Raw genomic sequence first — 72,089 nt, forward strand, 5'->3', positions numbered from 1 at the left:
GAGGATGAGCATTAATTTCAGTAAAAAAATGCAGAATATTAATAATAAAATAAGTTTAATACCAGTGCAAACAAACTTTAGGTGGATATAAAGTATTAAATGCTTCCCAAAGGAAATAGAAACTCTTCACAAAATTGACAAAGGATTTTTTTTTAAGTAGCTGAACTGAGAAAAATGATTAGTAATTACCTCAGGAATTAACTAAAGATCTGGAAGTTTTCTTTCATCAATAAAATCATTTTAGTTGACTCTGAACCAAATGCATCCAATTTCCACTTAGCCAAGTTTTATCAACTGCCTATAAGGAAATATGCACTGTGCTACCTACTGTATTTTATTAGCAAATATTACAAAGAAGTGACGTTGAGAAATCTGTAAAATTGATAAAAAGTCCAGGAAAGATCTACCTGGACAAAAAAGGCCTCAATCTCATATACATGTGGCCCAATGTGTATGTTTTAGCAGTTTAAGATCAATAGAAATCTATAGGACAATGCTATGGTTGGATTTGTTTTGTCCTCATCAAAACTCATGTTGAAACTTAACCCCCAAAGTCAAATGTCAATGGAATTTAGAGGTGGGCCTTTGGGGGCGGTAATTAGGATTAGATGAGGTCATGATGAAGGAGCCCTCATGATTGTATTAGTGGATTTGTACATCCAAAAGAAACCCAAGCACACTTGCTCTTTCTCTTCTTCTGATGTTGGGCACCTCAATACCTATAGAGTCCCCACCTGCAGGAGGCCCTCACCAGAACTCTAGAAGATGCTGGCACCATGCTCTTGGACTTCAGATCCAACTCAACCTACTTCCTTTTAGAAATTTCCTAGCCTCAGGTAGTCTATTACAGCAACACACAACTGTATAGATGAACTATATAGATGAAGACCTAAGCAATTTGTCCATTTGTTCAGTTCATTCATTCAATACGAATAATTGAGTGTCTGTCATGATCTGTGCCTTGCATTGAGGTGATCCTGGTGTATAATGGAGCTTAAAATTGACCCTTGTTTTCAAGGAGTTTCCAATTTTATTAAAAGAAGATAGAGAACCACCATTTGACCCAGCTATCCCACTTTTCCGTTTATACTTAAAGGACTTAATATCAGCATACTATAGTGATGTAGCCACATCAGTGTTCATAGCAGCTCAATTCACAATAGCTAAACTGTGGAAGCAAACTAGATGCCCTTCAAGAGATGAATGGATAAAGAAACTGTGATATATATATATATATATATATATATATATATATATATACACACACACACACACACACATATATATACATACGTACATACACACACACACACATACATACATACAATGGAATATTAGCCTTAAAAGAGAATAAAATTATGGCCTTTGCAGGAAAATGGATGGAATTGGACAATATCATGCTGATCGAAGTAAGCCAATCCCCCAAAACCAAAGGCCGAATGTTCTCTCTGATAAGTGAATGCTGATCCATAATAGGGGGCGGGGCGTGGGGAGAATGGAGGAACTTTGGGCAAAGAAGAGGGAGAAGAGGGAATGGGGGTAGGAGAGATGGTGGAATGAGGTAAGCATCATTACCGTAGGTGCATGTATGACTGCTCATATGGTGCAATGCTATGTCATGTACAACCAGAGAAATGAAAAATTGTGCTCCGTTTATGTACAATGAACTGAAATGTATTCTGCTGTCATGTATAACTAATTAGAACAAAAAAAGAAGACAGAGCAAGGGTGTAGCTTAGTGGTAGAGCACATACTTAGCATGCACAAGGCCTTGTTTTCAATCCCCAACACCAAAACAAACAAGCAAACACACCGGGGTACAAGCTTACAAGGACAATAAAATATGTGCTACAAGAGAAGTTCCAAAGGGAAAATGCCCAAGATACCTGTGATCCAGTCTGGGCAATAAAATTAATGAAGTATAACTGCAAAATTTAGTTTAAAACAAACATGGATTGATTTACCCAAGTGATTGATTTATACAAGCTGTCAGTGTCCTTGGAGGCTATCGATTTATTCCAATAAGAATGCAAGTTCAGAAATGATTTACAGAATGAAGGAGCTGTTTTTTTCTCATTACCTGATGGAAATAATTTGATTTCTGGCTAAGGGATAACATTGCCCAACTTGGTCACCTGCCTTAATTGTCAACTTGAATGTATGCTTACTGTTTTAAATATCCAATCTGTACTTGGAGAGTAAAGTTATGACCCTAATGAAGAATTCTAAAGAATATGTGTGTCAGATTCTGAAGGGAGTTTCTAAAGAATTTTAAAAATGCTTCAAGCAATGGAAGCATCATTAAAATAAATTGCTTTGAAGAAGAGAACATTCATGTGCATGAACGAATATATACATACATTTGTTGGTAGAACAGATTTAAAACAAATGTCAGCACTTACATAGGCTGATGTTCACTACTTGCATAGACCTGAAAGGAGAACTAACAATAGAAGCCATTGATAATAACCCCAATGGCTGGCCCAGCCAGCTTCCTCCTTAAGAGTTCAGAGAAGAGAAAACCACAAGAACCAGGGGGACCACATGGACCAGAAGGGAGGTCACATTTAAAGGGGACTGATAAGATTTTAATAGACTTAATAGTCTTAATTTGCTGTTATGGTTCTACTTGGATGAAACAGAAATAAATTTGGTGAATTGCAAGTTAGAAGCAGAGTTTAGAATATATCCCCATTAATCTAGACTGCATGAATAAAATAGAGGATATCATAGAATTTTCTGGATTTTTCAATAAGATCATAGTAATTACCCTGGGACTACTTATCCACAACCTCTCTTTGTGGCAGCTATGATCTGGATGACACCAAAAACATCTGAATCTGAATCGGTGATGGTTAATTTTTTATGTTTACTTGGCTGGGCTACAGTGCCCAGATATTTGGTCAATCATTATTCTGGATATTTCTATGGAGGTGTTTTTGGATGAGATTGATTAATATTTAAATTGGTGGGTTTTGAATAAGGCACTCTTCCCTCTCTAAAGAGATGAACGTGATGCCAATAAACTTACCAAGAACAAAAAAAAAAAAAAAAAAAGGGAGGCCTCATCCAATCAGCTGAAGGCTGGAACAGAACAAAAATCCCCTCCCCTAGGCAAAAGGGAATTCTGCCTTTGGATTTGAGATGCAACTTTAGCTTTTCCAGGTGTCTCCAGCCTGTTGGTCTATCTTACAGATTTTGGACTTGTCAACCTCCACAATTGTGTGATCTAACTCCTTAAAACAAATCTCTCAATAAGTTGGTAGATACTCCATATTGGTTCTGTTTTTCTGGAGAATCCTAACATAGTCCCTCAATGAAATTGAGAATATGTTTTGAGTTCATCAATTAAGGAGAGAGAGAGAATAAGCAATATTACATTTTTTTTAAAACATGAGATCACTTGAAGGAAACATTGCATATTACATAGTTGTAGAAAGTCTTTTGCATAGCCAGGAATGGTGGCACATACCTGAAATCCCAGCAGCTTGGGAGGCCGAGGCAGGAGAATCCTAAATTCAAAGCCAGCCTCAGCATCTTAGTGGGACCCTCTCTTAAAATAAAAAATGAAAAGGACTGGGGATGTGGCTCAATGGTTAAGCACCTCTGAATTCAACCTCTGATACAGAGAGAGAGAGATGAGAGACAGAGAGAGAGAAAGTTCTTTTGCCCAAATATAAAAATTGAGGCAGAGAAACTTCACTGAGTTTCTTTGTACACAAGATAGATGGACATCACCTTCTGGGTTTTTGGAAATAGGCACCTGTTGATTTTTGTTTACACATCCTTCATTGGCTTGTTCTCCTAATTCTCCCTTCAATTATTTTCTAGTCTCCCTTTCATTCAGGAGATGACCTAGCCAGCCTCCTGTATTATCTAGAGCAATGCTTCTGCCAAGGAATCTTCTGCAGGTCGTGTGACAGTGCAGATCTGGATTCAACCCCTCTAGGTGGGGCCTCAGCTTCTGCATTTATAAAAGACTCCCAGGTGAGGCTGAGGCTGCCCTCACAAGGCTCTAACTTGCTGTTTTGGTTCTACTTGGCTCTAAGTCTGTCTCTCCCTAACTTTGTGAGTCACCTAAGAGTCTTGGTAGAAATGCAGAAGCTCAGGCCCCACTGGACAGAGTCCATGTTCTCACAGATGCCCAGGTGTGAGGTGGTCAGGTGCAGGAGGTAGCTCTAGAGTATACCTAGGCCCCTCTAGTCTTTCCTGAAGCTTCAAGTTCTCTTTCCCTGCTCCTTACTCTTGGTCTGTGAACTTGTTTACTTCTTTCAGTTTTAAGTAATACTGCTTCCTACATATTTTTTTCTCTCTCCACCTGTTGGAGGCTTTCTTCTCCTCGACAGCCAGAATTTGAGTATTCTATGCTTGCTGTCTCCTCACCCTTGCCACCCATCCTTGTCTTTAGCAGTTCACATCATGTTCTGTGTGTGTGTGTGTGTGTGTGTGTGTGTGTGTGCACGTGCGCACAGGCGCGCAGAACTAAATTTATTGTCATAACTTCAGTTGTAAACAACCAGTTAACTTTTTACCCATTCAATAAAACTATTCTCAATTGTTTTGGATCAATGAGAAGCTTGTACAAGGCATATTCATAACCTAGATGTTTTGATTTCTGGATGATTAACTTATTTTGGCAGGATGATATGGAACTTTGCTGCTCCTTGCTCTGGGAAAAATGTCAGGATTTATTCAAACTTGCCACCAGGCCGGTTCACTCTGCTGCTTGACCCACTCAATGAATCCTCCACCTGCTCAGGTGAAGTCCCAGCTTCTCAGTGTGACCTGCAAGGCCTTCTTCCCCATCCAGCCTGTTCTCAGTCTCCCCCTCGATCTTCTCAACATGGCAACATCAAACTTCAGGGCTTTGGGTTCCGCAGGCTATGACTGGCTCTACCCATATCACCTCTCCCTCTTCACCTGGTCAACCCTGCACATCCTCCAGGACTCAGCTCAAGCATCTTTTCTTGCAGGAAGTTGTCCCCAGGCTCTTATCATATCCAGGGCATTGCCCTTAATGTCCCCAGACAGCTCATTTCCAGTGCACAGTCAGCATTAGTTGAAGGAAAGAAGAAATAAAAAGAAAAAAAAAACCCAAACCCTGCACTCAATCATGAAAAGGGATTGCCTCGGGTGATCACAATTCAAAGGCGGCAACAGTGACATACCACTCACAATAATGCAGACCCTCACTGAAACCACATTTTGAAGCAGAAATGGGAGACTATAAAAAGAAAAAAATAGGATCAGAATAGTAATCAGACAAAAGAACCACACCTTCGGTTTGCACGGTCTCCTATTGACAGATTACGGTAAGGATCGGTATCTTGACAGCTCAGCACGGTGGTGCTAGTACATTCATTGTACAATAAGGAAAACTGAGGCTCACAGAGGTACCTGCCTTACCCTAAGGGGTCCCAGAGGGAATATGACGGTTCTTTTGCATCTCCCTTGGTTCAGTGCATACCCCACCATTTCATCTAGCCCAAAAAGAAACAAATGTAAGATATTAATAAGAATTCACTTTTAAAATTCTATATACTAACTGCTCTATTTTAAAAACACATTTCTCTTAAATTATGCTATGCTAATTAGCTCTACCATTTCCAGACAGTTAATCTGTTATTTGGTGCGACTTTCTTTAATTTAGATGCCACTACTAAATCCTAATTTAGACATGTTCCTTTAAATAACATCGACAGAAGTCTGCCTTCTACTGAGTTTCACCATTCATTGTTCGGAGAGTCTAAGATTTATTATATTCATTTGCTGTGTGGATGGGACTCTACCCTCAGAAAATTCTAGTTTAGCTCTTCACTTCAGAGATGTTCCTTGCATATATGTTTGGGGTCTTGGTTGGATGTCTATTCTGTCTCCTTTAATAAACTCCCTTGTTACATCTCCCTCTTTACTAAGGCCTGGTGTTAGGATAACCACTCTTAGGATGCCGGGCTGTTGTTGATTCCTTCCTAAACTGTTGCCAGCGGTCCCAGTGGGTTTCCTTCTTCTCCTCACAGGAGTGAGTGGTGGCTCTGTTTAACCTGGAGCTTTTCAATAGTTCTTCAGCACCTACTACGTGTCAGATTACCAGGGAGTTGCCAAGAATATGAAAATAAAGGAATTTCCTCATCCAGTTAAGCATCCCTAACGCACATGAGGGTGGAAGGCACAGCTCAGTCGATGGGGGATGGGGAGGAAGAACAACTAAATTGATAGTCACAAAGCACTACGATGGGTGCCAGGATCATGGCCTGCTAAGGAGATCTGTGACACATAGGTCCTCTTCCCTTGGTCTCTAAGCACATTTTTCACTTGCTGCTTCCTCTCCTGATTTATGAGCTGGGATGCTGTGGTTTGGCTCTGAATAGTGACTCCACCCCCAAGTTTCCTGGGTTAAAAGCTTGGTCTCCATGGTGGTGCTCTTGGGACTTTCAGGAGGTGGGACCTAGTGGGAGGTTCTTAGGTCATTGGGTGATCTGTTCCCCAGAGGCACTGTAGGACCGCTGTCTCTTCCTCTGTTTCCTGGCTGGACACAGGATCGCTGGTTCTGACATCCACACCTGCCATTGGCTTTCCCAGCAATAAGGAGATGCAGTAAAGGGGCTCCTTGCCCAGCCTATTCTATGCCTTTGAAACCTCCAAAACTATGAGCCAAAATATACCTCTCTTCATAGGTAGCCTTAGTCAGGCGTTTCCTTGTAGTAACCTGAAACGGACGGATACACAGGATGACCCCTTGAATAGCATGGATCATCACAGAATCGATGCTTCTCAGGCCCCACTGGTGATTTTGTCAGACCCATGACAACTTTCCCCCCATTTGCTTAAACTGAAATCTATGAATCAATGAAAATTATCAGTTGAAAGACTGACATTCCAGCAGTTGGAGAGGCTGAGGCAGGAGGATGGCAAATTCAAAGCCGGCCTCAGCAAAAGGGAGGTGCTAAGCAACTCAGTGAGACCCTGACTCTAAATAAAATATGAAATAGGGCTGGGGAATGTGACTCAGTTGTCATGTGCCCCCTCCCCCCCCCCAAAGTCTGACATTGCTTTCTGTTTAATTACTTCCCCCTTTTTTGTTTATGTCCCCAGATATACAACACAAGAGTCGGGAGAGCTCATTGCAAGAACTATACAAATAGACAGAAGTAAGGTATCCACAGGAGGAGAGGCGAGGATTAGCTTTCTGCATCGCATCTTCGCGCGGGCCTGGTCTAGCCATTTGGGTCTCCCGACTTAAGTTGCCCTGTACCAGACCCGCGTCTCCATGGCGACGCGTCACAATGCAGCCGCGCGCCGCCTGCAGAGCCAAGTAGGGCTGGAGCCTCAGCCGGGCTCCACTGCCTCCTTGGCAGGATGGCCCAGCCTGAGTTCATGGCTTCGTGCCCCTCTTTAAACGACCACAAGCTCCAGCCAAGTAAGATTGTGTACCCTACCTGTCTGCAGACAGGGTTGGGGTCTTTCCTGGGGAAGGGGTAGCATTCAGCCAAGGGACTTCGATCTTTAATGCTGCTGTCTCCCTCTTAGGGATGGGCCCCACTGAGGGACTAGGGACGGCTGGGGAGTCAGGGAGAATGACAGAGGTTCATGACCTTGTCCCTCTCCAGCCCTTCATACTTGTGCTAAACCTCCTCTTTGACCTGCCCGTACTTCTTTCTAAAACACTCCAGGACATGCCTGCCTAGGAAGGGACCCAGGAAATGAAGGGCTGGGCCCTTTCCAAGGAGAACAGGGCCAAAAGCAAAGAAGGAGCAGAGCGACTGGGACTCCCAGAAGAGAACAAGATCGGCTTGAGCCCCGCCCCCATGGAGGGTCTGGGAAATAGCCAAGAAATAGGGTTCCTGGTTTGGGGGAGCTAGGTGGTTACAGATGGAGCTAAGGTCTTCAGCCGCAGCTTCTGAGTAGGACCATTTCTCTTTCAAAGAGACCCTGTCTGTAAAGATGGGGAGCTCTGCATCCTCGTTTTTGCTCCCAGATGCAGCAGGTTACCAGCTCAGCTTTTCGAGTGGTGGGGGGGGGGGGCAGCCGCTCTAGCTGTGACGCTAGTGGCATGATTACTGTGTAGTCAGCTACACCGTGGCCTTTCCCTTGGCAATAATGGCCCGTGGCTGCTGTCTAGCTGGGTAATTGTGGCTGCACGCTGGCTCCAGAGCAGGGAGGAATTGTTCAGCTGCAAATTCCCTAGAATTGTGCTCCCGTGAGAGTGAGTGAAATGTGTACTTTCATTTCAATTCATTCTTTGTAAATGAAGAATAGGAAGAGGAAATACTTAATTAGCACAAAAATATCAAATATACTCAGTTTTCATATAATGTCAAGGTAAGCAGAGAGAAGAGAAAAGTGCTTTCCCAGGATTCCTGAGGGGTCTCCTTTTAATTTCCTCTTCCTTTTCTAGCTACTCCGTCTTGGTTTCTTTCATTGTCTCCTCTCCCTGTCCTTGGCTGGGAAATGCCAGAGTCTTCCAAGACTTTCCTTGAGAATTTGCATCCTCCACAAGTGGCCACAGGCTGCCATAAAGCTTTAAGTACTTCATAAAGGTGCCTGTGACTCTCTACTCTGTCTCTAACTTAGATCTTTCTTCCAATTTCCAGACCAAACTATCCAGCTTTCTGCTAGACTGTTCCATTCGGATGTCACAGAAAGGCCTCTAACTCAACATGTGCAAAATTATACTCCTTTCCTTCTCAAACCTTCCAGGCTTTGAGATACCAGTTAGGAGGAGGGTCCCAGCTGCTGAAATCAGAAGGGGAGGCAGCTGCTTTGATATCTCAGTGTGATCACCAGATTTCTTTGATTTAGCCATCAAGTTTTCCTTTCCATGCGCAGGTCTGACTCTTCCCTTCCAGTGTGGGGTCTCTGAGAGCCTCTGTGTGCTATTCCATCTTCCACTTTAGGACATTCACCTTCTAAAAGGTGGGCTTGATGTGGTACTGCTCAACTTTGGTCTAAAAACAGGATAAAATGGTTGACAATGATGGTTAACTGCTGATGAGCAGTCGCTGTAGACTGGACACTCAGGTGCAGTTTAATAGTTTCTCATAGCTGCTAGACAGAACCACAAACTAGTGGCTCAAAATGACAAAAATTCATTCCCTCTTGGCTCTGAAGGCCTGACATCCAAAAACAACGAGTGCACAGGGCTGCAACCCCTCTGGAGGCTCCAGGCAGAATCTTTCCTACCTCCTGTTTCTGCTGGCTGTCAATATTCTTGACTTGTGGATAGATACATCAATGTGGAGGTCACATTGCCTCCCTCTTCTAAGGACATTTATAATTGCATTTCAAATCCATGAGTATGATCCATGATGACTGCTTTATTTTGCAATCCTTAATTGCATGTGCAAAAATCTCTTTTCCAAATAAGGTCAGATCCACAGGTTCTGGGATTTAGAATATACACATATCTTTTGGGGGCCATCATTCAGCACACTACAAGCATGTACACTTACCAATGCCTTTATTTCTCAAAATAAGGTAAGGTCAGGATTATTAGATGTCATCAATACCTGCCTTGTTCATCAGAATAAAACAACATAATATATATGGAAATTCTTTGTAAAGTATAATACATATACATATTAATTATATTAGTTTTATAATATTTTCAAAGCTTTATAAATTTATTTTCATAACTGTGAACACCTTTGGTGGGTCCTAAGTTGAGCAGAGTAGGCTTAGGCATAGGGGGCCCCAGTGAATTATCCTTAGTCATTTCCTCTTTATTTCAAATTTGCGTTTGAAATTTGCTGTCCTGGATTCTCATTCTGCCTGTTAAATCAGCCAAGAACATCCTTATCTCCCATGTTTCCCTGTCAAACTTCTACCAGATAAAATCCAAGTTCAGAAAGCTGTCTATGTGGTGAAATCTCTCCTTGACCTGTCCTTGCTGTCCCCTCTTCTCCTTCGAGGAAGAATCACATGCTCCTCATGGTTCCTGTGACACACAATCTTAATCTGATGTTCATAGGATACATAGCTCCTCCACTAGCTGTTCCCCAAAGCCAGGACAGGATGTGTGTCCCGGCACAGGACCTGGTCCATGGGAAGGCACAGGAAATGAGAGAGGAAGGAAACTATCAGCAAGACAGAAGTGAGAAGGGTACAGGGAAGTGTGGTCTCTGCAGAGATCCTTCCTGGTCCTCCTAAAAGCCCAAGGCAGAGGTTCCAATCAAACTAAGGGAGGCTTCTTCTTCTTCTTTTTTTTTTTTTTTTTTTTTTTTTGAGAGAGAGAGAGAGAGAGAGAGAGAGAGGGAGAGAGAGAGAGAGAGAGAGAGAGAGAGAGAGAGAGAGAGAGAGAGAATTTTTAATATTTACTTCTTAGTTCTCGGCGGACACAACATCTTTGTTGGTATGTGGTGCTGAGGATCAAACCCGGGCCGCACGCATGCGAGGCGAGCGCGCTACCGCCTGAGCCACATCCCCAGCCCTAGGGAGGCTTCTTTAAGAGCAGCTACTCAGGATTTTTTTCTCCCTTCTCCACATTTGCAATTCTTTTCACAAAGATCATTTAAATCCACTATTGGAATAAAATGCTTTCAAGCCTAAAGTGATTCCCATCAAAGCAGGAGTCTCTAAGGATAATGCCAAGGCACGAGTTCTCCCTCAGGGATGCTTCTGGGTGGACACGAAGCTTAAACCAGTGTGAAGGCAGCAGGGAAGAGTCACAGATGAGCAGATCCCATTCCCTGCCTGGGGCCAGGGCCTGTTAAATTAAAAACGACCTGGCTGGGAGAGATGGGGAGATGAATACTAAGAAGTTCACAGATGACAGAAACCCTGAATGTTTAGCCAGGGCTCTCTATGCTAGGCAGGAGGCAGATAGCTTTAAGAATATTGGGAAATTGAAAGATAAAAGGATACAGGCTTGGAAACAAATTCAACCAATGGGAATAGCTCCAGTATTCTTGGGATGAGATGATGAGATCCTAGACAGTACCTATTATTAAAAAATTGGAGACATTCCAACCCAGTTGCTTATGAAATGTAAAAAGCCACAGGTAACTGCCCAGATATTAAAAAAAATAAGAGAATGATTAAATTTAAAATATATATAGTAGGCCCCCCCCTTATGCACTCCCAGTGCATAGCCCTGGGTAGCGCTGACTCTATACACGAGCATTGTGATATTGCAGTTACATGACTTAACGTGCAGGTAGTGCATACAGTGCGGACACGCTACACAAAGGGGTAATTCACATTTCCAGCAGGATGGAGCTGGATGGCGTGAGATTTCATCATGGTGCTCAGAATGGTGCACAATTTAAAACTTATGAATTGTTAATTTCTGGAATTCTTCATTTCATCTTTTTGGACCATTGGTGTTGATCACAGGTATCCGAAACCATGAAAGGTGAAACTACAGATGAGGGACAACTGTATTCTCAAGTAATTTGGTGATACTTTGTTAAAAATAGGGAGTTGGGGTAGATCAGCTTGGGTGCTGCTAAATTCTCAGCTGGTATCTTTCTGGAGCCATCGACAGTATTTGCCATGGATGATTCCTCCCTCCTTTGGAAGCACTTTCTTCTTTGGGCTTTCAGGACACCACATGCTCCTGGTTTTTCTTCATGCCAAACTGACTGTATTTTTCTCTGGCTGTTCTTCTCCTTGACCTTTGAGTGCCCGGGCTTCAGCCCTGGACTTCTCTTCCAACTCCACTCTGCCCCTCAATGCTCTTACCCACGCACATAGTTGTCAATAACTTTTACACCATTGAATTTTACAATCATTATTACGAATGGTGAATTAGCATTGCACCAGGTGAATGGGAGTGTTTTTCCCCCAAGACACTGTTAGTTGGGACACTTGGTGTAATATGAGCCCGTTTTTTTAAAACAAAAAATGGTGAGAACTAAATCACAATTTGTCTCTGTAATTATACGTACACATAAATCCTCATGTGATTGCATATGAGGATTATGTGTATACAAGTATGGAGAGAAGCAGGCAGGGTTGTTAACACGGCCTAGCCCAGAAAAGGATAATGATGGGTGGAGAGGAAAAGCAAAGAGGTGCCCGGGGTAAGAGCTGGCATGTCTAATATGGACTCCTGTGTATACAATCATTCCGTGTGTGCACAGATATACCTGATGTAATGGAAATGGGTCACTATAAAGCAATAATGAGCAAAGATAGAATTTCCATGAACTACTTCCTTCTTTACAGATTTTTATGTTTGGCTTGAATTCTTTAAAACAGCAGGTGCGAATGCTTGGGGAAAACAACAGGCCGTTCTTATTTTGAGATAAACTCAGTTAATTAAGTTGTGCTTCCTTTCTCTCCTATTCCAGGCCACCACTTGGCCTTTATGGCTCTTTAGATTGTAATATAAAATCACTATCCAGAAGGTTCCTGTCTTTTGAGAAATTATTTTAATTGTGCAACATTCAAGTGAGATATTCGGGTTCGCCCCACTGAAAACGGCTTTATTGTCCTTTCAGCAGGTGGCACTGACTGGGATTCCTATGCCACCAGGATGAAGACGGATTTCACCCGCAAGACAGGAGCAGTGCCCGCTTTGATCCGGTAGATCCCCCTTCAGTCAGCCCGACAGACACTCGCAGCTTTGTTCACTTGTCTTTTCCGATTCAGAATCCAAAACAAATAGAGTAACTGGAGAAGGCATAAAAAAAATGCAGTGGAGTAGGGCCATTGTGCCCACGGTTCCCCTCCCAGCATCTTGAAAGTCCCTCCTCTCAAACAGCAGCCAGACCTCCCACAGGAGCACAGAGAAAATGGTCCCACTAGTTCTTTACGATGTTACTGCACATTGTGTTTACCACTGACCCAGCATTTAGGTTCTTTGACGACGGTGCCACCTGAGCACCATGCACAAATCAAAGCCACTCCCTATTGTTATAGAAGCAGGCCTCGACGGCTGAATGAATGGCTGAGTGGATGAATGAATGCCTGTTGTCCCTACTGTCACCAACACTCATCTCTGGAAGCTGAAGGAAGGGCACAGTCCCCCTCTCCTTACCTGCACTCCTCCAGCTACAGCAGTGTCAGCTTGCAACTTCTCCATTCCCACCCAAGCTGAGGGCTGTGGGAATTTCTAGCCACCAGCTGCCTCTCTGAGCTCAGCAGGAGGGGAGTGCCAGGATATCCCTTCCATTGCGTCCCTGTTAGGTAGGTGTGAAGTCAGCGTAGAGAGTCTTCCTTGCTTGTGTTGACTCTGTGAATTGTTTCCCAAAAGGAGGATCTTTTCTCCTTGCAAGTTCAAGTTAGTGAGAAGTCAGATGGATTATGGGCACGTCCAAGCCAAGGCTGACCCTCGTAGCTCTGCCCCACCCTCACCCTCAGGCGAGTAACAAATCATCCACGGCTCAGTTTTATTGGTGGAACGGGACTGATGATCCCTAAGAGAGTGTTTTGAGGAAGAGGACACAGGTAAAGGACTAACACAAGGGGGTTACTCAGTAATTTTCTTTCATTTCCCCTAGTAAAATATGATAGGCTCTCAAAAGTGCAAAGCTCCCAGACTCCCGATTTCTGAGTTACTGGTTATCCTACGGGGCCACAACTAACTCCTTAATTGGGACATTTATTATTTGATTGAAATAAATTTACCAGGTTCACAGGCGGTAACAGTTTTCTAAAGAAGCAGCATTTGGGTTAAAAGCCAAAAATAAAGATGTACTTGGAGAATCTAAGTCAGTGATTTTCAAACTCACATTTTTTTTAAAGTTCTCATACATTTAAATAGCTGCAAAAAATAAAACTTCCAGTCCATCCTAAATATTGACATTTTAAAATAAAAATTTTAAATGCAACCAATGCACAGTCTAAATGCCCTAGCAAATTAATACTCATTAGGATTCTTTTAAAAAAAAATACTCAAACAAGCTCTTTTTTGAAAACTCATTTCATTCCTTTTCCTTCTTCCACTCCACTTCCTCAATAGAATTTTCCCCTGCTATAATATTTATGCTTGAAAGCAACTTATTGTCCACTCATGGTTCTTTGCAACTGTTTCAATATTTTAGTTGAAGTGAATTTTTAAATATGCTATGTGACTTTAAGTATCATCATCATTATTTTTAGTACCCAACTGCTCAGAGCAATAAATAAATTACAATGTTAATAATAATAATACTAAATACAAAAAGTAATTTTTGAAACTACATCCTCCCCACCACTATATTTCTATTTATATATATATTTTTCTTTCCTTTTTTTTTTTTTTTTTTTTAGATGAGGTCTCCCTGTGTTGCCTAGGCTGGCCTCAACCTCCTGGACTCAATCCTCGTGTGCCTCAGGCTCCCTAGTAACAAGGAGTCTAGGTGTGCACCACTATGCCTGGCTTAGAACTGCATCCTAAAAAGATAAATGGGCTGTTTTGCTTTCAGTTAGTTCATGCATTCAATTGTGAGTGTTATTGCCGCAGTCTTGGCTGGGCACAGAATCACGAGCCACTCAAGCAGGAACAAAACTTTATTTTGAAAAAGCCGCCAACACTCTCAGCGCCAGCAAGCAAAAAACCGGTCCTCCCACGCGGGCGTCTAACCGCAACCGCCGTCTCCCGGAACCCGGGGTCCCCCGGACCTCCCCCGGAATTTCCTCCTACTATCCTTCCCCAACCAATGGGAACTCTCCATGAGTCCCCGTAACATGAGTCCAGTAGTAGGCCAAGGTGAACAGCAGGAGCCCAATTTGCATATGAATGTAAATCTTAGCATAATAATACCTCAGTGGCTAGCTGGCTTTACAACCAAAGGTGCCATACATCATATATTTTGCTTGTGGCTCCTAGCATCTGCCCCCTTCTGTTTAATTAAGTAACAAGCAATGTGGCTAGGGACCGTGCCTGGTAGGTTGTCCAATTTAACATATGGTTCTTACCCGTCATGGGAGAACTGACCTTTAGGCGTCAGCTTCCTGTCTTAGGTTGAATCCACTGTAATCAGAGCAACCCGTCGCTGACTACCGGTCCAGCATTCAGCCATGCTTGTGGATAGGCCTATGCACCAGTGGGGGGGTGAGGTTCTTGCCTCACCTCTGTTGGCCCCCAAATTTTGCCTTGGTGCCAGTGGGGGGGTAAGGTTCTTTGCCTCACCTCTGTTGGCCCCCAAATTTTAGACCATCACTAGTAGAAGGGAGGAGGATACAGAAATGCCACGACACCAAGCCAATTGATGGCTCCTTGGAAAAATTGCGTCACTGGTGACACCATCAGCAAAGATATGCCAGTATTACCACAATAAACATGGGGTGAGCTGGCAAGGAAATTGCATCACTGGTGACACCATCAGCAAAGATATGCCAGCAGTACCACAATTTGGTGCACCAGATGATATTTCACAATGTATGTAACTGATATATAGTCCAGGCAAGTTCTGCAAGCAGTTCAAATTGGAGGAGTCTATCAATATGTCCATTTCCTCCCAAAGTAAATCAAGTCCTTGATAGCATTACTTGTTGAGTTATATTCATTGATGCATCAGTTTATACAGTTTACTGTGATTGCTATCATAGAAGCTGTAGTTTGGTTTTATCTCAGTCTTCACTGGAATTGGGATGGAGATGGAAATTCTGGCAATGATGTTAAAGAGACATTATCCTGAACAGAATTATTAAATATAATAAAAAGGAAAGGTGAAAGTAAACAAACAGATCTGTTAAACTCCTTTAAAAACAATCCTTAACAGCTGTTTACCTAATTTAAATTAAACTATATAAATCACGTGAATAAAGAAAAAATTCGGATCCATTTTTTCATGAGCACTCCTCATATAAGAAATATGGACATACACACATACAGACATACAACACAAAACAGAAGTGTGCACACAACATACAACACATAAGACAATAGTAAATAAAGGCCTTGTAACTATACCTAGGTGAAATCTCCATTGCAATGTTTAAAAACTTCACAGTCAAAAAATAAAACACAGTCAAAAAATAAAACTGATCAGAAAAACATTAACCTAGGTTTGTATGAGCTCAAAAATAAAATAGAACTTTATGATGTGGAAAAATGCAATAATAAAATAGATATTGAAAAAAAACACCTTGGTTAATCACTGTCGCAGATGTAAGAATAGCCAAGCTGGAGCTTTGGATGTCAGCTGTTATGGATTTGAGTCAAATCATCTTCTTTTTCTGTAGAAATTGTTTTAGTTAATCTCTCTGGAATCCAAATCGGTTGCTGTTCATCCTGTGGGAAAACACAGACAGCGCCCCGATTCCAGACTATCACTGGATCCGGGCCTTTCCATTGTCCTGTTAGAATATCTTTCCAAAGTACCTTAGGCTTATGTACATTTTTGGGGTACAAATGTCTTTCCGCAGCACTAAGTCCCGATGAATCTAAATTTAAAAAGTTTAGAGTAAAAAGGGTTATTTTAAGTTTATCTTTGGGGGATATATACCCCTTTCCAATTCCCTCCTTTTGTTTTAATAAGTACATTTTAATAGTTTGATGAGCTCTTTCAACTATGCCTTGTCCTTGTGGATTGTATGGAATTCCTGTTATGTGAGTAATACCAAATGATGAGCAAAATTGTTTAAAAGAGGTGGAAGTATAACCAGGACCGTTGTCCGTTTTTAACTGTTTTGGAACGCCCACAGTGGCAAAATTTTGTAAGCAATGAGCTATAACATCTTTAGTTTTTTCTCCGGCATGAAGGGAGCCCATCAAAAATCCGGAAGAGGTATCAACTGTAACATGTAAATATTTTAATTTTCCAAATTCTGGCAAGTGTGTGACATCCATCTGCCAAATATGGTTAGGTATCAGTCCTCTAGGATTGACTCCAAGATTAACTTGTGGTAAAAATGTCACACAATTTTGACATTGTTTTATTATATGTCTGGCTTGTTCTTTAGTTATTTTAAAACGCTTTTGTAAAGTATTAGCATTGACATGGAACCTTTTATGAAAATTTATAGCTTCTTCTATTGTGGAGAAAATATGTATGTCATGTGTAGATTTATCTGCTAGTTCATTGCCCATACTAAGGGCTCCAGGCAATCCTGTATGTGCCCTGATATGACCTATGAAGAATGGATCTTTTCGGTCCCAGATTAGACTTTGTATAGTGGAAAACAAAGAGAAAACAGTAGAGGAAGGGGAAATCCTACCAGCATCTTCAAGGGATACTATAGCATTAACTATATACTGACTATCGGAAAATAAATTAAATACAGAATCTTTAAACATCACAAAAGCTTGTAATACTGCATTAAGCTCTACCTTTTGAGCTGATTGTTTGGGTACTAAAAATGTAAAAGTTTGATCAGGGGTAACTACTGATGCTGTACCATTGTTTGACCCATCAGTGAATATATTTGGAGCATTTATGATAGGGGTTTTTCTTGTCATTTTTGGAAAAACTACAGGATGCTTAGACCAAAAAGACAACAAAGGATTAGATGGTAAGTGATTATCAAATGAAACACTAGTTTTACACATGATTATTGCCCAAGTATTTAACTCATTAGCTAACTCATCAATTTGATCCATAGTATATGGAGTGATAATTTTATTGGGAGAAATCCCAAACACTCCCTTAGCTGCTTTTATTCCTTTGAGTATTAATTGTCCTACAGCCTCAGGATATCTAGTAAGAATAGTGTTAGGAGAATAAGATAAATGTATCCACAATAATGGACCTTCCTGCCAAAATACTCCTGTAGGAATATTTTTTGTTGGTAGTACAATAAATAATAAAGGCAAACTTATATCAATTCTATCCAAATGCATATTTTCCATATACGTTTCAATGATTTTTAATGTTTTTCTTGCTTCAGGCGTTAACATGCGGGGTGAATTTGGATCTGATGGACCTTTTAGAATATCAAATAAAGGTCCTAACTCTCCTGTTGGTATGCCTAGATAAGGCCTTATCCAATTTATGTCTCCCAATAATTTTTGAAAGTCATTAAGTGATTTGAGTTGATCTACTCGTATTTGAATTTTTGGTGGACGGACCATGGTTGAGGATAATAGAACTCCTAAATAATTAATTGGAAGATTTAATTGTACTTTATCTATTGCTATCTCTAGATTATAATTTTTCAATAAGTTTGTAAGTGTGGCATAACATTCTAGCAATGTGTTTTTATCTTTATGTGCCAATAACACATCATCCATATAGTGAAATATTTGTAGTTCAGGATTTTGGTTTCTAAGTGGCTGGATTGCTTTATTAACATAAATTTGACACATAGTTGGGCTGTTAGCCATCCCTTGAGGGAGTACTTTCCATTCATATCTCTGATCAGGACCTTCATGATTCAGTGCAGGGATAGTAAATGCAAAATGTGGACTATCCTCGGGATGAATTGGAATTGAAAAGAAACAATCTTTAATATCTATAGCTAAAACATGCCAGGTTTTTGGTAAAGCAGACAATTGAGGAATCCCTGATTGAGCAGGTCCCATAATAACCATCTCATTATTAATGGCTCTTAAATCTTGTAATAATCTCCATTTACCAGATTTCTTTTTAATGACAAAAATGGGAGTATTATGGGGGGATACGGAAGGTTGTATATGTCCTTCCGCTAATTGTTGTGTGACCAAGTCATGGGCTACTTGTATCTTTTCTTTAGTCAGGGGCCACTGAGGAACCCACACTGGTCTTTCTGATTTCCAAGTAATTTTGATTGTCTCAGTGGCCCTTTCTGAAAACCCAATTCATGTCTATTTATTTCTTGATCTATTTGAATAGGTGCTGTCATACCTTGTTCTTGTTCTCTTAATCTTTTTTCTTTCCTAAAGCCTTGTTTAGCCCTAGTAGTGGGCACGTTAGGATTGATGTTATTTGTTAATGTCAATCCTAATTGATCTAGGACATCTCGTCCCCATAAATTTACAGGAAGATGATCCAATACATAGGGCTGTATAGTTCCTTCACATCCTTCAGGATCCCTCCAATCTAATACCATAGCACTTCTATGGGGATTTGTTGCCACTCCTAGGCCTCGAAGCGTTTGAGTGGCTTGTTGTAATGGCCAATGTTCTGGCCATTCTTGACGAGATATTATGCTGAGGTCAGCACCTGTGTCCAGCAGCCCATTAAAGTCATGTCCTTGAATATTTAATTTTAGCATTGGGCGAGAATCTAAATTTAAAGACAGCATAGCCCAATCTACACCTGTGGAGCCTAATCCCTTGGAACCTCTTTCTACATTACAACTGGAAAATTTATCATGCAGGCTGGGTATTATTAATAACTGTGCTATTCTATCTCCTGGTGAAATTACTGATATACCTCTTGGAGAACTAGCTATAATTTTTATTTCACCCTCATAATCGGGATCAATTACCCCAGGACTTATCATAAGTCCTTTAAGTGTAGAAGAACTGCATCCCAATAATAAGCCTACTGTTCCCTGGGGAAGAGGTCCTTTTACTCCTGTGGGAATGATTTGAATTCCCATCTCTGGGGTTAGTACTGCTCTGGCAGAGGCGCAGATGTCCAGCCCTGCGCTCCCTCTAGTTTGTCTGATGAGGGATTTAATGGATAATGCGTCCTGGGCACTACCTTGATGGTGCTGTTGGGTTCCTCCATTGCCCCATATATTTGTGGTTTTGGGCCCCGGGGCATTGGGCCCTCTAGTCCGTTTTTTGGCAATGGAGCCTGATATCTTTCTCCACGATATCGTGGGTAAACACTTGGTCCTTGTCCGTTTTTTGATAACGGAATACCCTCTATGGTGGTTTGAGAACGGCATTCATTAGCCCAATGTTTCCCTCTATGGCATCGTGGGCAAATACCCGGTATTCTATTCCTTTGATATCCAGCTTTGTTAAACCCTCCTCTTACGGGGCAACTCCTTTTAAAATGTCCTGTTTGATTACAATTATAGCATGTTTTTGGCCTGGCATCTAAAGCCTGTTGTACCGCTGCTAAGACTTGCCCTTGTTCATTAATGTCTCTACATAATTTAATATATGTGTTTAAATCTTCATGTTTCCATGGTCTAATGACCTCTCTGCAGCAACGATTTGCTTGGTCATAAGCCAGTTGTTTTATAAATGGCATTACCTGTTCTGTATTACCAAATATCCTAGAGGCTGACTGAATAAGTCTATCTACAAATTCAGCGTAAGGTTCATTAGTTCCTTGTATTACCTTAGATAATTGACCTTGTAAGTCTCCATGCCCCTGTAAAGTTTTCCATGCCCTAACTGCATCTACAGCAATTTGTGCGTATACGCCAGGGTCATATTCAATTTGCTGTCTTTGACCCTCATATGGTCCCTTTCCCAATAGCATGTCCATATTTCTTTGAGGATAACCAGCTTCTGCATTTCGCCTAGCTGTCTCCATGCAAAATTCCTCATTGGCAACCTTCCATAACAAATATTGTCCTCCGTTTAGCACAGATCGACACATGTTAGCCCAATCTGCTGGTGTCATGTCCAAGTTGGTAACAGATTCGACCATGCTTATTGTGAAGGGAGCTTGCGGCCCATAGGTCGTTACAGCCTCCTTTAATTGCTTTATTGTTTTGAAATCTAAAGCACGGTGAATTCGTTGCCCTCCTGCCTGCTCAAGTACAGGGCATGCTAATCTTTGGGGTCCTGCCTCAGAATTCCGTCCATCAACTACGGGAGTTGAGGGCCGCTCAGCGGTAGATGGAGCTGTTGGTTGAGTTACGCCCTCTGGTGATAGAACGGAGTTAGTAGCAACCTCCTGTTGTAATTCTCCACCTGATGGCTGCTTTTCCTCTAAGCTTGCTTTTTTTAAATTCTCCTCTGTCTGACTAGCTTGAGAGACCTTCTCTTTTGCTTGACCTAGCGTTTTTTCTACCATAGTCTGGACCTCTAACAATTTACTTAGCAGTTTTTCGGTTTGTTTTTTACTGGATTCTAATCTACTATAAAGGTAACGTAACCCAATAAGATAGGATAAAACAAAGCCGAAACAGAATGAAACAAAAACGGAACAGACAATGGTTGTATCAATTTTCTCTTTCTCAGGGCCGAATAACTTCAAACCTTGAGCCAACCATTTTTCCCAGTTCGCCTGAGAAAATTCTAGGGCTAGGGAGCTTGAAATAAAAACAAAATAAATCAAAACAAGAACACATTGTTTTTCTAAATGTTCACCCATTCTGTCGCCTTCCCTCAGGGGCGAGCAGTTTTACTCACCTCTAAGTTTCAGGCGTTCCCCGTCCGGGCCGCCAAATGCCGCAGTCTTGGCTGGGCACAGAATCACGAGCCACTCAAGCAGGAACAAAACTTTATTTTGAAAAAGCCGCCAACACTCTCAGCGCCAGCAAGCAAAAAACCGGTCCTCCCACGCGGGCGTCTAACCGGAACCGCCGTCTCCCGGAACCCGGGGTCCCCCGGACCTCCCCCGGAATTTCCTCCTACTATCCTTCCCCAACCAATGGGAACTCTCCATGAGTCCCCGTAACATGAGTCCAGTAGTAGGCCAAGGTGAACAGCAGGAGCCCAATTTGCATATGAATGTAAATCTTAGCATAATAATACCTCAGTGGCTAGCTGGCTTTACAACCAAAGGTGCCATACATCATATATTTTGCTTGTGGCTCCTAGCAGTTATTATTTTTAGAATGACCCATATGTAGCATCAGTTTTTCTGTTTCTTTTCTTTTTTCCATTTTATAGGTGTTAGACTTGAGAAAGTTTATTCATATATATGAAAAGGAATTTCAGCATAGCAGTGTCATCCAGTGCTCTGAACTTTTTTTTTTTTTTTGTAGTAATAGGTAGGTATTGGACCACATGACCAGTCTTTTTTTTTAATTATTTTTTTATTTGCAATTTTGCAACAGGTTCTTCCTAGCTTGCTTAGGATGACCTTGAATTTGTGATCCTACTGCCTTAGCCTCCTGGGTAACTGGGATTGCAGTTGTGTGCTACTGAACCAGGCTCAGCACTCTGAACTCTTTCTTGGTTTTTGCTGAGTCAGAAATCACAAGGTGATTTTAATGACGGATCCTCCTCCTACTTGGTGGAGTACTCCTCTGATTTTATTGAAAGCAAGTAATGAGATGATTTGTCATCCACTTATTGAGTTATTCCCTATTTCAGTTTCTGAGAAATATCCCAGAAGGCATGGCTTGAACAAATGACCATTAAGTTACACCGTTACCCTCTCCCTCGAAGGTAGCTAGCTTGCTTAATATTATATGGATTGGAACACAGAAACATTAATTTCAATAAATGTTTTCCAACACAATATTCTTTGTATAAAAGACTTTTATCATCACTTACTTTAAATATATTCTTATCAAAATCTTGGAGCTGAAGATTTAGCTCATACAGTTTATATCGCCTATAACTAGTTGGTTAAGTGAGTCCTATTTGTCAAACCAATGAGCGAAATTCGGTTCACTCCCTGTCAAAATCTACCTACTCTTTCAGTTCATATAAATGTTAATATATGTTTTGAGTAATGTTATGAAAATAACTGAAAAATAAATCATTGTATATATCTTTTATAGGGAAGGTTATAAAAATAGGGGAAGTACCAAAAGATTCAATTCTGATAAATTAATTATATCTAAGTAACAAAAATAAAGCATTAAATGTGCAAGTTACCTGTGAAGCAAGGGGTCTGATAAATATATGCTTTTTTTTTTTAAGTTAAATGTGTTCTCATGTCTGCAGAACTCTGGTTCTTGACTTTCAGTAATCATTAAATTATAGTCACATGTGAAAGTCAGGAAGCGTTTCATTGATTTCATTAGACATCAGGCATTTCCTATGCATTTAATGAAGGAAAAAGTTATACAGTGTGAAAATTAATTGGTCTGACAAGCCAGCATATGTTTTTACTTACTGTTAAGTGTTTTATTTTTAAATAATTCACAGCATAAAAGGAAATAAGGATTGGCTACACTGGAGTAAATATTTCAAAAAATAAGATTTAAATACCTTACTAAGTGATGAATACAAGATCTGGAAAAAAAAACACAAGATTTTAATCTACCAGTTTTTACCCAGTAATCTTTAAAAAGTGTGATGTCCCAGAAAAGATTCTAGTTGTATTTAAAGCGATCATCATCACCAATTTGTACTGCTTCGCCACTCGACATGCTTTTCTCTCCAGCTAATGACATTTCCCAGGGATTTTTTTTTTTAAGCTGAAAAAATGCTTATCTTTAAGTACATGAGGAAAAAAGCCATTTGGAGCATTCTACATGTTCTTAGAGCCTCTCCCTGAAGATGGATGAGTAGTTGGCAATTAGTAGGAGACAGAAAACTGGGCAGGACTTTGAAGCACGCCTACCAAAATCTGTAACACCCCACACAGGTGGCGATACCCGGTTACAGCACCATCCCTCACTCTGCAGAAACTCCTAGATAAGACAAGCCCTGGACAAGGGTGTGGAGCTCCAATGACCAGGAGGCGTCTCTGAAATGGCTCTGGCCAAGCTGCCCCTTGGGCATACTCCTTTGCCTCTCTGGAGGCAATGCACCCTAGAAAGATCCTACTGATAATGTAGGAAAGAGAGCCCTGGGAAAGGGGCTTGGTAAAGAAGGAAAGGATTTGCTTACATAGTCAGCACCCCCCCTCCCTGCCCCCCCGCCCCGCCACCTATCAGGCAGACATAATTTAGGAAAAAAAAAATTGAGAAATTGAGATCTGAAAACTAATTCCTTTAAAGCTATTTCTGCTGTGTCCCTTTTGGAGAATCTCCAGTTTATATCTGAATGACAGGAAAATCATCAATCATTCAGATGTGCCCAACTTCCCAGATGTTTGTCTCTTTCGAACACATGAATCTGCTCAGACTCTTAAAAATTTTTATTTTTTAAAAAAAGTCAGTGTGAACTATTTTAAACACACACAAAGGAATAAACACAATCACCATCTATAATAATAAACATACTGGATTTTGTCAAGATAAATTCAAGGCATATCATTTTAATTCTGAATATTTTCTATGTATCAAAATAGAATCCCAAAATCGGATGCTTTAAAAATATAATTTCATTATTTCATCCTCAAAAAAAAATCAATCCCTTAGTATAGAATAACCAGTCAGCAATCAGATTCATTCCAAAAATTTGTCTCAAAATTTTAAAAAGGTTTGAAGTAGAATCCAAAGTCCACACATTACTTTTGGTTATTATGTCTCCTTTCTCATTTAATCTACTTCTGCACTTTTTTTTTTTTCTCCCTGACCATTTTTTTTTTTCCTGAAGAAACAGAATCATTGTTTGGAATTTTCCTGATTCCATCCCCATCATGTGTTTTAAAATATTCTTTCTTGTAACTCAATATTCTGCAGACTTCATTTGATTCAGATTCCATATTTTGGCAAAAACATTTAATAGGTGGAGGTGAGTATATTCAACCAGAAGCACATCATACCCGGTGAACCCCTCCTTTTGAGTTCTTGGTGACATGGCTGATCATGGCCTAGATGCATCATTTCACTGAGGACTTGCAAGCCAAAAATGAACATCCTAATTTGCTTCTTTTTGTCTCTGGAATTAATCTTTTCCTTACCAACTATGTAGTTAGATTGAGGTACTTTTTGTCTATAAGAGTATCTTTAAAAAATATAATAAACTTAGGTTGTTATTCTTAATTTCATTTTAGATACCTGTACATTTGCTAAAGCCATCCTACGATTGTCACAGAATCGTTTCTTATCAGGGGAACCCTCAAATTAAATTATATCTGGCATCAAGTCTTAAGTTAACCCATCTTTAAAAAAATATATCATTAATCAAATGGTTTGACAGGTGCACTGTTGTGAGATTTGGCATTTAATCCCTTACTCTATTTTCTACTTTTTTTGTAGTCAAAAAAGTATCAGAAGATTAGGATATGCATATGCACTTAGTGATCCCATTCTGAATACACGATACAGTGACGAGTACGTTTGGAAATCATATTCTAAGGAAAATACCATAAAAAATGGGTCTTCAAGAGGACTAAGGAGACCAAAAAAAGTAAGCCAATCAAATAAGATAATAGCTCTGTATGTGTCGAATTTAATACTGTGTCAACAATCCATGAGAATAAGAGTTTGAATATGTCACAAACACTCTTCACTTTCTTCTGTGATGAGCTATATGGTCCTTCTGGGACGATTTCCTTCCTACCTTCTCATCTTTATTTCTAACCATGCTATCTCTATCTCTGTTTATTTCTCTGTTTTGTTGCAGAACATTTTTATCATCCCAGAAAAAACAAAACAACTCATGCCCATTAAAGAGTTACCCACCGCCCCCCAAAAAATCCCTGTCACCTTCCCCTTAGAAACCACCTATTTGCTTTCTATCTCTGTGAGTTACCTATTCTGCATAGTTTACATGTGGAATCATACAACAGGTAACCTTTTGTGCCTGACTTCTTTCACTTAGTATAATATTTTTGAAGTTCACCTCTGGTGTGGCAAGTACCAGTGCTTTCTGTGATTGAATACTGTTGTATGAATAGGCCACAATTTATTTGTCCATACCACCCTGTTGGATGTTTGGGTTGATTTCACCTTGTAGCTTTGGTGAATAGTGCTTCTATGAATAGGTATGCACAAGTTTGTTTTGTGCTCTCTCAAACCTCCCTGACTTTTATCACTCTTGCCTTCCTCTAGAAAAGCCTTTTCCTCTCTACTATGGAGCACTGCCCTATATTTCTTCAAGGCTCATTTTAAAAAGAGCCATCTCCCATCCTCTGCCGGAAGAAAAATAACCAATTCTTCTGCTGTTTTCTCGGCACTGTACACCCTTCTTCCATCATATAAGACAATTCTCAGTCAAGGTTTCATTTACCTGACACCTAGGATGAGGCCCTTGCATGCATTGAAGAGATGACAAAGTGGTAGAATGGACAGTATTTGATGACTAAAGGGATGTGAAAGATGAAGAAGAGAGAGGGAAGGAGGATGTTCATATTTCTTTCTCGGAGGCTGGGTGTGTGCTGACGCTGTTTTCTGAGCTGGAACATGGTGGAAGACCAGGTTTGATGGAGAAAGGAATAAGAGGGAATGGGAGTTGGCAGCTGCACATAGAGGTCTGGAGCTCCCGTGAGTGAGAAGCTGGAGAGGTAAACTTGGGAATCCTTAGAACATACACTCATACCCCATCTAACTTGGTTCCTCGTGGCATACTTTCATTATCATCTATATGTGTCTTAAGTATTTTCCTTAAAATCCTAAAATAAATATGAAAGAGTTAATTACAACATTATGCTGTATTTGTATGCGTATACATACAAATAGACATGCGATTTTCATTTATCTAAGTACTATCCAAGGCTCTCACCCTGAGAGCTAGCATGGCTGCCTCCCTGTGTTCTCTCAGCCAATGAGAGCTGGTGCGAGTTGGTGTGGCCGACTGTCCTTTGTGCTCTCAGCCAATGAGAGCTAGTGTTATAGATGGTCCTTTGTACTTTTAGCCAATGAGTTTTGGCAAGTCAGATTTGTTGACCCTACTGATCTGGTCACTGAGCCTCAACAACTGTTACCAAAGAGAAATAGCAATATAATTTTAATATCATTTCCCATGATCTTGCTGAACACCACTTAGAGAATGGTCCAAGAGATCCACCCTGAATCTGAATCCTAAAGACTTTTTAAATGGCACTGTGGGTATGTAATCAACAAAATCCAGACTTGGAACCTTTATGCATCAAATAGCTGCTTCAATAGATGCTGGCATATTTACAATTGGTTTCTTCAGTAGATAAATGATAAGAGAAAGAAGGGGATTGAGAGGGAACCTGAAGATTAAAAGGGACTTAAAAGATAATTTGAAACAGTATGAATATATAACTATTCCCAGGAACTTGGGCAAAGAGAAGGGTTTCTTTACAAGGTAGAAGAAATAAAGGCAGCCACCCAGCAGAGAGGAAGACACGGAAGTTTCTAGAAGTGAGGGTCGCTGGAGTGCTGGGCTGGAGCACACTACAGGGAACTGGATCTAGCTGCCCAAGTGGGTTGGGTCCTGTTGGCAGCACTGCAGGTACTCTCATCAGAGATGCCAGGGCAGATGTGGCAGATGGGAGTTGGTGTGCAGAGCTTCTCTCCTGACAGCTTCCATTTTCCTAGGGAGCTAGGGAGTGAGGTCATGAAAGAGGAAGACGGCAGCAGGGAGTGCAGGTTTCAAGTTTTATAATCCCAGAATTGCTTTGGAGGTAAAGAGGAGACAGTGCCTTTCCTCCCCTGACCCCCACAGTGTTGCTAAGGCCTCTGCCTGTGAGTCAGGGTTTCTCTCTGGGATGTTTCTCTCTAGGACTCCCAAGGGGAAAGCAGCCACTGTCTCTGCTCTTTTGGGAACAGGTAGCCAGAACTAGAATAGTATGGGTTTTCTCCTTTTTTGGTCTTGTCTGTGGGAGAATTCTTTTTCGAAGCACAATTTTTTGGTGCTTGCAATCACATTTTTTTTTTTCATCAGTGTGAAAAGTCAGAGAAATGCACAAGCATCTGTGCTACAGCTAGGTAAACCAATGGGTCCCATTAACAGGCTCCCTGCACTCAGGCAACCAGAGAGTTCTAACTGGATATAAAGGATTCCAGAGACTATGTCCACACCAATGCTCGTATTCTTGATTCCATTAGGTGAATCTGTATCAATTTTGTTGAAAATTGTATTTGCATTGATAGGGCTACATTGAATGGACACTACCTCCAGAGCAACCAAGTGAGACAAGAAGGGGCTGTGTTCCTTGGAAAATTCCTGCTTCTATGGAAGAAATTAAGAAGGCAATAGCAAATCAGTTTGTTTCCCACACCAAGAGAGATTTTGTGGATCTAGACAAAGGTAAACGTGTTTGTTTTCCTCTGGACCCTGATCATGTACTGGTCAATGAGTTGCAGTAGTTAGCGGCATGGTTGTGGTCCCTTTCCTTGAGAAACTCACAATCTAGACATGAAACAGGAAATGTCATGTGCAAAAAGAGTCAGGCATAAACAGGTGCATGTTTTAAGAAATGCAGGTTGCCATGGGCACAACATAAAACATCATGAGGTGGTGAAGTGGGAGGTGGAAGTGGAGGTCAGGAGAGGTTTCCCTTCCTGGACCTAAAGGATGAAGAGAAATGAGCCAGGTAAAGATGTAGGGGGGAGAGTGTCACTTTTGTCTTGTGAAGGCATAGAGGAACATTTGAGGAACTAAAAGGACTTCATGTGTAGAGATGAAGTCAAGGGCAAGTGGGAGGAATGAGAGAAGAAATCAGCACAGGCAGAGAGAATTCAGTTTGAAAGGGTGATCTAAAGCACAGGAGTATCCCAGGAGCAATCAAAAGGTTCATATTAGAGTGGCGATATAGTTCAGATGTAGACTCTAGTATGAAGGGGGTAGTCCTGACTAGAGGAAAGAGGCCACCAAGAGGTTGTCAAAACAGTCCCTGGGGGAGAGTGGTGCCTGAAGCAGGGCTGTGCAGTGGGGATGGAGGTGTGGTACCAGCAGGATGATAAGACGGGCACTTCAGTCCACATCAGCATGGTGGAGGATGGTTTACCTGTTTAAGACAGTGTACCACCAGTGTCCACTCCAGTGTCTGATTCATCATAAGCAATGAAAAGAAATATTGGTAGAACAAATGAATGAACCATAGGGTTGAGTGACTGATAGATGACAGGGATAAGGAAGTCAAAGGAGCCAGCTGTCTGACTGAGGATGGGATGGGATGGTGTGGTACCTTTTGTACACAGGTATAAAAAACAATAGAGGGTTAATCAAGGCCCATTTCAATTTCTCTGTAGCTCAGAGGTAGAGTCTAGCACTCTTTTCATGCTGCCTCCTAGAAAAACACATGCCTCTTTCTGGAATTGGACTTTTGCTCTACAAATCTTCCCCTGCAAGAATCTAGATTCTCCCATGATTCACTTGGCTCTGCCCTTAGGATTCTGTAGCTGGAATAACATTTGCCTTGGTTTTCTGTAGGGTAAATGGAGATGATGTGATAACTGCCGCCATTTCTCAGGGGCTTCAAATCAACTTTGTGGAGTCAGACCCATTTTCCAGAAATGAATATATACCCATACCGTGCAATTTTGGTCTTTTATATAGGCAAGAAATTTGCTTCATGAGAATTCATGAAAATTGATCATAGGTATTTTAAAACTCTTCCCTGTAGTGGAGAATGCAATGCTCTCTGGTTGGATGCTCCAAGCCTTGTGACAAAATGGTGGTTGGAGCCTGGTGCTCTCCCACCTCTTCGGTAAGAACACATGGTCCTGAGGAAGCTTGGCAGCCATGTGGATTTTGAACATAAACAGAGAAGCACGGAGGGCACCCATCTCCTTGAGACTCTGGAAGTCAAGGGAGGATCACAATGCCTATGTTGTCCTCTGTCTCCACCTTCATTCCTGCCCCCTCCGTCTCAACAGCTCAGTCCACCCTAGAGAACTCAGGATGCTCCTCCCCTCTCCCTGAACAGGAGCTCCTCTGCCCCAGTTATCTGGCTTTTCCTCCTAAATCACCTTTCCGTCTCTGTGGCATCCTTGTCTCCCCCACCAGCGTTCACTCGGCTCTAGTGTAGTGTTTAAAATACCAAACAAGAACAAGAGCTTTTCCTGACTCACGTCTCCATTTGGCAACTGTGCATTTCTCTGATTCTCTTCACAAAAACTGCTAATGTTTACTAACCCCTTAGTTTTCCATAATTTAACACATTAAATCTTCAGTAAGCTATGAAGTTATCACCCTCAATCAAAGATGAAAAACCTAAGACTCAGAGGGGTGAAGCAACCTGCCCATGATCACCCAGCTAGTGACAGGTGTAGTCTAGGATACGAACCCTGGTAGTCTGGCTCCCCTTGTCAAACCCACATCCCTAGCTGGGCACACTGGTGCATGTCCATTGTCCCACTTACCTGAGAGGCTGAGGTGGCAGGATTGCTTGAGTCCAGGAGCTCGGGGCCAACCTGGGCAATATAGCAAGACCCCATCTAAAACAACAAAGCCAACAAAAACAGAAACATCTACGTCTTTCGGAGTTAAATTATATATGCTATTTCCAATTCTTAACTTGTTGATCACTATTTTTAAAGACTAAAAGTTATTTTTATTAAACAAATACATGCATATATTTAAGTGGTTACTCAGACATATAAAGAAATCACAATAGTTCCTGACCTGCCACTCTCCACCAACACCCTTACCTGCCCTGAGTGATCAATTTTAATCCTCTTAACAGTTTCTTCTTATGTGATTCCCCATAATTTTAAATACTGCTGCTATTTTTAAGTCACCAATTTTAGGCATTATTACTGATCCTGCTGTAGGTAGTGGAGGATCTGGTACTATAACTATTTCTCTTTCCTCCTCTCTTCAGCCTTTCAGTAGAATTATATTCCAAATTTTTGGTTACATTATATCATTACTGCTTACATTATGATTATAATGACAGGACATATTATGATCACATAATATGATATGATTATGTAACATTTATCACTGAGCCAGCGTGTATTACATGATTATTATTTTTTATTTGTTTTTACCATTTAATATTTGACTTTGTTTCCACATACCTTATTTTCTATGTGCCTGTCACTACTTTTTTCCCAAATACTTTGTCATACACTTGCCAAGATTTTTTCCAAACAGCACGTTCTATGCGTTCTAGTAGTTCTCCTGGAGATCCTCTGATCCGCCCCCCACCCCTCTCTCCGCCATCATTGTCCTCTAATCTAGGCTAGTTGAGTCTAGATCAGTTAGTCTAACCATTAAAATATATGCCTACATTTATTTAATAAAAGTAACTTTTAATTCTTAAAAATAGTGATCAATAAGAATTGGAAAATAGCATATGTAATTTGACCCGTAAAGGAATTTTAAGGGTGAAAGACGTAGATGTTTCTGTTTTTGTTTGCTTCATTTTTTTTTTTTTTTAACATGGGGTCTTGCTGTATTGCCCAGGCTGGCCCCAAGTTCCTGGACTCAATTGGTCATTCCATAGGTTTACCACCCAACTGGGCCCCAGGACCTTCTTTTTCATCATTCTGGAAATTTTCTTTTGTATCTTCCTTGCAATGGATCCCCTGTTTCCTGAGTCCACATCTTTATCTTTCTTATCCTCCTTTTATTTTGCTGAAGCACGTCTTCCAGTAACTTCCTACGAACAGGTACAAGGGAGAAATGTTTTTGCCAATCTGGGAAAGTCTTTTTTTACTTTGCTACATCTGTTTGATAGTTTGGCAGGATATAGATTCTGGGTTGATGATTATTTTCCCTCAGAACACATTCTTCCAAATATGTTCTAGCATCTAGGATAGAGAAGACTGATGCCATCTTAATTTCTGATCCTTTTGTATTTTTTTCTTGGAAACTTTTTAAAAAAGTTCAGAGCTTCTTTGGCTCAGTTTTTCAGAAGATAAATTTCTAGTTAGGAAGTGTTATGGCTTGGATATGAGGTGTCACCCGAAGGCTCCTGTGTGAACGCAGGAATGTTTGAAGTGAAATGATTGAATCCCGAGAGCTGTAACCTCATCAGTTCCTCCTAGTTTGAATGGACTGAGTGATATCTGCAGGCAGGTGGGGCATGAGTGGAGGAGGTGGGTCACTGGGGGTGTGCCCTGCAAGGGTGCATCTTCCCTGTGTCCCCTTTTCTCGTCTCTTTCTGTTTTCTAATCCCACCCTGAACTGTGCAGCTTTCCTCCACTGGGCTCTTCCCCCATGATGTCCTGCTTCCTCTTGGGCCTAGAGCAATGGAGTTGGCCATCTGTGGACTGAGACCTCTGCAACTGTGAGCCACAAATAAACATTTTCTCTTCTAAGTTGTTCTTGTTGGGCATTGTGGTCACAGCGTTGCAAGTTGTCTTAGACAGCTTTTCACTGCTGTGACTATAGGACCAAATCAGAGCAACTGTGGAGCAGGAAAAGTTTATTTGAGGGCTCACAGTTTCAGAGGTCTGAGTCCATAGAAGGTCGGCTCCATTCCCCAGGGATGAGGTGAGGCAGAACATCATGATAGAAGTGTGTGGCAGAAGGAAGCAGCTCACATGATGATCAGAGAAGAGAGAGCGAGAATCTCTACAGCCAGATACAAATATGCACCCCAAAAGCCACACCCCAATTCCCACCTCCTCCAGCCACACCCTACCACTTTGATTACCATTCAGTTGATTCTTATCAGGGGATTAATTCACTGATCACGTTAAGACTCTTGTAACTCAAACATTTCTCCTCTGAACCTTCTTGCATTGTCTCACATGTGAGCTTTTGGGGGACACTTCACATCCAAACCATAACATGTCTTAACTCATTTTCTACTGCTGTAACAGAGTACCTGAGACTGGGTAAATTATAAACAAAGAAGATTTGAGGCCAGTGGTTCTGAAGGCTGGGAAGTCCAAGATAAGGGGCTGCATCTGGTGAGGGCCTGCATGACACATCATAACATGGTGGAAGGCATTGCATGATGAAAGAGCACATGAAAGCAAGAGAGGAAGGGTGGTTTCCAAATTTATCAAGAGTCCACTCCTGCAATAACTAACCCAATCCCCCATAATCGTATTAATCCGTTCTGCCCTTGTGATCTAATCACCTCTTAAAGGTCCACCTCTTAATACTGTCATTGTTGCAATTACACTTCAGTATGAATTCGGAGGGGACTTTCAAACCACAGTAGGAAGGGGCTGTAATATGACTGCATGGGTTAAGAAGGTGAATCAAGGAACCACTCTGCATCCAAGCTTCCAGCCAGGCCTCTGATTCCAGTTCTGAGCCTCTCACCCTATCTTCCACAGTAGCTGTCATATCCAAGTCTGAGCCTGCTGGAGTTCCATAGAGTGGGTTAGCTCACTTATCTGTTATTTCCTTCTGTAGTTCCTAGGTTTCCGCTTCCTCTGCTTTGCTCATTCAGTTGCTGTATCTTGTTTGCTCTTCAGCATCTGGCCAAGTGTCAACATTTCTCACGTAAAGTCACTCTGATGACGTTTGGGCATGGAAGGATCCTAAAGGCAGGAATACAGTGGAGACAATTCACTGGGTTCAATGTGAGATACTGCTAACCCTTTGAATTTTCAACCCCCTCCAGGTTGGGTTTTGTCCCCATCCAGTTATTGAAACTCCTCTTGTCAAGGTGCTCGATGGCCTTTCATTAGGATCTTCCCATTTGCTTCTTTCCCAGCCCGTGAGCAGCAGTCAGTATTGCTGGCCACTCACTCGCCCTTGGAACCCCCTTCTCTTTGAACTTCTGTGTTGTCACCTTCTCCCTGTGGTTTCCTATTTCCTGTCTCTTACTTTCTGGTCATTTGTCCATTTGGTATCTGCTAGAGGTCCTGATTCCTTAAGTAGCAGCTATCCTGGACTCCCACACTCGGGTCTCTCCCCCAGACCTCTCAGTTCCATATATTTGGAGAAGTCTAGAAGGGTCCCAACACATGGCCTCCTTTCCCTCAATTGATCTTACGTTACCTGTTGGACCCTCCAGTCCCTCCCACCCAAGGCAGATGGATGATCTTTAAACATCTAGACTGGATCCTGTTATTCTATGGCTTCTTTTCACTTGGCTTTCTATCACACTTTGAATAAAATGCGAGTTTCGGTTCCTTCTGTGGGTTCCTGTTAGGCCTTGCTAAGTTCCTTACCCTCGTCCACTCGTTTCATCCCCATCATTCCTGAGGATCCACCCCATGGGCTTTTTTGGGTCCTGAAAGATGCCAACTTCCCTTCCCCTTTGGCCAGTGTGTCTTCCCCAGCTCTTCCTGAGGTTTTGCTTTTCCATCCCAGCTTCAGCACCACCTCCCCCATGAGGCCACCTTTTATTTCTTTATCTGAAGGGACCTTCGTCTCATTTCATCTAGCCTGTTGCACTTTGAAGTCATTTGTTCCTGATTCTTGTCTTGTGTTGATTTTGTTTCACTCCTTATCTCTGATGCAGTAAGTTGTCCATCCGGGCTTAGTGCAGCGCCTGGTGGATGCAAGAAGCCCAGGACGTATTTGTTGAATGTCAGAGAGAATACATGTGAAATGCCCTTCTGAGATTATAGATGGGCACGGGGTGAAAAGAACAGTGTACCTGCAGATAAACAAAAAGGATCGAGGAAAAACATTGGAAATGCCAGAATTCTTCAAGATGTCTTTGGGTTTTCATCAAAGTTGTCCATTCAGCAAATCACCATTTCCCCCAAGTGCTGGTAAATATTCAGGACCTGTCAAGACTTGCTCCTAAATTTCTCAAATCCATCTGTTTCTCTTGCTGCCCACAGCCCTGCCTTAGTTACCAGTGTCTACCTTGGATGACCTCTGATCCAATTCCCTTTTCTAGTTCCTTCCCCCAATCCACTGTGCATACTACAGTCACAGTGAACTTCTGGAGGTGAAAACCAAGGTCACCTAGGCTCTACTTCCCTTTAGGGACTCCCCCATAGTCCTCCAGACAGCAGCTAAATGCCTTAAAAATTTGCATAATGGATACCCTTTTCCCCTGTCCAGCCTCCCGCCAGTCTCCCCCCACCTGTCCCCACAACCCTCTTGAGACTGCACTGCTGCCTCCTCCTGCCTGCATGCGTTGTTGCTTCCTGTGCAGAGTGTCCCCCTTCCTCCTGTCAGCATGTCTGCCCACCACTGGAGTCTACACGCAGGTGTCATTTCTGTCCTGGAAGCCTTCTCTGGTCTCCAGTTTTGTCTCAGTGTTTTTGTAGCCCCATTCTAACCTCTTTTGAAGGACTTATCACATAGTATTGCATTTATCACATAGTATTGCGGTTATGTTCTGTGTGCTTATTTTCTCTAAGACTTTAAGCTTCTGAGGCACGGGGACTGTGTCTTAGCTTGGTATCCTCATTATTGAATATTGAATTAAGGCAAAAGAATGAGAAATACCAAAAGGTGCTTTTTTGTTTGTTGTTTGGTTGGTTGATACTGGGGATTGAACCCAAGGATGCTTTACTGTTGAGCTACAACCCCTGTTGTTTTCATTTTTAAAAAAATTTGAAATAGGGTCTCACTGAGTTGCTCAGGCTGGTCTCAAATTTGTAATCCTCCCGCCTCAGCCTCCCAAGTTGCTGGGATTACAGGCACGTGCTACCACACTAAGCAAGATGCTTGTTTTCACATTCACACTTGGAGAACTTGGCTTTGATGAGTTAGAACAGTTGGTAAAGACACTAGAACCATATCCCACTTGGCTTTAGAGTATCGCTGCCAATGGTCCTAATTGTTTTGAATGTTCCTTGCTCTACGTTACTTTTGGCTTGAGCCTTTCTGCAGAGCCCTGCCTGATCTAAATGGGCCAGTTTCCTTTTCAGGGAAAATTTACTGGTACAGTTTTCAAGTGGAGAGAAACCAAAGGGAACTGAGCCTCTGAGGAGCACAGATGACCCCTTGGGTGAGGCCTTCAGCCAGCTTAGCTCTGGATCATGGTTATCTCATCTGTCTCTACTTCAGCACCAGGATGGGGGGCTTCAGTCATTCATTTGGTCCCTTTGTATGAAGAACCTCCCTTCTTAGTTATGCCTGAAGGAGCTCATTAACAAGAAATTTTTATAAAGACAACGAAAGTATTAGCTGAGAAACACTAAGCCCAGGCTAAGGAGCAAGATTACAGTCGACTGGGAGTTACCTTACACATATATCACAGAGGCAGTTGCCAGAGTGTGGTTCAAAAGACTTTAAGTGCTAATCCATAGCAATTATGTTTCCGGTTGGTTTTTGTCATTCACTCATAAATTTAGTAAATATTTAATGAGGTCTATTAATGTGAGAAGTACAGAGAATAAATGAAGAATAAAGCTTAATCTCTGCCTTCAAAGGAACTTAAAGTATGTGTAGGTCCTGAGTTATGCCTTTTCTAGGTCCTCATCTCCACTGATCCCACTTCTGTGCTGGTCCATCCTGGTCCATGTAAAAAGACCTCCAAGACTCTCCCCAGCCAGCTCCCAAGTCACTTCTCCATGTCACCCTCAACTCTCCGTCCTGCCCAGGGCGCCCTGCACTCCGCCAGCCACACACCAGGGGCCCACTGTGTGTTTCGCCCCATGCTGACCCTTTGTCAGGGCCCCTCCCAGCGGCTATCTGCCATTCGTCTTCCTCCTCTTTCACTCTTCTCTGGGCTTCCGTGGCACCCTGTGCAGAGCTCTGACTCAGTGATTCCTAAAAACACGGGAAGTCTGTTCACAGTGAAGAGCCTGGCACTCCCACTTCGGGAGCTGCTCAGCGTCTGAGATGAGGATCCGCAGGGATCTGTTCTAGAGACCCTTCCCAGGAGATTCGAACCTCTCCACAGTTCCTCCTGTTGTGGTTGCAAGACTTATCATGTCCCATATCTGTTGGTCCTGGAGATATCTCTTTAATCACACTGGTTTGGGGTTGTCTGAAGGTAGAACAATGACTTCATTATTAATCACCTTGGCAAGAAGCACACAACACATCTGGGGAATGAAAACATTCGCTATTGAATGGTTGCCCTGGGGGACAGGGAGAGAGACACAGGCATGATGTATTTCAACATAAATTTGTTTTTCTCCTATAAAGCTATTAGTAAATGGCAAAAAACAAGTTAGAGATGCAAGTTACTGGGAACAATACCAGATGGTTTTCCAAAGTATCTCCATGGGCAGTTTCTGAGGTCATTTTGAGGCCATTGAGCACCTGCATCTTTTTTCTCCTGGGTCATCCAAAGTTAGGGGCAGCTTGGTGTAATGAACTTCACCTTTGCTGGTCTAGACAGAGAGCTTATTTTAAAAAAATCAGTATTTTAAATGTTGTCATGTGCTGGTAGATGCAATAATGTATCCTTTGATACACAGTGTAGACCAGTAGATGCCATTGTATGAACCCTTTGACATACAGTGTTTATTAGAATTTTATTTGGAAAAGTCCTATTGAAAATTAGTTTTCAAGAGAATTGAGTTTAGTGTCAACAAGCATTTCCACTGGTTAGACATTGCTCATGAAACCCATCTTTTTAACATCTTTATTTTTCTGAATAAAGATGGTGTTTTATAATATGCCCCCGAACTAAGGCTTTGCCAGCAAAAATGAAGGGTGAATATAACTAAATGAGTTGGCTTGTGGCTTCTCTGTCATGTTTGTGAAACTCATGTTTAATCAGTGCTTCATTTAATGATGGTATATTTAATGAATGTTTTTAGTAGATTATTATTTCAAAGAAATAATGTTATTATCACTAATAACAATGATGTCCCCTAGCCCTATACCAGATAAGCTTTCAATGGTTCTTTTCCAGGTGATGAGGATGATACATACCACCCCATCTGGGGTTGATAGGTTAAGCAAATAAAAATATAAGCTGCCCAGTTAAATATGAATAATGATATGTAGTAGATAATGAGTAATTACTCATATGAAAAAAGTATTCATGGTTTGTCTGAAATTCAAATTAAACTGGGCATCCTGTGTTTCAAATGGCAACATGAGTCATATCCAAAATCTTTATCCCTTCTCCCTCTCTGCCCCTCACCCCTGCTCCAGAGACTGGCAGGGGGATAATCAACGCCTTCTGTGCTCACAGAGCAGAACAAGGGGTACTCTAAGGGGCAGACAGATATATTCATTAGGGACTGCTTATAATTATGTGAGGATACCCTACCTTCTGAGAAAGAAGAAAATAAGTTAAGTATTCATAAAAAGCACACTGACCATTCTTCTAAATACAAGAGGTGTGTGTGTGGGGGGGTGGGGGGTGGGGATGAGGGGTCTGTCTGGCAAATTGGAAGCTATTGCCAGAAGCAAAATGGAAAGAAATGCTACTCAGAAATAGGTTACAAGGAGTATTTTTTTTATTTCTTCCCTTTTCCATTCTACCCAGTTCAGGAGATTAAGAACAGTTCTCCGGTGTGTTTGGACTGGAAAAAGTACCTTCCCCGGCCCCCAGACACTGAATTTCGACGGAATTACCAAATTCCAGCTAAAATTCCTGAGTCGCAGGATTTTAACTTCCGATATGGATGCTACTCCAACCTGTCAGCTGCTTCTAAAGGTCTAGGTAAGTACACCTGTGGTTTTAAAAATAACTCCAAAGATCCCGTAGATACCACGCAAGGGCTTGCTCCCTGGCACACACGGAAGCCAGTACCATGGCACAGGTTTTTGCACAAAGAGAGAAATTTATTGTAGATCAGTCAACAAGGGGGTGGGAGGAGGCCTACTCAGATTTGTCTCCCTGATGGCCCTTAGCAAAGGAATTGAAGTTTAGCAGGGGTGAGGAGTAAGAGGACTGCCTGGGTGTAACGCCGAGTCTTTGTGGAGCAGTCTGCACCCTGCACACCAGGCCAGGTGTAGCTTGTGGATGCTTTGTGATTGGGCCGCTTCCTGTCTCTCCTTTATTCTGGTCCATCCTGCACCTGCCATCGGAGCCCCTGGGTTCTAATTGCCATCGATGAGGCTGGGTTCCCTTTCTTCAGGTTTCACTGGTAGCAGACTTTGGGTTCTTCTTGGCTCTCGAGGTCTGCGCCTGCATCCTGAGAAACAGCATGAAAAACAATTTTTAGAAATGGGCAGTTGCCGCTTTTGTAGCCCAGTTTCACTATCCCTTTGCTCCAAGATTCCTTGATGCAGCAGCCCTGGCGGCCAAATTTGATAATGGTCACAGGGAATGGCCGTGATCCTGGCGGGCAGTCCGAACCTTGCTGGGTTCAGAGGGCACCCTCCCTCCCTCCAGCGTCTTCAGATTTAGCACTCATCTGTTTGAGTGTTCTTGGGCAATCCCGAAAGTGTTTAAAAGTTCCATGACCAAGTCCTCTCCAAGCTTTTGGTTAAGAAGAAAACTTGGTGTCTTCTGAAGAATTGGGACCAGATAGTCCCTGAGACAGAAGAATTTCAGAGTGGAAGCCTAGCATCCTGGAGCTAAAGGGTGGTCCAGAAGTTACCTCGTCTAGAGCCTCAGGGCACTCGTGAATTGCCTGCACCCCATCCTTGCTGAGGGTTGACATGCCCCTCGCATTCAGGGTAGTGCTCCATGTTCCAAGCCTTGCACTGTTCCCATAGCTGGAATATTCCCGGCTAAACTTCTAGTCATTGATTCTTCTTCTTTTCATGGAGGTTAACTAGTAGCAGAAATCTATTATTCTATAAAAAGGTCATCATAGAACTTCTTAGTCGTCTTCTTTTCCAGTTAAAGCATTTCCAGACCCTACAGACACTCATCTCAGGAAGGAGCATCAAAACCCCTCAATAGTTTGGTCCTTTTATGTGGCCAATGGCCCGTTTAATAGGGGAACCTGAGACTGGAAACAGTATTGAAGGTGTTTCCGAGGGTTACCAAAAGCTTGAGAAAGTTGTAGAAATTGGATTTTTGTATCATGTCTTCATTTTAAAAACATGTTAGCTCTATAAGTATCAGAATCCACATTAGAATAACAATATTCATTATCAAATATAAGCGCCTTGGGTTGCCCACACCTCTTACCTCTCCTAGTCTGAACGGACAGTGAGTGCTGGCTGTAAATATCATTTTTCTTCCAAACTGCTCATCCCAAGACTGATTCCCAGGCCACCGGGAGGAGGTGTCTCAGTGCACCAACCCAAGTTTGCACAGGACATGTCCTGAAAGACCAAGGTGTTTCTAGGAAGGTGGTTGTTTATTAACCTGGTGGTGCCCACTGCCATCCCAACACTGACCTGCATATGAGCTCACGTCAGAACAACTTCTTGTGCCCCATCCCTCCCTCTTCTAATGGCAACAGTCTGGAAGTCTCAGCAGCTTTGCGCAGCCCCTAGTTACTGGAGGAATCAGACTCACACAGCACCTTAGTTTCCAGCGTCGTGAAGTATGCAGAGTGATGCAGAGTGACCTCCAACTTCGGTCAGGGTTGCCAGGGGCAGGTTCTAACAAGCGGGACAAGAGTTCTCTGCTTGGGTGACAGCCGCTGCGTCAGTCCTTCCCTTGTGTTTCTGTAGTCCCTTCGGTGCTGCACAGCTACATGAGGACCCAAGAACGTACAAAGAAGCAGACCACTTACCAAAGTGACTACGGGAAGGACCGCCTGGACTTCTCAATGATCTTGAACTCCATCACGCCCTGGCAAATCAATAACTACCTTAAGACTGTTTCTGACAAAGGTAAGATGGAGTCTAAAGTTTCCCATTTCATTTACAGATCGTAGCACATTGCTTTATACTAAAATAGCAATTGTCCCCATTTCTAGCCATAAAAAAATTGCTTTTTAAAAAAATCCCCAAGTGTTGCGTGAACCTCAACCTATTGAAAACCTTTTCCCTAAGAGAGGCCCAGTGACTTCATTCCCACTTATTAAAAAGGAGGTAGAGCTTTTCACTCATTCCCAACCCATTTTGCCTGAAGTTGAATTATTCCAGGATGGCTTCTCTTTTTCTTCCAGCTAATTGATTTCTCTAGTGGATGACTGTATTATCTCATGTTTTGTTTATTCCCCCCCCCCCACTATTTCCTATTTGGTGGCTCATTTTTGTGACAGCTGTTGACACTATCTGAGAACCTCCATTTTTCACACCTGCCAGAGAGCCATTCCATTTTCAGGATGGTGTCGTTCCTCCTCTTCATAACACTTACCCATCCCCGGGCTGAGCAGGGGTGGGGTGGGGATGGATTTGGGAACATCGCAGGGGTAACTGGTTGTCCAACTGAGTGTGTATAAAATATGAACTTGGGGATTGAAGGAGTGTGAGGAAGCAGAGCTCTTCCCATAGCTCCCTCTGTGAGGGGTCACAGGTCCTGTTTAAATACATGCCCCAAGATGGATATATATATATATATATATATATATATATATATATATATATATATATATATATATTTTTTTTTTTTTTTTTTTACATGAGCTAGTGTATCAGGCCCATTAGAAAACTTAGAGTTTAGGAAGTAAAAAAAATATAAACAGAGGTTCTGCTGTTTTCCCCTGCACCCAAGGGTCATCTCCTGCACCCATATTTGTGCTCAAGGGCATGTGGGGTCATCAGCTCTTTTGTGCCCCGGGACCAGGCCTAGGGTCAGGACTTCCCCCAGCTCCTCTGCAGCCCTCCAGCTGCTCTGTCGTCCACCTGCTTCTCTTGGGTTCCCAGTTGTCCCCAGACAGACACATGATTCTTCTGAAATTTTCACTGAAACCCACCCTTTGTTTCTGGATTTTTCTGCTCCAAACAAGATTGAAAGGGAGGGGTATGTGCATGTGTGCATTCCTGTGTGTGTGTGTGTGCACACATGCGTGTGTCTAGGTTGGGGAGAAAAAGCAGGTATTTTTCTACCCTTAAAAGTGCTTGAATGGTAGGTTTCAGGGAAACCCGAAAAGCAGATGTTTTGCCTCATACTGAGGCAGAAGTGGATATTTTCAGGTGGGATCCTGATGCCTCTTAACACATGTCTCTGGGCCAGTTTGTCACATCAGAAGGAAAACAGGAGATTCCTGGAGGTCTTCTGGTCTCATCCTGAAAGCAGAGAGAAAGCTCAGCGCAAGCCCCAGCTGCTTCCTCACTCTTTGCTCAGCTTTGTGGCAGACATGTAAACCATCCTCTGTACTTTACAAAGAGCTCATTCCACTTCCAGGAGGCAAATCTGTGGGGACCTACAGCAGGACTGTTTCTGTCTTTCCCTAAGCAGATGCTTCCTTCTGCCCAGGGACTGGCCATAGAATCGCAGCCACCACTTCTGCCCCTGGGGAGCCACGGTGGCTGCTGGGCACCTTGGTCTCCTCTCTGTGTCGTATGCAGCCTGAGCCTTGGTGATGTCCCCTAAGGGTGGAACCTCTGCTCAGCCTGCATCTTCATCCTTCAAGGTGCCTGGGTTGCCTTAGGACAGCACTGGGGACAGGTACCTGAAAGCTCATGGCCCAGCATTCAGCTATTTTGCGCTGACGTGGGCGGACAGAGGAGCTGCTTCCTGTGGGTTTCGCATCTCTCTTCACTTTAGAATGGCTCACTCATCCGTGCTGGCTGGGTTAGACACTGACTAGCAAGTAGGAGGCTACCTTTGCATCGTGCCCCAAACCTCTTGTATTTTCTAATGTCAGGGATGACACGGATGCTTTTCAGCTGGTGAAGATCTCAGAGGTGCTTTTTTATTTTTATTTTTTTCCTTTTTTTGATGGTACTGAGTAAGCAGAGAATAAAACACCTGGCAGATGTGGCAGGCTCAGTTATTATCAGCTCAGTTTGAATCATTTTACTGGATTACCCTTCATGGGTCGTAGGCCTGTTGGAATAGGAGCCCAGAACAGGAATATTTTGAGAGAGAGACAAAGGGTGGAAAGACCAGCGTTCACCTTCAGTAAAGGCCTGAGACAGGTTGGAGAATAGTCTGGAGAGAAGGAAAGGTGAGGACGGATAGGGAAGACTCCAGGAAGATGAAAGATCCTGGGGAAGGAGAGAGGAGGAGAAAGTGGCTAAGGGAAACGAACATTCTATTCCCATTAACTCTGTTGCCACATTTGGTAAAAGTTGAGCATCCTTCATCCAAAAATCTGAAATCCAAAGCTTTGTGAGCACAGAGGTGATGCCACAGGTGGAAAACTCCACACCTGGCTTCATGGGATGGGCTGCACTTAAAACCCAGGTGCACCAAAAATATTGTATAAAATTACCTGTGGGCTATGTGGATAAGGTGTATACGAAGCACAGGTGAATTTCATGTTTAGACTCGGGTTCCATCCCCAAGATATTTCATTGTATTTATACAAATACATTCTAAATTTTTTTTAAAAAAATCAGAATTATGAAACACATCTGGTCTTAAGAATTTTTGATAAGGGATCCTCCACAGTTCATTTGTGACTTGAAGAGATTGGATTAGATCTGTCTAGTGACCAGTCTGTTTTCCAAATTGTTTTAATCCCTAGGTCTGATTCAGACCACCCAAAAGCTTATTACTCTCTTTGGGTGTCTGTTATCCATTGGTAAAGATTCTGTAATCTACCTTTTTTCCCACTTAAAAGATAAAAATATCTGGGGCTAGCGATATAGCTCAGTTGGTAGAGTACTTGGTGCTTGCCTCACATGCACAAGGCCCTGGGTTCAATCCCCAGCATCACCAAATTTTTTTTTTAAAGATAAATTTCTCTGAAGTCTGGTTTTCTATGAAATTTTTAAGCTGCTACTCCTTCCCCATCTTTTTTTCCAACACAAACTCCTGTGAATAGGGCTGTCAAGAAGGTATTTCTTTGTAGTATTAATTATAACGAGGTGACCAGCAACCCCAGCAGGGTAGGTTCTTACTCAGGAGGTATGAGCTGCCTGGGAAATAAAAGGTCTGAAATAATCAGTAAGAAATAAAAACAAAGCCAGAAATTAGATATAAAAAGGGGAGCATCTGATGGGTCTTCCAGTCCTGATGGGAGCTAGGACTGAATAATTGAAAAAGGCCCCAGTTCTTTATTTAAGGGGGGAGTACATCAAAGGCAGGGATAAAGTTTCAGTGGGAGGAGTCTTGGTTCTGTGCTTGCTTCTTGGTATGGCGCAGGAGTCCTGCAGTAAACAGGTTGAATGGCGTTTTGGCAAGCCATACCCATCTCCCCATCTCTGGGAGTCTGTGTGGCTCTAATGGGTCAGTCCCATCTCCATAGCTAAGCTAGAACTTAAATGGTGAACTAGAACAGAGTACCACATGGGTAGGGCGTTCTCAAGCTAGTGGATTCTGACTGGGAGTTCCCCAAACCAGGCTTCCCTGCCTAATGGTTTCAACATCACTCAGTTTACGCATGGGTCATGGATGGCTCCCAGTAATGAAGAATGCACTTATTGGTCTGAGGATGTAGCTCAGTGGTAGAGCACGTGTGAGGCCCTGGCTTTAATCTCCAGTGCTACCCAAAATGCATTTATTTAATCACTCAACAAACTTTATTAATTGAAGACCTATAATGTTCATTTGATACAAAGATAAATAATGAGTGAAAAATAAACCCTCTTATTGGGAAGCTCCTTGCCTGGTGTGAGAGACGGATGTGTAGTTTTAATGTTGTAGGCTATAAGCAAGGGATCTTTGGTTATATGGGAAGCCCATGTGGGGTACTCTTAGTCCTGAGAGTGCACAAGGGTTCAGGAAATGAGGAAAAGCTACTCAGAAGAGATGAATCTAGATTCACAATGAGAAGAGGCAAAGCCCTTCCTAGCAAAGGGAACAGCATTGATAAAACCATGAAGACACAAGCCTGCATCTGTACATAATAAACATGGGTAGCCCTTGAGTTACAATTGGCAGTCTTTGGGGGTAGTTGTCAACTTAAGTTGACATTATATTTTACACAATCTCATCCTTTTCACTAATGCATGCCATACTTGATTCATCTTGTATACATATCTTTGGTATTGGAAAGAGGGAATTTTTTCTTTTGCTTATTTTAAAATAAAATCTTTACTATAAAGTTTAAAACTAGAGACAGTGCTTAAACTGAAAAGAATTGATGATAGCAGTTGTGGATGACATGGAGCAATCAGAACTCCCAGACTTTGGGGGAATATCAAACAGTATAATCACTTTGGAAACAGATCAGGCAGTGTTGAACATATGACTCTTTCATGACTCAAAAATTCCTCTTCTGGATATTTACCTTAGAGAAAAGAAAGCACAGGTCCTCAAAAAGACTCATATGAAAATGTTTATAACCCCTTTATTCTCAGTACCCCCAAACTGGATACGACTCAAATCCCTATCAGCAGGAAAATGGATAGATCAATTATGACATATTAACATAGTGAGAATAAAAAGGAACAAATTACTAATGTATACAACAAAATGTATGAGCCATAAAAACATGCCGAATGAAAAAAGCCAGACACAAAACACCACCTAGGGGCTGGGAATATGGCTCAAGCGGTAGCGCGCTCGCCTGGCATGCATGTGGCCCAGGTTCGATCCTCAGCACCACATACAAAACAAAGATGTGTGTCCACCGAAAACTAAAAAATAAAAAATATATTAAAAAAAGGAAATAAACCATTGTAATTTCAACAAATAAAATAAAGAAAGCTGTATACCATGAAGAGTGAAGAAAGACTTTAAAAAAAAACACACCACCTATATGATTTCACTGATGGGGAAGGTCTACAACAGGCAAATCTTGTCTTTGATTAAAAGAAATCAGAACAGCAGCAGTCTTGAGGTGTAAGCTATTGACTGGGAAGAAACATGGAAGATCTTCTGGGATGGTGGGATAGTTGACATTTTCATATGGGTGTGGCACATAAGTGTGTAAGTATCAGTTGATCCGACTGTACATGAAAGATCAGTGCATTAATTTTTATAGAAAGGGTACCTCAGTGGAAAAGTACTGGCATCAAAAAAGTATGGGGAAAGGTAGAGGCTGTTCAAAATTAAACATGGGACTGCAAAGACAAATAAATGCAAATATAGTTGGAGAGAAAACACATGCATATGTGTGCATGCACGTGCACACACACACACATACATCTAGGGATCTAGGGACTCCTGCTGCCTTTTGTGACATTGAGCAGGAAGATGTAAACATTGAGCTTTATACGTTATCACTTGCACTCTTCTTCTTTTTGGCTTTGACTGCACACATGACAATTTCTAGAAGTGAACCAAATTTTACAGCTCCACTCTGTATTGCTGACAAGACATGAAATTAAAATTAGGGAATCACAGATGTTCAGAACCATGAAAGACTCTTCCATTTCATAGATGAGGAAGTGGGAGCCAGGGAGCTGAAGGACATTCCCAGGGTTCAACAGTCATCTCTCAAGAATAACAAAACACACCGGCTTTGGTGGATAGAAAAACAGGCTAGCTTCTGTGAAACTTTAGGTGTAAGTCTCAATTGTTTATCACCAATGTTTATTACCGTACAGCCAGGATAAAGGATAGGGCTGTTAGATGTCTTTGATGGGCCACGCATCATCTAGGTGCCTCACACACATCCTTAACCCATCCCTGCGGGAGGGTAAGGTAAGTACTGTGGGCTGTGTTCCAAGATGAGGGAATGGAGAAGGGGAGAGGTTAGTGACTTGTTAACACTGGCCAGCACAGCACTGAGACTTACTTCTGTTCCATTCTAAAATCTTTCTAATACCTTGAATATTAAATTTACTCCTTAACGATTATGCATCTGTACTTCTTTAGGTATTAAACATAATTATCCTTTGATTCTTTTGATTGCCATCAAATTTGTAAATCTAGTACTATTATCAGATATTCGCCTCCTTCCTAGAATTTTTCTATTTAGCATTTAAATACTTGCATGAAATTTTTATCTGGATTTTCTTCTTCGTGATTTTCAGACAGAGAAATTCTTGATCACTTTATCCATTCTTACTGTGGCATCAAGAAAGAAATGAAAGAGGGAAATTGCTCAGTGATGAAAACCAGAAAATCAGTGGAAGCGATGGGGCCTACCTAGAAAAATCAAGAAAAAATGGATACGTATTACTCCAAATGCTTGTGATGGTTTTGAGCCTGTGGATTTGTTTTGTTTTTTAATAATAAAGTCATTTAAGGCTACAAATTTCCCTCTGCACATAGCTTTAGCTGTATCTGATAGATTTTGATATAATGTTTTTACCTTTGGATCTTGATTTTTTGTTTTCAATTTTTATTTCCTCTTTGAACCAGGATTTGTGTGGAACAGATTTATTAACTTCCCAATAACTAGAAGATTTTAAAAAATATTCTGATTGTTGATTTCTTTTTTGAATGGAGTAAAATAAATGCATCTGCGTTGGGAAGTTTATCAAAGTTTTCTTCAATGCCATTCATCCAATATATGATTAATTTTTGTGTTAACATGAATATGAGGGAAATTTTTTTTTAATTTTTTAAAATTATTTTTTTTATTGGTTGTTCAAAACATTACATAGTTCTTGATATATCATATTTCACACTTTGATTCAAGTGGGTTATGAACTCCCATTTTTACCCCGTATACAGATTGCAGAGTCACATCAGTTACACTTCCACTGATTTACATATTGACATACTCATGTCTGTTGTATTCTGCTGCCTTTCCTATCCTCTACTATCCCGCCTCCCGTCCCCTCCCCTCTTCTCTCTCTACCCCCTCTACTGTAATTCATTTCTCCCCCTTGTATTCTTTTTCCCTTTCCCCTCACTTCCTCTTGTATGTAATTTTGTATAACCCTAAGGGTCTCCTTCCATTTCCAAGCAATTTCCCTTCTCTCTCCCTGTCCCTCCCACCTCTCATCCCTGTTTAATGTTAGTCATCTTCTCATGCTCTTCTTCCCTACTCTGTTCTTAGTTATTCTCCTTATATCAAAGAAGACATTTGGCATTTGTTTTTTAGGGATTGGCTAGCTTCACTTAGCATAATCTGCTCTAATGCCATCCATTTCCCTCCAAATTCTATAATTTTGTCATTTTTTAATGCAGAGTAATACTCCATTGTGTATAAATGCCACATTTTTTTTTTATCCATTTGTCTATTGAAGGGCATCTAGGTTGGTTCCACAGTCTTGCTATTGTGAATTGTGCTGCTATGAACATCGATGTAGCAGTGTCCCTGTAGCATGCTGTTTTTAGGTCTTTAGGGAATAGACCTAGAAGGGGAATAGCTGGATCAAATTGTGGTTCCATTCCCAGCTTTCCAAGAAATCTCCATACTGCTTTCCAAATTGGTTGCACCAATTTGCAGTCCCACCAACAATGTACAAGTGTACCCTTTTCCCCACATCCTCGCCAGCACTTGTTGTTGTTTGACTTCATAATGGCTGCCAATCTTACTGGAGTGAGATGATATCTTAGGGTGGTTTTGATTTGCATTTCTCTGACTGCTAGCGATGGTGAGCATTTTTTCATGTACTTGTTGATTGATTGTATGTCCTCCTCTGAGAAGTGACTGTTTAGGTCCTTGGCCCATTTGTTGATTGGGTTATTTGTTATCTTATTGTCTAATTTTTTGAGTTCTTTATATACTCTGGATATTAGGGCTCTATCTGAAGTGTGAGGAGTAAAGATTTGTTCCCATGATGTAGGCTCCCTATTTACCTCTCTTATTGTTTCTTTTGCTGAGAAAAAAACTTTTTAGTTTGAGCAAGTCCCATTTGTTGATTCTAGATATTAATTCTTGTGCTATGGGTGTCCTATTGAGGAATTTGGAGCCCGACCCCACAGTATGTAGGTCGTAGCCAACTTTTTCTTCTATCAGATGCCTTGTCTCTGGTTTGATATCAAGCTCCTTGATCCATTTTGAGTTAACTTTTGTGCATGGCGAGAGAAAGGGATTCAGTTTCATTTTGTTGCATATGGATTTCCAGTTTTCCCACCACCATTTGTTGAAGATGCTATCCTTCCTCCATTGCATGCTTTTAGCCCCTTTATCAAATATAAGAAAGTTGTAGTTTTGTGGGTTGGTTTCTGTGTCCTCCATTCTGTACCATTGGTCCACCCGCCTGTTTTGGTACCAATACCATGCTGTTTTTGTTACTATTGCTCTGTATTATAGTTTGAAGTCTGGTATGGCTATACCACCTGATTCACACTTCCTGCTTAGCATTGTTTTTGCTATTCTGGGTCTTTTATTTTTCCATATGAATTTCATGATTGCTTTCTCTATTTCTACAAGAAATGCCATTGGGATTTTGATTGGCATTGAATTAAACCTATAGAGAACTTTTGGTAATATCGCCATTTTGATGATGTTAGTTCTGCCTATCCATGAACAGGGTATATTTTTCCATCTTCTAAGATCTTCTTCAATTTCTCTCTTTAGGGTTCTGTAGTTTTCATTGTATAAGTCTTTTACCTCTTTTGTTAGGTTGATTCCCAAGTATTTTATTATTTTTGAGGATATTGTGAATGGAGTGGTTGTCCTCATTTCCATTTCAGAGGGTTTGTCACTGATTTACAGGAATGCCTTTGATTTATGCGTGTTGATTTTATATCCTGCCACTTTGCTGAATTCATTTATTAGCTCTAATAGTTTCTTTGTAGACCCTTTTGGGTCTGCTAGGTATAGAATCATGTCATCTGCAAATAGTGATAATTTAAGTTCTTCTTTTCCTATTTTTATGCCTTCAATTTCTTTCGTCTGTCTAATTGCTCTGGCCAGTGTTTCGAGAACTATGTTGAACATAGTGGTGAGAGAGGGCATCCCTGTCTTGTTCCAGATTTTAGAGGGAATGCCTTCAATTTTTCTCCATTCAGCATGATGCTAGCCTGGGGCTTAGCGTAGATTGCTTTTACAATGTTGAGGTATGTTCCTGTTATCCCTATTTTTTCGAGAGTTTTGAACAAAAAGGGATGCTGTACTTTGTCGAATGCTTTTTCCGCATCTATCGAGATGATCAGATGGCTCTTATTTTTAAGTCTACTGATGTGGTGGATAACATTTATTGATTTCCGTATATTGAACCAGCCTTGCATCCCAGGGATGAATCCTACTTGATCATGGTGTACAATTTTTTTTGATATGATTTTGTATCCGATTCGCCAGAATTTTATTGAGGATTTTTGCGTCTAGGTTCATTAGAGATATAGGTCTGTAGTTTTCTTTCTTTGAAGTGTCTTTGTCTGGTTTAGGAATCAGGGTGATGTTGGCCTCGTAGAATGAATTTGGAAGTTCTCCCTCTTTTTCTATTTCCTGAAATAGCTTGAAAAGTATTGGTATTAGTTCCTCTTTAAAGGTTTTGTAAAACTCTGCTGTATACCCATCTGGTCCTGGGCTTTTCTTAGTTGGTAATCTTTTGATGGTTTCTTCTATTTCCTCAATTGATATTGGTCTGTTTAGGTTGTCTATATCCTCCTGTCTCAATCTGGGCAGATCATATGACTTAAGAAATTTATCGATGCTTTCACTATCTTCTATTTTATTGGAGTATAAGGATTCAAAATAATTTCTGATTATCTTCTGTATTTCTGAAGTGTCTGTTGTGATATTACCTTTTTCATCCCATATGCTAGTAATTTGAGTTCTCTCTCTTCTTCTCTTCGTTAGCATGGCTAAGGGTCTGTCAATCTTATTTATTTTTTCAAAGAACCAACTTTTAGTTTTATCAATTTTTTCAATTGTTTCTTTTGTTTCGATTTCATTAATTTCAGCTCTGATTTTAATTATTTCTTGCCTTCTACTTCTTTTGCTGTTGTTTTGCTCTTCTTTTTCTAGGATTTTGAGATGAAGTATGAGATCATTTATTTGTTGGTTTTTTCTTTTTTTAAGGAATGAACTCCATGCAATGAATTTTCCTCTTAGAAGTGCTTTCAATGTGTCCCATAGATTCCGATATGTTGTGTTTGTGTTTTCATTTATCTCTTAAGAATTTTTTAATTTCCTCCTTAATGTCTTCTATAACCCATTGATCATTCAGTAACCTATTGTTCATTCTCCAAGTGATGCATGATTTTTCCTTCCTTCTTTTATCATTGATTTTCAGTTTCATTCCATTATGGTCAGATAAGATGCATGGTATTATCTCTACTCCTTTATATTGTCTAAGAGTTGCCCTGTGACATAATATATGATCTATTTTTGAGAAGGATCTATGTGCTGCTGAGAAGAAAGTGTAACTGCTTGATGTTGGGTGGTATATTCTAAATATGTCAATTAAGTCTAGGTTGTTAATTGTGTTATTGAGTTCTATAGTTTCCTTATTCAACTTTTGTTTGGAAGATCTGTCCAGTGGTGAGAGAGATGTGTTGAAGTCTCCCATGGTTATTGTATGGTGGTCTATTAGACTCTTGAACTTGAGAAGAGTTTGTTTGATGAACATAGCAGCACCGTTGTTTGGGGCATATATATTTATGATTGTTATGTCTTGTTGTTGTATGGTTCCCTTGACCAGTATGTAGTGTCCCTCTTTATCCCTTTTGATTAACTTTGGTTTGAAATCTATTTTATTTGATATGAGTATGGACACTCCTGCTTGTTTCCGAAGTCCATATGAGTGATATGATTTTTCCCAACCTTTCACCTTCAGTCTATGTATATCTTTTCCTATCAAATGCGTCTCCTATAGGCAGCATATTGTTGGGTCATGTTTTGTGATCCATTCTACTAGCCTGTGTCTCTTTATTGGTGAGTTTAAGCCATTAACATTTAGGGTTATTATTGAGATATGGGTTATCCTTCCAGCCATATTTGTTTATTTATGTTACTGAATATGGTTTGTTTTCCTCTTTGATTATTTCCCCCCCTTTACTGTCCTTCCTCCCACTGTTGGTTTTCATTGTTATTTTCCATTTCCTCTTCCTGTAATGTTTTGCTGAGGATTTTTTGGAGAGATGGTTTTCTAGCTGCAAATTCTTTTAACTTTTGTTTATTGTGGAAGGTTTTAATTTCATCTTCCATCTTGAAGCTTAATTTTGCTGGATACACATTTCTTGGTTGGAACCCATTTTCTTTCAGTGTTTGAAATATGTTATTCCAGGATCTTCTAGCTTTCAAAGTCTGTGTTGAGAGATCAGCTGTTATCCTGATTGGTTTACCCCTAAATGTAAACTGCTTCCTTTCTCTTGTAGCTTTTAAAATTCTCTCCTTATTATGTATGTTGGGCATCTTCATTATAATGTGTCTAGGTGTGGATCTCTTATGATTATGCACATTCGGCGTCCTGTAGGCTTCTAGGATTTGGGATTCTTTCTTGTTCTTCAAGTCTGGGAAGTTTTCTCGAATTATTTCATTGAATAGATTTCTCATTCCTTTGGTTTGGAGCTCTGTGCCCTCCTGTATCCCAATGACTCTTAAGTTTGGTCTCTTTATGTTATCCCATATTTCTTGGATGTTCTGCTCATGGTTCCTTAACAGTCTTGCTGAGCTGTCTATGTTCTTTTCAAGTTGAAATACTTTGTCTTCATTGTCTGATGTTCTATCTTCTAAGTGTTCTACTCTGCTGGTAGTATTCTCAATTGAGTTTTTAAGTTGGTTTATTGCTTCCTGAATTTCTAGGATTTCTCTTTGCTTGTTTTTTATAACCTCTATCTCCCTGTATAGTTGATCTTTTGCTTCCTGGATTTGTTTATGTATTTCATTGTTGAAGAGATCTTTCATTGTCTGATTTTGCTGTCTAATGTCTTCCTTGAGACTCCAGATCATCTGAAGCATGTATCTCCTGAATTCTTTATCTGACATTCCATCTGCTGCAGATATTACCTCTTCTAACGTTGAGTTGACCTGCATTGCTTGTGGTCCTTTCTTTCCTTGTCTCTTCATACTGTTCGCATTTCTTTCTGCTTACTGAGACTGTTGTGTTGTTGAATTTTCTCCCTATATATTTGTATTACTCTTGTATAGTTGCAAAGTCTCCCCCGCAGGTGCGGGCAGGGGCTCTGCTCCTCCTCCAATTGGGGCACTGTGCCTACCACATCGGCAGGCTGCTGGGCCTGTTCTGCTGGTTGGTAGCAGGTGCGCCTACCTTGGAGGCGCGTGGGGTGGCTCTGCCACTCCCAGGTTGCTGGGCCTGACCTGCTGGTGGGTTGCAGGTCCGGCTACCTTGCAGGCGTGGGGGGAGGGCGCACACCTATTTGTATTTAGACAGTTACGCGAAATGGAGGACGTAATGCTTGGGATGAAAGTTGGGGGGAAGGGGAAGGTAGTTGTTCTTGAAAAGAAAGAAGGAGAGGGAGATAGATAGCATAGAGGAGAATGGAAAGAGCAGTAAAATTTGGAAGGGGAGAGAGAGAGGGAAAAGGGAGAGAAAAAATTAAAATGAAATAGGAAATAAAATTAGGTCTTAGAGATCCATTTTCTTCTCTTCCCGTAGGCAAAGCTGTGCCCTCCGGGTTGAGTTTTGCCCTCAATGTGTCAACAGCAATCCCTGTAAGGCGGTTCCTGGGAGTCTCTCAATCCTGTTGGTCCAGAGCCGTTGCACTTCTACGGCCCCTCCTCCCCTTCCTCCTGCCAGCCAGCCAGGTCCTGCTCACTGGAGGAAGTTCCCCAAGGATTTGGTTACACTTTCAGCCCCACCGAGTGCTCTATTTCCCTAACTACTGAGCACTCTCGCTGTCATTCATCTAAGCCCCAGTGCTGTGGAGCTGTGGTCTGGGAGTCAATTGTTTAATTTTTCTGGACCCCTTTGGTGGGCACACCTTCGGAATCTGGCAGCTAAGACCATTGGTGTCGCTGCTGGTGGTAATAGGAGTTGGGGGTCGAGGATCCCCTCTACTTCCCTCAGCCCCTACAGTCACAACCACTCTGCTGGCGGTAGGAGGAGTTGGGGGTCTGGAGTGTCCTCTGTTTCCCTCCGCCCCTACCGTCACGCCCTCTCAGTTGGCAGTTGGGGGAGTTGGGGGTGGGGAGTCTTCTCTGCTTCCCTCTGCCCCTACAGTCACGCCCACGTCACTGGCAGTAGGGGGAGTTGGGGGTCGAGAGTCCTTTGGCCCTTACAGTCACGCCCACGGAGAGATTTTGAAGTTTCCCGGTTGTTTGTATCTGATGTGGGTGGGAGTCACACACCTGCTAAAGTAGATTCCGCTGGGAAGGAATCTCTTTGGCCGAACTTTGGTGACTTCCCCTCTCTGCTATGGCGGGCCCCTGGCTCCCTGCCGGAGTGTCTGAAGGGAGCGATGGAACTGGCTTGTCTCTGGTCTGACACAATCTCTGGTTTTAGTTCCCAGTTCGATATTTCGTAAAGGGTTGGTTAGATTCCCTTCACGCTGTCTGGTGGGGGGGGGAACCGTTCGCCGGGTGGGCGGGGCTGTTAGTAGAGCCGGGAGGGCACGGGCTGTCTGCTGGGCCAGGCGGGGACACTTCTCGCTGCGCCGGGCCGCCGGGGGCTGCCTATAGAGCCGGGCAGCTGCGGCCGCGTGGCTAAGATCCGAGACGGCGAGATGGCGGGTGCCGTCTGCGGGTTCGGGCGGGCCACGCCGCTCGGGGCCGCCGGCCGCTTTCTGAAGCAGCTGGTGGCCGCGGGATTGTACCTCTGCACCCGCCGGGGGGGCCGCCTGTAGAGCCAGGCAGCTGCGGCCGCGTGGCTACAAGCCTGGCAGGTGTGGTGGCCGTTCGCAGAGCGAGAGCAGGGCCTCCCCGGGACAGTGGGATGGCAGGTGCTGTCTGCGGGTTCGGGCGGGCTGCGCCGCTCTGGGCCGCCGGCCGCTTGCAGAAGCGGCAGGTGGCTGCGGGACTGGACCTCCGTGCCCGCGTGGCCGGCCAAGATCCACTTGTCTGGGACAAACTGACACTTCTAATAAACCTACCAATTCCCGGCAGGTCCCCTCTTAACGGAATTTTGCTAGAAGTTCCTCAGTAGGTAGACTGCCGCTGTTCCAATGGGTCTTTCTGATCCCATTAATGTGGAGACATTGGAATCGCTGCTTCCTCGCCGGTGGCCATGTTGGATCCTTGAGGGAAAGTTTTAATTTGTTGTACCTTTCAAATATTTTATATCTTTGCCTTAATTGTATACTTGAACTGTCAAATTTTGAAAGAAAAATATTAATATTAGAAACTTTCCACAATAAATAATTTTGTCAATTTCTCCTTGTATTTCTGGGATTTTTTTATATGTATGACAGCTACGTTGTTTATTCTATTGAGGTTTATGTCTTACACAGAGCTTCTTCACTGATTAAGTTTTTCCCTGTCTTCTTTAACCTGGTTAATGCTTTTGGGTTTGAATTGCATTTTACTTGATATTAAAATGTTGCCATTCATACTTTTTTTTTTAACCTTTGCATTTGCTTAGTACCTCCTTGAACCCCTTTCACTTCCAATCTTTCTTTGTAACTTTGCTTCAATGTATTTATAGCAATACTTTAGGCCTGAGTTTTATATCATAATTAATATGAAAATTATTCTTTGGATAAAGTTAGTACACGGTTTTACATACTGGATTTTGTGTTGTTCGCAATATTTTTTTGTTCTCTAGTCTTTGTTGTCTTGTTTTGTTTTTCCTAATTTCCTTTTTCCCCCCTATAGTGTGAATTTTTAAAATATATTATTTTTCATTATACTGATAGTGTTTAACACATATAGTCATTACTAAATTTGGATTCTTCCACCAATATATAAAAATCACATAATCCCCCGATACCGGTGCCTTTTACTTCCCCATTCCTCCTACCCTTGCTTACCGAGAAGAGAACTTTTGTTTTCCCATTTAATTTTGTCCTTCCCACTCCATCATCTGCATGTAAATGCTCACACATGCACACGTGCGCATGTGCACAAACACCCACACACACACATGCACACTCATACATACTTTTGCACGCTGAGAGAGTGTGGAATTTTGTTTTGTTAAAGATTTATTTTTCTGCTTAAAACCTATGACAGATTTTAGCCACATTACCCGTGTTGTCTAGTTATTCGTTACTGTCATGGTTTCTTGCTTCCCCAGTTTTTCTGTGTCGAGCTCCATATTCTGATTTACTCTCCTTGGTTAGAATATTTTCTATGTACCTCCTCTGATGGGTTACAAGGTGGGCAATACTCTTAAACCTTACTTGTCAAACATATTCCTTTTCTCTACATGATGTCTTGGCTAGCTATAGAATGAGCAGGACTTTTTCTTATTTTCTCAGTGTTCCCAGTCACTGTGTTAATTTTCTTCTGGTTGAAAATATGATTTGTAAGTTTTATTCTATTACTGCTGTAAGTGGCCGGTTTTCTTTCCCCCAGAAGTCTATGATTTTTCTCTTTCCATCATAGCATTTCAGTGTTTTTTTTTTTAATGGATTTTAGTTTTTAAATACATGACAGCAGAATGCATTACAATTCTTGTTACATATGCAGAGGACAATTTTCACATCTCTGGTTGTATATGAAATATGTTCATGCCAATTCATGTCTTCATACATGTACTTTGGATAATATGTCCATTGTTTTTTGACGTTCATCTTTATCTGAGATCTTTCTCTAGCTTTGGGAAATTTCTTTTATCTCACCTGTTTTTATTATTACTTTTCTTCCCTCTGTCTCTTTCCATGTTTCTTTCCTGAACCGACAATCACATTAGAGGCTCTCTTTTTGTTTACATATTCCATTTTTTAAGTGGTTTTTTTTTGTATGAAATTTCTTCTTTTTGTTCATTCAAAGCATCAGTTTGATTCTCAGCAGCGGCTGTTCATATATCAGGGTATCGTGTTTTATGGAGCTTGAATTTCAGAAAGTCTTTTTTTTCTCTGTACTTGAATCCTCTTTTAGTTATTATAGTTTGTTGAAATGACTTTATTCTTTGCCTTCTCCATTGACTCTGCCTTAATTGCAGCCATGTTTCTGATGGAGGCTCTTGTCTTCTCCATCAACTTATGGAGTACCCAGAAATGGTAGCATGGCTTGTCCTTGCTCTCATGGAAGGTGGGTCTATTGTGGTCTCTTTGGTCAGAGAAAATGAGCCTCAGGGGAAGAATGGCTGGCTTTGGCTTAGTGAATGAGCTGCAAAAGAGCCGGGCTTAGAGAAAGGAGTTCCCTTACTTGCTGACATGCAGGTAGGAGTTCCATTCTGCTTCCTCCAAGTAGGGGATGAACAGCTCTCTCAGCTGCACAGAGTGGGAAAAGTTTATCTCATGATTTCATCCTCCACCAGGTTTTCCAGGGTCACCAGCCTAGGACAGATCCTCCAGCAGCAAGTGGGGTAGAAGGAGGGTCATCCCACATCTGCCCACGCGGGACCTGCCAGGATTTGCAAATCTGAGATCACTGCCTGGGATCCAGCAGACACCTCTCTTGCATGGCTTGGAACTGATGGCTGCAGCACAGCACCAGGGTTGAAGGAAAATAAAGCCTTCACCCACTCCAAATCTCTGGAAAATTCACAGCTTCAGATATGCCCAGTACCTGTGTCCTAAGCTGTGTTCTGCTGCTAAGCCAACATATCCAAGATGGGGAATGTATAAAGGAGAGAGATTTACTTCTCACAGACCTGGAGGCTGGGAAGTCCAAAGTGCTTATGCAAAGGTTTTCTTATTGTGTCATATCATGGCAGAGGGCATCACATGGAGAAATAAAAGGAATATACTAGCTTGGGTCCTTATACCTCCTCTTATGTAGGCATTAAAGTCATCATGGGACCTCCACCCTCATAACTTCATTTAACCTTGATTACTTCCTGAAGGCCCCTCCTCCAAATACTGTCAAACTATGAATTGGAAGATTAAATTTCCAGCACCTGAGCATAAATCTGATTTTGTGTCTTTATTAGAGTGTTAAGACTGTAGCAGTAGTCACCCAAGAACTTCACATGGATTCTCTCTTAGTATGCATGGTGTAGGACTTCCCAACTGTCTTCACAGCACCCACGCTAAATCAGAGGTCCACATATTCCATCAGAATCTTAAACATTATATGAATACTTATTTAATACCTACTGTGTGCCAGGAATTGTTTTAGGTGATGGGAAAATACATAGAGCTTATCTCCAAGTAGAAGCCTCTTGGGAGGCCCCTACTGAACAAATCCTGTAAACTAGGCTTCAAGGGGGGAGGAAGAGTTAGCTAGGTAGAGATGAGGCAATAGCTTTCCAGGCTTGGGGAGCAAAAAGGAAGTGCATTGAAATAGGAAAGACCTTGAAATGTCCTAGAAACCTGCAGAATGCAGAGTGGCAGAAGTCTAGTGAGTTGGTCAAGAACAAGGGACATAGGGACTGTTATGCAAAAGAAGGTCAAGGAGACAGGAGTTCAGTCGGGGCCTGGGTGCCTTCATATTCCTGAGATCATGGGCCCTTGTATTCTACCTGCTGTATTCTAGAATGTTTACTAGATTTCTGTTGAGTCAAGTTGTGGATCACCCATAAACATGACTTGGTTTTGCACTAACCCTCTTTCAAACTGGAGACAAAGCTTTGTGAGGAATTCCAGTTGTTAGCCGTTGGGGACATGTCTATGCATGCATCTTCAGCTGACCACCAACCTCCACATCCAAGTGGGATTCCCTGATCACCTAGAGGATTTTTTTAAAATTCTCATACATTAATGTTCACTATTTGTACTATAAAGTTCTATGGGTCTTCATAAAATCACGGTGCCATGATATCTACAACTGTAGCACCATGTGGGATGACTTCACGGCCCTAAAATTCCTGGGCTCCACCATTCTCCTTTTCTCCTCCTCTCGCAATATTACTCCTTGGAAGATGGTTTTGGTGCTTTCAGGGAGGAGAGCTGAGAAAAGCCAACAGCCCTCTTGCCCTGAGACTCCCCGCCAGTGGGTAAGGATTGCCATCATCCGTCAGGATTTAGAAAGCCATCCTATATGTGGGGTTCTAGAACTCAACAGCAACTGGCCAATCTAGAGCCAGAAATTCTCTTTACCATACATACAGGATTGGGGTACACACTGACATATTTTTGCTTGAGGTATTGTGGTAAATTGAATTATTGTCCCTATTCAATTCATCTCTCTGTATCCCTCCCCCTGGCTCTGTAACCTTGTATCCCTTCCTCATAAAGATACAGTGTATTTCTCCAGCCTTCAGTTGTGATCCTGGTCACATGGCTTTCTTGGGCCAATGGATGTTAGCCTGGGCTGCCAGTGGCTCCCTGGGAGGAGGATGTGACAAGTGGAGGAAAGCCACCCCAGGCTGGCCCGTCCCCGGGACCCACAGACAGTGGGTAATGCTTTTGGTTTCATGCCACAGAAGTTAATGGAGCACCAGCTGACCAATGCAGTATTTGTTTAGATGAGATATCCCTGGAACACTCAAAATGAGAAGGAAGCCTTGGTTGTATAAGTTGTCTTAAAAATATTAAATAAGTCTAATCACCACTAACAAACATGTGTTTAAAAAATGATTGTGTTTCAAAGTAGGAGAGTGTGGTGCTATTGAAAAACCTGCTACATGGTGAAGGCATTTTAAACACTGGACATCTCAAAAGTTCTCCTGAGGCCAGTGGCTGATGCTTATTTTAATGTGCCAGAAGTTGTGAATGATTGCTTTAATATGGGGTTCCTTCTCAAAGAAGATTGGAAAGATTGGATCAGCCATGCATCTCATGTGAATTCATTGACTACTACTAATACCTCTATGATTATATTTCAAAGAGAATAGTTTTTGACACAGTGGTTCACAAATATTTTCTCTTATGATATCCTCCCATGGCTCCTTAATTTTCTTTTTACCCTCCTGCAAAACTTAACCCCTCAAAACTTAATACCCTATAAAATACATTTATAGGTATTTTATTTAATATATATATATATACACACACACACACACACACACACACACACATGTGTGTGTGTGAGTGTGTATGTGGAGAGAGAGAGAGAGAGACTGTGTGTTTTCTAGAAACCTCTTGAGAAAACTTAGGTAAATGTGTTTGAACTTGTTCTATTGTGTTTAAAAAAAATGCTTTCATGAATGGAAAAGTTGAAAACAATGTCACTTTAAATCAGAGATTGCAATAATTTGTAGATATATAAAATAAAATGGGTCATATGCAGTTGCGTTCCCACTATGTATTAGAATCTCCTCTCTATGTGGGAGCCATATGAGCCAAAAGCAAGACTTCTCACTTTGGTTGCACAATAGAACGGCCTGGAGAGATTATGGCCTCTCCATGGACTAATTACATCAGAAATCCTGGCAATGGAGCCCAGGCAACCGTGGATGTTAAAGGTCCCCAGGTGATTCCAGTGCCCAGCAGACAGGAAGAAGCAGTGAATTAGAGGAGTGTTCTAGTGGGGAGTTCGCACCTGCTAAGGTTAGGTTGGTAGTTCAGTCCAGGTCTTGGCAAGCAACACGATCACCCCATTTGTTCCAAATTCTGGGATTAAGTGAAGGGATCACCTACTGAGAATATAAATAAGGGTAAAGCTCCCGGAGACTGGTGACAAGAAGGAAGCAGTTACTTTCTCGGGGTCTGAATGGATTGGAGCCCAGGGAGGTCCAGAGCTATAGAGGAACTGCTGTCCCCTGGGAGGGACTGAGCCACTACTGGACACATGAGACAGGAGAGTCTGAAAAGACATATTTCAGCCTTTCTTCACCTTTCCTCTGATACAATCTCATCTCCTGCCAATGGCCAAGTCTGCTGGAGGGACCAGTTCCAATGGAAGCTTTCCAGCAAAGTCCAGAGAGGGATGGAGTCCAAAGAGTCAGGTAGCTTTTGGTGGCACCCAACAGACTAGAGAAGGATGTTAAAGGGATGTGGAAGCCAGGCAAAATGTAACCAACATGGCTGGCCAAGCTTGCAGAAATCGAACCAACCCAGGAGTGTATGACAAATATGGTTTAGAATGTAAGGAAGCCTCCTGCTTGGGAGGGAGGAAGGAAGAAAAGAAAGAAAAAGAAAGACTGCATTCATATCCTAGGAAATGCTAGCCGTTATACACAAGGAAAAACAACTCGTCCCTCCTGCCATGTACCTCTGTTGGCATTTAAGTTTGAGACTTGCTTTCGCAAATAGTAACTGTAGCGCCTGTGCCTTCAAAAAAGATCGGGGTCTTGCCTTGTTCAGAAAACCTTTTCTGACCCTTCCGACAGGGTTAGGCAAACCTCCACAGAAATCTCATAGCACTCTGCACGTGGCTCTGTGACTGCTCTCTTCAGATTTTATTGAAATTATTATTGCATTATTAAGAACTCTGGAGTGCATGACTATGACAAACTTTATCTAACATCTCTTTTAGAATATATTTTTAAAATATCTTTTCTTCCAGATGTCATGTTGGGCAGATACAAAGATAAAGGACACAATAACTATTCTTAAAGATATCAGAGTCTATGGCTCAAACCGACAAACAAATGTAATAAAAACGTATTCTTTAATTAGTTCAGAGCAGTGTGCCTCCTTGGGGCTACCCTCTTATCCTCATCCACAGCCATATGGTGCTGAGGGCGACTGAAGATTACCATCCCCCTCCCTTACCAAGGATGCTACCCCCTGCCTAGGATGGTCCTCAGGGGGGTGTGGGCTGAGCAATCTTTTGTCTGTTGTTATGAGGCTGTAAGAGGACACCTTCAGAGCTACCTGTAGTCTTTCTTCCAACCTTTTAAGGACAAACAACTCCAGAGAATGGAGACTAAGAGAGAGAATGAATGAATGAAGGAGAGCGAAAGCTGCTGAGATTGGGGTGTCTGCTCCTGAGCCATCTGCACCCCAGGCTTGTGCAATTCATTTCTGCACTGATTCAAGCTGGATTGAGCTGGACTTCTGCCGCTTGTGATCAGTGAAGTTCTTAATAATGCAGAAAAGGTTTTCTGAACAAGGCAAGACCCAGATCTTTATTGAAGGCATAGGCGCTGTAGTTACTGTTTGCAAAAGCAAGTCTCAAATTTAAATGCATACAGAGGTACATGGCAGGAGGCACGAGTTGTTTTTCCTTCTGTACAATGGCTAGCAGATCCAGGTTCTTGGGTCCAGAGGTGGCAGAAATGAGACTAGACCCAGAGGAATTCAAACACAGGCAAGGCCTTCTTGGGGCATCCGCTGAAGTGAAAAGGCAGACACAGAATGTGTCAGTGCCCCCGACCCCCAGCCAAGAAAGGGGGCCCATTTTTATGAATCCCTGAAGCTGGTGGGAGAATGCATAGATGGGGGGTGGGAGAAAACACATACCTGTGAATAACAGGCGAGGGCCCTGGGAGTTGGCCAGTAGCCCTCTGTGATAGTCCCCCGATGGTTTCTTTGATCTAATTTGTCCTCAGAGACATTATGACAAAGGCATCCTAGTTTTTTGTTTGTTTATTTGTTGTCATTGTTGTGGTTTTTAACTTTTTTTTAGTTGTAGATGGACACAATACTTTCATTTTTTTAAATTTTTTAAATTTTTTTATTGTTGGTTGTTCAAAACATTACATAGTTCTTGACATATCATATTTCACACTTTGATTCAAGTGGGTTATGAACTCCCATTTTTACCCCGTATACAGATTGCAGAATCACATCAGTTACACTTCCACTGATTTACATATTGACATACTCATGTCTGTTGTATTCTGCTGCCTTTCCTATCCTCTACTATCCCCCTCCCCTCCCCTGCCCTCCCCTCCCCTCTTCTCTCTCTACCCCCTCTACTGTAATCATTTCTCCCCCTTGTATTATTTTTCCCTTTCCCCTCACTTCCTTTTGCATGTAATTTTGTATAACCATGAGGGTCTCCTTCCATTTCCATGCAATTTCCCTTCCCTCTCGCTTTCCCTCCCACCTCTCATCCCTGTTTAATGTTAATCTTCTTCTCATGCTCTTCATCCCTACTCTGTTCTTAGTTATTCTCCTTATATCAAAGAAGACATTTGGCATTTGTTTTTAGGGATTTGCTGGCTTCACTTAGCATAATCTGTTCTAATGCCATCCATTTCCCTGAAAATTCTATGATTTTGTCATTTTTTAATGCAGAGTAATACTCCATTGTGTATAAATGCCACATTTTTTTTTATCCATTCATCTATTGAAGGGCATCTAGGTTGGTTCCACAGTCTTGCTATTGTGAATTGTGCTGCTATGAACATCAATGTAGCAGTGTCCCTGTAGCATGCTCTTTTTAGGTCTTTAGGGAATAGACCAAGAAGGGGAATAGCTAGGTCAAATGGTGGTTCCATTCCCAGCTTTCCAAGAAATCTCCATACTGCTTTCCAAATTGGCTGCACCAATTTGCAGTCCCACCAACAATGAACAAGTGTACCCTTTTCCCCCGCATCCTCGCCAGCACTTGTTGTTGTTTGACTTCCTAATGGCTGCCAATCTTACTGGAGTGAGATGGTATCTTAGGGTGGGTTTGATTTGCATTTCTCTGACTGCTAGTAATGTTGAGCATTTTTTCATGTACTTGTTGATTGATTGTATGTCCTCCTCTGAGAAGTGTCTGTTCAGGTCCTTGGCCCATTTGTTGATTGGGTTATTTGATATCTTATTGTCTAATTTTTTTGAGTTCTTTGTATACTCTGGATATTAGGGCTCTATCTGAAGTGTGAGGAGTAAAGATTTGTTCCCAGGATGTAGGCTCCCTATTTACCTCTCTTATTGTTTCTTTTGCTGAGAAAAAACTTTTTAGTTTGAGTAAGTCCCATTTGTTGATTCTAGTTATTAACTCTTGTGCTATGGGTGTCCTATTAAGGAATTTGGGGCCCGACCCCACAGTATGTAGATCGTAGCCAACTTTTTCTTCTATCAGACGCTGTGTCTCTGATTTGATATCAAGCTCCTTGATCCATTTTGAGTTAACTTTTGTGCATGGTGAGAGAAAGGGATTCAGTTTCATTTTGATGCAAATGGATTTCCAGTTTTCCCAGCACCATTTGTTGAAGATGCTATCCTTCCTCCATTGCATGCTTTTAGCCCCTTTATCAAATATAAGATAGATGTAGTTTTGTGGATTGGTTTCTGTGTTCTCTATTCTGTACCATTGGTCCACCCGCCTGTTTTGGTATCAGTACCATGCTGTTTTTGTTACTATTGCTCTGTAGTATAGTTTGAAGTCTGGTATCGGTATACCGCCTGATTCACACTTCCTGCTTAACATTGTTTTTGCTATTCTGGGTCTTTTATTTTTCCATATGAATTTCATGATTGCTTTCTCTATTTCTACAAGAAATGCCATTGGGATTTTGATTGGCATTGCATTAAACCTATAGAGAACTTTTGGTAATATCACCATTTTGATGATGTTAGTTCTGCCTATCCATGAACAGGGTATATTTTTCCATCTTCTAAGATCTTCTTCAATTTCTCTCTTTAGGGTTCTGTAGTTTTCATTGTATAAGTCTTTCACCTCTTTTGTTAGGTTGATTCCCAAGTATTTTATTTTATTTTTTTTGAGGATATTGTGAATGGAGTGTTTTTCCTCATTTCCATTTCAGAGAATTTGTTGCTGATATACAGGAATGCCTTCGATTTATGTGTGTTGATTTTATATCCTGCCACTTTGCTAAATTCATTTATTAGCTCTAATAGTTTCTTTGTAGACCCTTTTGGGTCTGCTAGGTATAGAATCATGTCATCTGCAAATAGTGGTAATTTAAGTTCTTCTTTTCCTATTTTTATGCCTTTAATTTCTTTCGTCTGTCTAATTGCTCTGGCCAGTGTTTTGAGAACTATGTTGAACAGAAGTGGTGAGAGAGGGCATCCCTGTCTTGTTCCAGATTTTAGAGGGAATGCCTTCAATTTTCCTCCATTCAGAATGATGCTAGCCTGAGGCTTAGCATAGATTGCTTTTACAATGTTGAGGTATGTTCCTGTTATCCCTAGTTTTTCTAGAGTTTTGAACATAAAGGGATACTGTACTTTGTCAAATGCTTTTTCTGCATCTATCGAGATGATCTGATGGTTCTTATTTTTAAGTCTATTGATGTGGTGAATAACATTTATTGATTTCCATATATTGAACCAGCCTTGCATCCCAGGGATGAATCCTACTTGATCATGGTGCACAATTTTTTTGGTATGTTTTTTAATCCGATTCGCCAGAATTTTATTGAGGATTTTTGTGTCTAGGTTCATTCGAGATATTGGTCTGTAGTTTTCTTTCTTTGAAGTGTCTTTGTGTGGTTTAGGCATCAGGGTGATGTTGGCCTCGTAGAATGTATTTGGAAGTTCTCCCTCTTTTTCTATTTCCTGAAATAGCTTGAAAAGTATTGGTATTAGTTCCTCTTTAAAGGTTTTGTAAAACTCTGCTGTATACCCATCTGGTCCTGGGCTTTTCTTAGTTGGTAGTCTTTTGATGGTTTCTTCTATTTCCTCAATTGATATTGGTCTGTTTAGGCTGTCTATATCTTCCTGACTCAATCTGGGCAGATCATATGACTTAAGAAATTTATCGATGCTTTCACTATCTTCTATTTTATTGGAGTATAAGGATTCAAAATAATTTCTGATTATCTTCTGTCTTTCTGAAGTGTCTGTTGTGATGTTTCCTTTTTCATCCCGTATGCTAGTAATTTGAGTTCTCCTCTTCTTCTCTTTGTTAGCATGGCTAAGGGTCTGTCGATTTTATTTATTTTTTCAAAGAACCAACTTTTAGTTTTGTCAATTTTTTCAATTGTTTCTTTTGTTTCGATTTCATTAATTTCAGCTCTGATTTTAATTATTTCTTGCCTTCTACTTCTTTTGCTGTTGTTTTGCTCTTCTTTTTCTAGGATTTTGAGATGAAGTATGAGATCATTTATTTGTTGTTTTTTTCTTTTTTTAAGGAATGAACTCCAAGCAATGAATTTTCCTCTTAGAACTGCTTTCACTGTGTCCCATAGATTCCGATATGTTCTGTCTGTGTTTTCATTTATCTCTAAGAATTTTTAAATTTCCTCCTTGATGTCTTCTATAACCCATTGATCATTCAGTAACCTATTGTTCATTCTCCAAGTGATGCATGATTTTTCCTTCCTTCTTTTATCTTTGATTTTCAGTTTCATTCCATTATGATCAGATAAGATGCATGGTATTATCTCTACTCCTTTATATTGTCTAAGAGTTGCCCTGTGACTTAATATATGATCTATGTTTGAGAAGGGTCCATGTGCTGCTGAGAAAAAAGTGTAACTGCTTGATGTTGGATGGTATATTCTATATATGTCAGTTAAGTCTAGGTTATTAATTGTGTTATTGAGTTCTATAGTTTCCTTATTTAACTTTTGTTTGGAAGATCTGTCCAGTGGTGAGAGAGGTGTGTTGAAATCTCCCATGATTATTGTATGGTGGTCTATTAGACTCTTGAACTTGAGAAGAGTTTGCTTGATGAACATAGCTGCACCATTGTTTGGGGCATATATATTTATGATTGTTATGTCTTGTTGGTGTATGGTTCCCTTGAGCAGTATGTAGTGTCCCTCTTTATCCCTTTTGATTAACTTTGGTTTGAAATCTATTTTATTTGATATGAGTATGGACACTCTGCTTGTTTCCGAAGTCCATATGAGTGATATGATTTTTCCCAACCTTTCACCGTCAGTCTATGTATATCTTTTCCTATCAAATGCGTCTCCTGTAGGCAGCATATTGTTGGGTCTTGTTTTGTGATCCATTCTACTAGCCTGTGTCTCTTAATTGGTGAGTTTAAGCCATTAACATTTAGGGTTATTATTGAGATATGGTTTGTTCTTCCAGCCATATTTGTTTATTTATGTTACTAAACATGGTTTGTTTTCCTCTTTGATTATTTTGCCCCCTTTACTGTCCTACCTCCCACTGTTGGTTTTCATTGTTATTTTCCATTTCCTCTTCCTGTAATGTTTTGCCAAGGATGTTTTGAAGAGATGGTTTTCTAGCTGCAAATTCTTTTAACTTTTGTTTATCGTGGAAGGTTTTAATTTCATCTTCCATCCTGAAGCTTAATTTCGCTGGATACACGATTCTTGGTTGGAGCCCATTTTCTTTCAGTGTTTGAAATATGTTATTCCAGGATCTTCTAGCTTTCAGAGTCTGTGTTGAGAGATCAGCTGTTATCCTGATTGGTTTACCCCTAAATGTAATCTGCTTCCTTTCTCTTGTAGCTTTTGAAATTCTCTCCTTATTCTGTATGTTGGGCATCTTCATTATAATGTGTCTAGGTGTGGATCTCTTATGATTTTGCACATTCAGCGTCCTGTAGGCTTCTAGGATTTGGGATTCTGTCTCATTCTTCAAGTCTGGGAATTTTTCTCGTATTATTTCATTGAATAGTTGCTCATTCCTTTGGTTTGGACCTCTATACCTTCCTGTATCCCAATGACTCTTAAGTTTGGTCTCTTTATGTTATCCCATATTTCTTGGATATTCTGCTCATGGTTCCTTAACAGTCTTGCTGAGCTGTCTATGTTCTTTTCAAGTTGAAATACTTTGTCTTCATTGTCTGATGTTCTATCTTCTAAGTATTCTACTCAGCTGGTAGTATTCTCAATTGAGTTTTTAAGTTGGTTTATTGCTTCCTGAATTTCTAGGATTTCTGTTTGTTTGTTTTTTATTACCTCTATCTCCCTGCATAGTTGATCTTTTGCTTCTTGGATTTGTTTATGTAATTCATTGTCAAAGTGATCTTTCATTGTCTGATTTTGCTGTCTAATGTCTTCCTTGAGACTCCAGATCATCTGAAGCATGTATATCCTGAATTCTTTATCTGACATTCCATCTGCTGCAGCTATTACCTCTTCTAAAGTTGAGTTGACCTGCATTGCTTGTGGTCCTTTCTTTCCTTGTCATTTCATACTGCTCGCGTTTCTTTCTGCTTGATGAAACTGTTGTGTTTTTGAAATTTTCCCCCTATATATTTATATTGCTCTTGTATAGTTGAAAAGTCTCCCTTGCAGGGCGGGCAGTGGCTGTGCTCCTCCTCCAATTGGGGTGATCTGTCTACCACGCTGGCGGGCCGCTGGGCCTGTTCTGCTGGTCGGTCACAGGTCTGCCTACCTTTCAGGCGTGGGCGGCGGCTCTGCTCCGCCCCTACTCCAATTGGGGTGACGTGACTTCCATGCTGGCGGGTCACTGGGCCTATTCCGGGTGCAGGCAGCGGCTCTGCTCTGCCCCTACTCCAATTGGGGTGACGTGACTACCATGCCGGCGGGCCTCTGGGCCTGTACCGGAGCAGGCGGCGGCTACTCTGCTCTGCTCCTAGTCCAAATGGTGTGACATGTCTGCCGCGCCTGCAGGCCGCTGGGCCTGTTCCGCGGTTGGTCACAGGCCTGCCTACCTTGCGGGCGCGGGTGGCGGCTCTGCTCTGCCCCTACTCCAATTGGGGTGACATGACTACCACGCCGTCGGGCCGCTGGGCCTGTTCCGGGCGCGGGCGAAGGCTCTGCTGTGCCCCTACTCCAATTGGGGTGACGTGTCTACCACGCTGGCAGGCCGCTGGGCCTGATCCGCCGGTCGGTCGCAGGTCTGCCTACCTTGCGGGCTCGGGCGGCGGCTCTGCTCGGCCCCTACTGCAGTTGGGGTGAAGTGGTCCTTCATTTTATTTATTTATTTTTTTATGTGGTGCTGAGGATTGAACTCAGTGCCTCCCACATGCTAGGCAAGTGCTCTACCACAACCCCAGCCCCGGCATCCTAGTTTTAATGATGGTTTTGAGGTTTGGGTGAGGGGTTAACAGAAGAATGGGTGCCGTATTTGGGTAATAGCTATGTGTTAAGGCCTCAGGGATGCATCTGCCCTTTGTCCCTGAGGTGGTCCCCAATGGTGTCACCAGCATCCTCATTCAACATGGAACACTGCTTTGGCTGGGTATGTGGGCATTTTCTCCCCATAATGAGCAATTTTCCAAGACCAGACGCCCCACAGTTTGATTCAATGTTGACACTAACTGGAGGTAACTTGGACCCACCAGGTTGAGGACGTATTCCCACAAAGCAGCCCCAACTAATGCCATCGGAAGCCATAGGTCCCCAGGTCATCTGCAAGTTCTGTCCAGATGGGAGGTTCCTAGGACCCTCTCTGAGGTTCTGCTATTTGCTAGAACACCTCACAGAATGCAGGGGAGCACTTCCATTGCAGCTTACTATGACGATGTCACAGGACAAAGAGTCAGATGGAAAAGGACACATGCAAGATGCATGGGCACCTCCACGTGTTGTCCAAACCTGGTCCTTTGGGTTTTTAATGGAGACTTCATTATGCAGGCATGATCCATTATTACGTCATGGGCCATTGGTGATCAACCCCCCTTCAGTCCTTCTCCCTGCCTTGGGGGTAAGGCTGGAGGTCCCCATCCTCTCTCACGCGGTTGGTTCCCCTGGCACCAGCCCCTGTCCTCAGACTGTCCAGAAGCCTCCCTCTCCCCATCAGTCATCCCATTAGCATACCAAATTATAATTATCACTTCAGGGATTTTCAGGAGCTGTGTGCCACGAAATTGGACAAAGACCAGACTATGTATTTCCTATTTAAAATAAAAATAGCATGAGGAGCCTGAGTGAGGGAAGTGGACCAGGAAAGAACAGTGAGAACTGTGGCAAAATTGGGAGTGCCTTCCCTTTTTCAGAGGGGCTGCTGCAATTCACAGCAGCTAAACTGTGGAACCAACCTAGATGCCCTTCAGTAGATGAATGGATAAAGAAAATGTGGTATATGTACACAATGGAATATTACTCAGCAATAAAAGAGAACAACATCATGGCATTTGCAGGTAATAGATGGAGTTGGAGAAGATAATTCTAGGTGAAGTTAGCCAATCCCCAAAAACCTGAATGCTGAATGTTTTCTCTGATATAAGGAGACTGATTCATAGTAGGGTTGGGAGCAGGAGCATGGGAGGAATAGATGAGCTCTAGATAGGGCAAAGAGGTGGCAGGGGAGGGGAGGGAGCGTGGGGGTAGGAAAGACGGTGGAATGAGATGAACATCATTACCCTAGTCATGTACGAAGACACAAATGGTGTGAATATACAACCAGAGATGTGAAAAATTGTGCTCTAGATGTGTACTATGAATTGTAATGCATTCTGCTGTCATATATAGAAAATTAGCATAAAAAATACAAAATAAAAAAGAGGGGCTACTACCAACCTCTCTTGCCCCCTCAGCATGTGCCAGTCATGCGGGACTTCAGGAGAAGCCAGAAATGTGTTCTTGAAGTTTCCATAAAATAAAATTCACAGTTGTTGCTGGATGTCAGGTATTTTTGTCACAGTGCTAGAAAGCTAACACAGAGTATGTGGCCCAAAGGTTCGATGCTGGGAACTTGATTGTTAGCACTGTGATGTTGAGAGGTAGTGGGATCTCTGAGAGGTGGGGCTAGTTGGGAGGTTTCAACCCCGACCCTGCTCTGTACTCTGGCTTCTTATCTTGGGATCTCTTCTTTCTGCAAGTGCTCTTATAATGGTGACATCTACCATCAGGTGATACAGCCAGGGTCCTCTCACCAGAATTGGAGCTATGCTGTTTGAACCTTCTGCTGCCCCAATTGAGAGCTAAATAATTTAGTTTCTTTTCTTTATAAGTTTCCTGACTTGAGTATTTTATAATATTAACAGAAAACAGATTAATACAAAAAAATTCCCTTTCTCTTGGGCACCTATCTGGGAGTGGGATTTCCATGTCATATGTATGTTTAATTATGTAAGAAACTGGCCAGTCAAGGTTGTATCGTTTTGTGCTTTTTTAGCACATATGATTGTTACAATTGTTTCCCAGCTACATCAGCAATTGGTATAGTTGAATTTGATTTTCTTTTTCTGTGTATGTGCTTGTTGCTAGTCTAGTAGGTGTGTGATTGTAGTTTAATTTGCATTTCCCTAATGAAAATGATGTTGATGAATTTTTATACAGGCTTTTAAAATTTATTTTATTTTGGGACGAGTTCTTACTAAGTTGCCTAGATTAGCCTTGAACTTGCAATCCTCCTGCCTGTTCCTCCTGAGGAGCTAGTATTGGAGGTGTGTGCCATGGTGCCCAACTTTTTAGGGTTCTTATTTTTGAATATGGGGAGTTATGTTAAAATTAATATTCTGGTTACTAGTTTTTTGATGAAAGTATGATTTGCAATTATTTTTTCTTCATCTGTGCCTTCTACCTTCATTATCTTAACAGTGTGTTTTATAATGTAAAAATCAAAACCAAAGTCACATAGATTTTCTTTTCTGTTTACCAGAAATTCACAGGTTTAGATTTTACAGTTAAGTACGTGGGTGAGATGTGATTTGAGGTTCAACTTATTTCATTGTTTTGCATGGGAATGTCCACTTGTTGCAGCAACATTTATTTAAAAGACTATCCTTTCTCCATTGAATTCAGTTGTTTTTGCATCTTTGTCAAAAATCAGTTCACTGTATTGATGTGGGTTTAAATTTTAACTCTGCCATTGATCTGTGTTTCTCTTCTTCACTAACACCACGCTGTCTACATTTTGCAGCTATGGAAGTCTTAAAATCAGGTAGTAAGTCCTCCTTGTTCTTTTTCAAATTATTTTTGCCATCCTAGTTTGTTTTCTTTTCTATACAAATTTTATAATTAGCTTGCTGATATATATATATATATATATATATATATATATATATATATATATGCCCAATGATTTTTTAAAATTGAGATTATATTGAATCCATAGACCAAATCAGGAGGTAATTCATATAATATTGAGTCTTCCAATCCATGAATCCTGAATATCTCTTTATTTTGGTCCTTGATTTCTTTCGTCAACAATTTATAACTTTTAACACATAGATCCTGCACATATTTTATTAGAATATTTCATTATCAAATTACTATTGAGAATGGTACGATTTTTTGAATTTTGAATTCCAGTTGTTCACTGTTAGTGTATAGAAAAGAAATAAAATTGATATTTCAATTTTAATACAATTGACTTTTTATTGATATTTTACCCTGTGACCTAACTAAACTCACTTGTTAGCTTAGAAGTATTTCTGTAAATTCCTTGTGATTTTCTATGTATAAAATCACATTATCTATGGATAGAGATAGTTTTATTTCTACCTTTGCAATCTCTATACTTCAAGTTTTGCTTTCTTGTATACTTGTGCTGGAAAACACCTCAAGTATAACTTTGAATTGAAGTGATGAGAAAAAACAGTCTTGCCTTGTTCCTCAACTTTGAGAAAAACTATGCACTCTTTGAACATTAAGTATGATGTCAGTCAGCTTTCTGTAACTATAACAAAATGTATTGAGACAATCGACTTAGAAAGATGAAATGTTTATTTTGGATCATGGTTTCAGAAGTTTCAGTCCATGGTCAGTTGCTGCTGCTGTTTTTAGCCTGTGGTGAGGCAACATATCATGGCAGGGACATTGTAGAGCAAAGCTGGAAGCAAGGAGGCAAAAGAAAGAAAGAACATTCCTGGGCTCCCAATATCCCCTTCAAGGGCACTCTCCCAGTGACCTAACTTCCTTCCATTAGTGCCCCCACCAAAGGTTCTGACAACTCCCAACAGTACCACAGGCTGGTGATCTCAGCACATAGGTCTTTGGGAGACACTTATCCAGATTATAGCTGATGTTAGCTATGAGTGTTTTGTGGACGTCTTTTATCAGGAAAAATAGAAATGTCCTTCTATTCCTTATTTGATCAGAGTTTTGCTTAGGTTTTTCTTTTTAATAATAATGAATCAATGTTGAATGTTGTCAAATGATTTTTCTGAATCTTGAGAAGGTCATGTGTGTTTTGTTCCTTTGTTTATTAATATGGTATTCATTGGTTGGTTTTAAAATGCAGAAACAGTTTTATATCCCTGGGGGAAAAAATCTTCTTCATGGCTGAGTAGAACTCCATTGTGTACACATACCACATTGTCTTTATCCCTTCATCCATCTGTTGACAGACACCTAGAATGGTTTCATAATTTCACTTATGTGAATTGCACTGATACAGACATTGGAATGAATGTATGTTTCACTATAGTGTGCTCATTTTAGTTATTTTGGATAAGTATTGAGGAGTGAAATAACTGAATCACATGGTGGTTCCATTCTTAGTGCTTTGAGAAATCTCTGTACTGATTCCCACAGTAGTTGTAATAATTTGCAATCCCACCAACAATGCGTAAGTGTTCTTTTCTCCCTACAC

General features: G+C 41.5%; 1 protein-coding gene across 1 annotated transcript; it reads left to right on the forward strand.

Moving 5' to 3' along the window:
• Positions 1 to 7,356: 7,356 nt before the first annotated feature.
• On the forward strand, positions 7,357 to 46,189 carry TEX26 (testis expressed 26; the record flags this gene model as incomplete). The annotated part of the gene is made up of 7 exons (XM_081260404.1): positions 7,357 to 7,417; positions 12,441 to 12,525; positions 24,742 to 24,892; positions 27,547 to 27,703; positions 37,665 to 37,841; positions 39,755 to 39,916; positions 46,061 to 46,189. The coding sequence occupies 7 exons, from the start codon at positions 7,357 to 7,359 to the stop codon at positions 46,177 to 46,179; spliced, it is 912 nt and encodes a 303-aa protein (XP_081116530.1). The 3' UTR covers positions 46,180 to 46,189.
• Between the last annotated feature and the right edge of the window lie 25,900 nt (positions 46,190 to 72,089).

Source organism: Spermophilus citellus, assembly GCF_964194105.1.
Source record: "Spermophilus citellus genome assembly, chromosome: 1".
NCBI classification, from domain to species: domain Eukaryota; kingdom Metazoa; phylum Chordata; class Mammalia; order Rodentia; family Sciuridae; genus Spermophilus; species Spermophilus citellus.